Source organism: Tasmannia lanceolata, unplaced genomic scaffold (assembly GCF_043159265.1).
Source record: "Tasmannia lanceolata isolate RefF3 unplaced genomic scaffold, GAP_Taslan_0.1 ptg000015l, whole genome shotgun sequence".
NCBI lineage: Eukaryota > Viridiplantae > Streptophyta > Magnoliopsida > Canellales > Winteraceae > Tasmannia > Tasmannia lanceolata.
In genome coordinates, this window is record NW_027518692.1 from 19,277,304 (window position 1) to 19,349,392 (window position 72,089).

Sequence of the window (72,089 nt, forward strand, 5' to 3'; positions counted from 1 at the left end):
ATAAAATGACAAGGACCATAAGGAAGCGTTATATTACACAATAAACAGAAGGATACTTGCAATTAAATCTTTTAAGTACATATGAACAAAATGAAAAGGCAGTTATCCCAGAATGGTTATGAACAAGGCAGTTATGTCGATATATTAAAATGTTTTAGCAAGCTTTTCTACAAGCTGATCTTAAGCCCAGATACAGCCTTGAACGAGCTTAGGACAGATCTGAGGCTCTTGATATCTTTCCTACTACTAGTATAGAAAATAATACCACCATCTGCACATTTATGGAGTGCAATCAGTATCACAATGAACAAGATGATCTGCAAGAAATTTTTTATTAGCAAATTTATGAAAAGTGTAATATTCTATGATTTAGCTGACACTTTGAATTTATTGCTTACACACATGTCCTGTCGTGCCTGATATGACACGCGTGTCCACACGTGTCGATACCCTTTGGACACTTTCATATGTATTGCTAGGAGTGTTATAGTTAATGTGGACGTGTGGCACATATTTGTGTAATAATCCATAGTTTTATGTGTATGTGCGTGACACCAGTTCTAGGTTTTTAAATGTTGTCATGTCAAACAACTCATATCCGTGTCGAAACTCGACACACAAATCCATATCGGCAAACTATGATTATATATGCTTTCTATTTTAGCCGTGTCCCAGTTTCTAAATTTTGGGGCTTTGCCGTGTCGACACGTGACACTCGTGTCCGTGTCCACAAATCACATTAAACATAAGAATACTTGCAATTAAATCTTTAAAGAACACGTGAACAAAATGAAAAGCCAGTTATCTCAGAATGGTTATGAACAAGCCAGTTATGTCTATATGTTAAAATGTTTTACCGAGCTTTTCAACAAGCCAATCTTAAGCGGTTAAGCCCAGATAATGGCTTGAACCATCTTAGGACAGATCTGATGTTCTTGATATCTTTCATATTAATAGAAGAGAAAATAATAACACCATCTGCACACTTATGGAGTGCAATCAATACTACAATGAACAATATGGTCTGCAAGAAATTTTTTATTAGCAAATTTAGGAAGAGATTGTCGAATCCATGAAGAAAGGAAGATGAGACTACTAAACTCATTTGTCACAATGATTCTGCGAACTTCCATCAAGAAGATGATATGCTCACTGGAAAATACTTGGACAATAATTTATGAAGTATATGTATGGAGGTTTTGTAAAGAAAGGTATGGAGCTCCCAAGGTCGGCTTCAAATCCTGGGACGACGTGCGTCTAAGAAAGGTAGAGGTTGATGAGTCCAACTTGGGAAATCCCGGGCCGACTGGCTTTGGTGGCCTTCTTCACGAGGCAGATGGTATTATTAGGATAGCTTACTCTAGCCCGTTGGATTAGATGGATCACACCAATGTGGAAGTGCTAGGATAGCTTACTCTGGCGCATTGGATTAGACGGATCACACCAATGTGGAATTGCTAGGATAGCTTACTCTGGCGCATTGGATTAGACGGATCACACCAATGTGGAAGTGCTAGGATAGCTTAGTCTGGCCCGTTGGATTAGACGGATCACACCAATGTGGAAGTGCAGGTTCTCTTGGCCGAAATTCGATTAGTTGATGCGAGTTAGATCGTCTTGTTGTTAAAGGAGAGTCCCTTAACCTAATCTAATGGATGAACAATTGTGTGATGTATCCGTGGAGATGTGCATACGCGACTGAAGAGGTTCTTGTATAGGGTAGTGGGGCACTCTACTAGATTATTGGTGAGGATGTTCACTTAGCTCGCTCCGGTGTCAACAGGCCTGAATCGGAGCTTTTCACTATCTTCCTCCTTGAATCCTTTACTTGTGTTTTCATTTCTCTTTTTTGTTTGGCTTTATTGACCATCTTGGTCCTTGGTCCTCGAGACTTGCCCTGCTTTATGGGTGTACCAGCTAAAATAGAAAGTGGCTATATCATTCCGTATGTCGCACCATTTGGAGAGCTCTCTTTGATGCCTCCCAGCGTGCAAGCATTTAGTTAGTATGTGGCCCTTGAGAGGTTCAACTTAGTTATTTGCTAAAATAGAAAGCTTTTCGGTCAGCGAACTTATGCATCTTATATAGTGACAATGATTTTGTGATTGTTCAGTGCCCTGTAATGGGATTTTTTAAATGAATGAGGGGCACATATGCATTGGTAGCTATTAGTTGCTTAATCACCCAAGCTACAGACACCATGACATTGCAAAGCCACTCAATACGATAGTTTTAAAACTCCCCCGAGCCGGCTCCCTGTTCCCTTGGCTGTGTTCTATGTTTTGCCACCGTGTTATGCGTTTTGCCCTACAAAGTCAATAAAAACTCCTTTGACTCTCCTGAGTTACGACCGCATCAACGGCGTTCTTGGCCACGTCCGTGCCGAGTCGGCAAGGTTTTTTCTTGGCCGCATTTTGACCCACATCCACATTTTTAAACACTGCAATACAATCAATGGTCTTTTGATCTAGATTGGCAATATGGATATGTTAGTTACACAGTCTTCCGCATTTTAATTCATTCTATTGTGTGATTGAGGGCCATATGCAAGTGGTGATTACCAATTGCTTAATGACTTATGGGCAGTTTAGCAATAATTGTGAGACCTAAATACACCATGGCACTATCACAGCTCCCATCATGATGGAATGATGTGGCCTTTCATGATCTATAAGACTATAATGCATATGGCCCACTGATCTTTAAAAAAATGCTATGGATATCTGGGTATTTCATTTGCTTGGAACATATAATGGATTCATGATTTAAGTTTCTGCATTGTTACTTTTTCTCAGGCTTCTGGTCATCTAAAAACATCACATGGGGCATCGCTTTTGTCATAGAGATGGACAGTTGCTGCAAGAACCTTCAGGTATTTGACTTCAAAATGAGCTGATGTTATGTTCTGGTTAGTTTATCTCTTTGTTTTTCTGTTTGTTTGTTTTCAAGTGTCTGACATTTCCGCTATAATTGCTTGTTCAGCTCTAAACTAGCTGGAGGTGATGTTGTTGGGATTGACTTGGGAACCAACAATTCTTGTGTATCTGTGATGGAGGGGAAGGTGTGTCTCACTTAAATTCATTGTCAGTTATACAAATGTTTTTCTAAGGTCTACTTGCTACATGGTTTATATAAAAGGTTTTAGTCTAAAATCTTTCATTTTGTTTTTTTATCACTATATATCTAACTGGTTGAACTCATGTCTTAAGAAGTAATGGCTTCTTCTCTGAGCGATATGATAAAAAATACATTTTGTTTGGATCATTAAAAAAAAACTGCATTATATTTGGTTATGTATTAATAAAAATGGGAGATATCGATTCTTATGGTTACTTATTCATGTGATTCAGTTATGCTTATACGCTATACACACAAAAACACTGTTTAAAACGGTATTCCAAAACATTGGTTTTGAATTTTGGTTGATAACTATATGTTTTAATGTAACACTTTAATACCTTGACTTTTGCTGCAGAGTCCAAAAGTGATTGAGAATGCGGAAGGTGCAAGAACTACGCCATCCGTTGTTGCATTTAATCAGAAGGGAGAACTCTTAGTGGGTACACCTGCAAAGCGCCAAGCTGTAACAAACCCTTCAAACACGGTGTTTGGTACCAAGCGCTTGATTGGAAGAAGATTCGATGACCCGCAAACTCAGAAAGAAATGAAGATGGCTCCCTACAAAATTATCAAGGCTCAGAATGGAGATGCATGGGTAGAAGTGAATGGACAACAGTACTTGCCAAGCCAGATTGGTGCCTTTGTCCTCACCAAGATGAAGGAGACCGCAGAATCTTATCTTGGAAAATCCGTTTCACAAGCCATCATCACTGTTCCAGCTTATTTCAATGATGCTCAGAGACAGGCAACAAACGATGCCGGGAGAATTGAGGGGCTTGATGTGCTTAGAATCATCAATAAGCCTACCACGGCTGCCCTTTCTTATGGAATGAACAACAAGGAGGGCTTGATCGCGGTTTTTGATTTGGGTGGTGGGACTTTTGACGTCTCCATCCTCGAAATTTCTAATGGAGTTTTTGAGGTATTCTCTAATTTCTTGACCAACTTCTCTGCCTCGTGTTACTCTTTTAAGTTCTCTTTGTTTAAATTGATATGATTCTCTGTTTATAGGTTAAAGCCACCAATGGAGATACCTTCTTGGGTGGTGAGGACTTTGACAATGCATTGCTTGAATACTCGGTTAATGAGTTCAAGAGGACAGACTCTATTGATCTGTCCAAAGATAGACTAGCCCTGCAGAGGCTGAGGGAGGCTGCCGAGAAGGCAAAGGTGGAACTCTCCTCTACGAAACAGACAGAGATAAACCTCCCTTTCATAACCGCTGATGCCTCGGGTGCCAAACACTTCAACATTACACTAACCAGATCGAAATTCGAAACATTAGTGAATCATCTGATAGAGAGGACTAGGAAGCCTTGCAAGAACTGTTTGAAAGACGCAGGGATCTCAACAAAAGAAGTCGACGAAGTTCTTTTAGTTGGTGGGATGTCAAGGTTCCCAAAGTCCAGGCACTACTTCAAGAGATCTTTGGGAAGGTACCAAGCAAGGGTGTGAACCCGGACGAGGCAGTGACCATGGGAGCTGCCATACAAGGCGGCATCGTAAGGGGTGATTTTATTTTATTTTTGAAATGGCAAAGATATATTATAAAATAAAAGAGAGGGAGGGGGGGCGAGATGGACCACACCCAAATGTACAAGGAAGGAAAAAGAAAGAAAAATACAATAAAGCAAAAAACATAAAATACACGATATACTACGGAGGGAGAAAATCAAACCACTCCAACTCCATACGACCAATCCCACTGCTAGCTAACCCATCCGCCTCCCCATTAGCACTCCTCCGCACGTGATCGAAGGCAATAGACGAACCCGAGATTAGATCCTCAATTTCATTAAAAAATGATAAAAATCTCCAAGGTGGCAATGCCACTCTTTTCAACCAACGAATCACATTGAGTAAATCACCCTCCACAATGGCATTATCCAAGCACACTTTATCTAATCTCATGATACCATGATATGTTGCCATCACTTCTGCCTCCGAAGAATCACATCTCCCCAAAGGGCCGGAATAGGCCCACACAACCTCGCCACTGTCATTACGAAACAAACCGCCAACCCCAGCCGGACCTGGATTTCCAATGCTCGAACCATCAAAATTCAATCTCCACTTCCCAAAAGTAGGAGCCTCCCAACGTTGAATAATCCGAGGCCGATTTTCCCTACTAAAGCAAACTACCCTCCATCCCTCCCATAGATCAAATGCCGATACAAATTGGAAGGATGGAAGACATTTTACCCAAGATATCGATAGTGCAATAATTTTCATATAAAGCCAATGAGGTGATTTGGCAATCCCTTAAAAAACTCTCGAATTTCTCTCTTTCCAAGTCACCCACCATGACGCAAGCAAGCATAAGTTCCATAAAGTTTTTCCTTTCTTACTCCATGGCACAAACCCCCATTGTTGTAGCAAACTTGGAATAGATAATGGAAACACCCAAGCAATACCAAACCTCATAAATAGGAAAGCCCATATCTGACGCGTGAATGAGCAATGCATGAAAAGATGAGCCACGGATTCCCCATCTTCCAAGCATAGAGGGAATGGTCAATAAGCAACATACCACGCTTTCGTAGGAAGTTTACCGTTTGAATCCGATTGTGGCTTGCTGCCCACCCGAAGAAACAAACTCTAGGTGGGAGCTTCTTCTGCTGGATGTCACGCCACTCTCCCTTGGGATTGAAGCTCTTGGAGGTATCTTCAAGAGGCTCATCAACAAAAACACAACGATTCCAACCAAGAAGAGCCAGGTTTTCTCCACTGCAGCTGACAATCAGACCCAAGTCGGAGTTAGTGTTTTGCAGGGTGAGCGAGAAATGGCTTCGCACAATAAGGGTCCTTGGAGAGTTTGAGCTTTCAGGTATCCCTCGTGCTCCTAGAGGCATGCCTCAGATTGAGGTGACCTTTGACATTGATGCCAATGGGATTGTCACTGTTTCTGCTAAAGACAAAGCTACAGGCAAAGAACAGGCGATTACTATCAGATCATCTGGTGGGCTTTCAGAGGGAGAGATTGAGAAGATGGTGAAAGAGGCAGAACTCCACGCACAAAAAGATAAGGAGAAAAAGGCCCTGATTGCTATCAGAAACACGGCGGATACAACCATTTATAGGATTGAGCAGAGTCTGAATGAATTACAGGCAAGAGATTCCAGCCGAAGTTGTGACTGAAATTGAGTCCTCTGTAGCTGATCTGAGGACGGCAATGGCGGGCGAGGATGTGGATGCTATTAAGGCGAAGTTGGATGTAGCAAATAAGGCTGTCTCAAAGATTGGTCAGCATATTAAAGTCTTATTTTCAGTTGCTGAAAGATGAGATGTTTGCTTTCTTTTCTTTCGGTTTTGATGTTTAGTAGAAACTTCATAAAATAGAGATTACATGGGGAAGTTGAGTGTAAAGAAGCTGTAACCGTAGGCCCTGTTAGCTGTGGACTTTGAGAAATAATTTTGGGCGCAAAACTCTTTATTGGAAAAATTAAACATAACTTAGAGTCAAATAATCAGTTTTCCACTCGAAATCAATTTTTCTAAAAATTTAAAAACAACACAGCCTACTAGCTTATCAGATTCCGCACCTTTCTTTCCTTCATTTCTCTTTGCGGGCTAAAGTTATCAGATTCAATATATATATAAAATATTAGGGGTGTGTTCTTCAATGCTTCTCATTCTATGTTTAGAAGTGGTTAACAAGGTAGCGCCCGCCATGAATGGGCTAAGGCTAAAAATCATTGATTGCCCAAACGTAACAGATAGTGTGAACTACATGCCGTTTTGTTTCACTGTCTCTTTTTCAAACAGATGATTAAGATCTTCTAGTCAATATATTTTTCCCCAATTCGCCCCATCTGTGACAATTTACCACTCTTGAATGGTTTCAATAATTGAACATTTGCATGTGTACAGTGGATTCTGTAAGGTCTTTGTGTTTGCAATCGTAAGGTGGCAATTCCAGTCCCAGTTTACCTATCAAAAGAAAAAGAAACGGCCTAACAATAGTATGGAAAAACCAATCAGTACCATAAGGAGTCCTACCCTCTTCCATTTAGAAGCCCTCAAACATATTTCAGAAACAATTGGAGAACAACAAACAAATCCTCAGATCAACCACAAAAGAAATGAGAACTCCCAAACATCCCTGTTAGGATCTAAAATGCTTGGAAGATTCAAGCAATCTTTTGATTCTTCCTTTTGGCTTCAAAAACCTCAGAGCGACCTTCAGACTTCACCTCCAACAAGAAGGAACCACCTTTAAAAAAAACAGTGAAGATATTTTACTAAAGAAAATATATACAAAGGGGGCTGAGACTGCCCCACAAAACCAAGGAACCACCTCAATGGTCCCATTTTCTCTGAACAATACCCTCTCAACTGAACGATACATTCTTGACCCTGTCCCTGCTCCCTTAATTGCTCTCTTTGCTTAACCGAACTCTTTACCAGATTCATTAGCCTCAGAAATTTCCAGTACTCAATCAAGTTTTTAAGCACTGATCTGATCATGGCATCCATAAGCTGTGTCTAACAATAATAGATGGATAGACCTGACTGGATCATCAGGCTGAGTGAGTAGCTTGGCTCTTAGAATAGAAAGATATATGAACTCTCTCTAGCTTTAGACATGAGCTAGGGTCGATGCCAAACAGAAAGACAAAAAAAAAAATTCACCCAACTGTTCAATATAGACGAGACAGGGAAGGAGAATTATACCCAGTTGTTAAATCCACCTAAGATTGTTCATGGGTCAATTGATCATCATTTAAAGCCTCACCAGCAATATGCAACACCAATCCAACCCAACCCAATTAGCACCAAAGTAGATATTCCATAACATCACTAAGGATCATTTGTGTCCTCTAATAGCTCAAATTCACCACCATACCCAGATTGTTAACACTTTTTAATAGATTAAAGGTCTGGAAAACAAATGATTCACTTGTGATCACATAATTACAGCGAAATCGCATGAATATATCCTCCACTCATCTTCTTCACCACAAAGAATCTCAGACCTCGCCACCATCCATCACCAGTCTACCATCAAAACCACTTCATAGAGAAAGTACTGTTAACTACGGTAGATAGATTGGAGATCGCAAGCAAGGAACTTTACCCAGAAGGGACATGTGGATATTTGCAGGTTGTATTTGCTGCAATGGATAATTGAAGGCCTACAGCAAAGAGAGATCAAGGATTTGCATGGTGAGCTGTTTGAGGAAAGCTAATTAGCCAAGGAACCAACAAAAAACTCAGGATGGAGAAGTCTCAATTCATTGGAATAATACCCAAGATCCAAGCCAAACCTATGTCAATCTTGGTCATAAGCAAAGTCCTCCTTGTCAAATGTTAATGTCAAAGGGCTAGCATAGAGTTATCTTCGACTATCAAAGAGTGGCACTGCAACATCAAAGGAAACACTAAAAACCCCACACTTTGAAAGTGACACGACAGTTAGAACTTAGAACATACAAGGTACAGCTGTCAAATGTGCATGTCCAAAGAAAAAAATCCAATTAAAACCTCGCACTTTGTGAGTGACATGGCAGTCAGAACATGCAACGTGCATACCTAAAAGATCATGAAGGCTAATGCAAAACGATGTGAAGAAATTACAAGTAGCGAAGAAAAACAATAAGAAAATCAATCAACACTTACGATAGCTGTTTGTACAGCTCAAGAAAAAAACAAGGAAGGTCTGTGAACATTAACGAGTGGTAAAAAGTATCTTTACATGTACAAAGATTAAGAATACCAGCACCTAATTTAACCAAAGTACTAACATTACACCTATTTCCTAGTCTCAAACAGCATGCTACACTAAAAAAAATCCAACACAAATAGAAACTCAATTTTTTTTAATGGTGTAAATAGAAATTCAACGGTATTAGGGAAAGTGGAAAATGATAGATGAAGACACTTGTTTTATGATTGCCCAACCCCCTTCACTCGTGGCCCACATGATGATTGAAGTTGCAAGTGACTGTACTCAATTCCGCCCATCCCTTCCTGACGTTTGGACATGGGAGAGCATCGAACTCAAGGGACTCTAATAGGTAGAACAAAGAGAAGAAATCTTGACGTTCGAATTCATGGCTCTTACACCAAGCGAGATGTTAAGCCGATTGCGGTTTTTTAATGACATCTTGGCAGTTCTCTTGTACTAACTAGCTGACTAAGAAACACAAGTCTCCCAAAACTTCTTTTTACAAATTGCACCTAGAAGCATCTTAAAGTTAAAAAAAAAGTACGTAGAACAGAGGGCCCTGCTCACATCAAATCATGTCTGGACTATTCGGGAACCCTTTTTGACTTTCTTTGTTGCTGCCTTTCAGTTGAGATTGCTTTAGAGAAGAGACCTGTGTGCCCTCTTGATTTGAATTAATACCTCACAACTGGGGAAAATGCCATCAAGTTTGGATCACACCCTTGTAAATTCATCAATAAAAAAATCCCTTCAATCAAATCAAATACTTGAGTCCCATATCTAGTTTCACAAGCCATCTCAGATGTGTTTTTATTACAATTTTTCAAAATAACATATCTTCTAGGTGGAAAGCTGTAGAATTTATCTAAGATAGTGTTAAAAAACTCTACCTTAAGAATTTGGCTCAGAAGCTTTGATACCTTCTAACCTTGAATAATGAATTTTGTCATGTATGGAGAAGGTAAATTGTAGAATCAACAACCGATATTCTCTATAGTCTACATACTCATCCTTTTTTTCTTGACCGCACCCACCCCCTCCCCCCCCTTCTTTTCACAAAGACACACACATACATTTACCCAAGTTTAGATGCAAAGTCAGCTCAAACTTGGATTATGGACACCTCAACCCGCTTAACTCTAGGTAACACTCTAATTTCTCTCTTATCTTTCCCAAAAAAAAAAAAAACCCTCTAATTTCTCACCCCCTAACCATTCTTCATGTTTAGCAATAACAGTTCTCCTCAAAAAACATTCTCTGAACTCCTATTCTCCAATGCCACTTATCCAATAAAGCCTCTTATTTCTTATTCTTTAGCTTTGCATACAAATGTTGCTTCTCTTTTCTTTCTTTTTTGGAATGGATTTACACTTTTTTTTTCTTTTTTCATTTTCTGGATTTACACATTGTCCATACTATATAAGGGTGCCAGAGCCTTGATGTGAACGTATCTCTTCTAGTGCCAAATTAATGTGAACATACCAATTTGATGTGAACCTACGGTTTACAATTTACTTTCTAAGAATTTAAGAGCACAAAATGGGGTACGGGTCAATAACAAGAACATACATTCCCAAAACAGGTTAAACATCACGTAAGATTCAATTACAACCATGATTTTGTAGGATAACATAACCATGTGAATCCATTCATCAAATAGTAATTAATTTAGCATATGTGGAATCCTTAAGTACCCCTAACCAATCATAGCATCAGAGATCTGTCTGAAGAACTTCAGTCTCTGTATTTGTAGAGTATGCGGACTAAGAAAAACTCAATTTCTCCTCACAGGACGGCCATTACCGGCATTAAAAAAAAACACCCCCACTGCATGCCTCAATCAAAATTTAACTTTATGAAATCAAGGACTGTAGGGGGGTCTTCAAAAACTGTCTGACTGACTCAAGAGTCTCAATTACTTATGCAAACTGTGAGCTATTCTATAGAGATTGGGCGTACAGTACTTTGACATATCTGAAAAAAATAACGGCTCTTTCCACAATGCATACAACCCAATATCCACAACCTTATATTTCCTTTTATTTCATATTTTCAACATGATCGCAAAAAAAAAAAAAAAGATCAGCACAGCCAATCTAGACTTTCATGTTGGTAATAGATGTAGAATAAGGAATTAGATTTTCATTTCACAACCAAAAGGCTACCCAATAAACTCTATTAACCCGATGCATAAGGGCATTGGAGTAGGAGTGTAAGGCTTTGATGGGTTTAGCATGGGGAACTCCAGGCCTACAGAAGTAGGACTTCCTAGTTCCTAGAGATGATATGGAGCAACGAGCTGGGCCTTCTCTTTTTCTATAGGGATCACAGATTCAACATCATCAGATGGTTGAAGGGAAGCCATCCTTATTCAATGGATGAGATTCAGGAGCGGTAGACGATTTCTTCTATTTCTTACCATCGTGTTAGAAGATCAGCTAATACAAAAGCTGATGGCTAGCTAGGGAAGGTTTAGACAGAGAGAGCCTAGGAGCTTTTCAACTTTTTCCCCCTTGAGGGCTATGTTTTCTTGTTGCCCTTTTGTCGTTTGCTAATTCCTACTATTGACCATCTCAGTTGCAGGGTTTACCCTTCTTTCTAAATAAAATCCTATATCATTTAAAAAAAGGACATTAGATGAGGATATGTACAACGGATTTCGTAGTTCTAGAAAGCATACCTTTAAATTTCGAGTGAAACATCCTATTTCCACCCCCACTGAAACACACCAAAACTGTAGGTGTATTTCACATTCTCGTCAACTAGCCTGAGTTGACTTCCTTTTACCTTGGTTGTGTTCTTGTCTGAGTCCTCATTATACCCAACAGATTCACTCAAAACTCCTTCGCCTTTCCAAAGCTATGACCTCGTCACGTGAATATTCCGCATCAACCGATCCTTGTGTCGCGCAGGGTCAACTAGGATTTGCTTTGGTCACGTTTTGGCCCACACATGCGTTTTGAAAAACGGGTATTAATTATAAATATTTAAATGAATTACATGTGAAATAAGATATGCACTGAATTATCAGACATGCACAATCACGCATGTTATTAGGTTTCTGATGTTGTTAAAGCATTATATTTATGGGTGGTTCTTTAAGTTATGTGATGATTTTTTTAGTTTTTTATAATTAAAAAAATGTGATGATTTTTAGTACGTATTTGTGCTTATTCTAGCACTTCTCGAAGTTTCATCTAAAATGCCCATAATTTGCATATATTTTCATGCATTTTCGTTATTTCACAAGATTTTCACTGAAATTTCTAACCAAAACCAAAATGTTTCTATTTCCATACCGACCGAAACCGAAACCAAAATTTAAAACCTTGCCAGAAAGCATAAGCGTCAGCAATTAACAATATCCAAATTGCTTGGCAGAGATTCAAAGGGTTATCCTGCAAGGCCATACATCCAAAGAGTGAGTGGAACTATTGATTCCAATGAGGTCAATTTCGCTGATATTGCCCCAGAGAGCAATTTCAAAAAAGAGATCAGGCAAGATGGATCTTGAAGCATCCTTTATTCATCTTATAGGAAGTGTGTTCCAATTTAAATAAAGCCACTAAGCTGTCTGAAAAATGGATTAAATGGAAAATATTTAGTTCACATAGCGAAAACTAGAGGAGGGTGGTGGAGAGACTGTACTTTCTTTCAAGCAGAAAGAAAAAAAAAGTTATTCTTATCACTAGAATGAGTGAACCCATAAACCCTTACCTACGGAAAAGTAGCCAAGCCTTTAGGGTTCCTTCCCAAAGTAAAACATTTCTAGTTGTTCCCAAGGGATCCCCTGTGAAATTTCAACATTGGCAGTGGCTTTGCTATGTAACTTTTCAAAGATGGGTACATTACTTCACCAATCAAAAAAATTGAGGCATTCAGCAGTAATAGTGATCAGGAAACACACAAGCAGTCCGGAAGATGATTAGTAAAGAAACAAAGACATTTGCAACAAGCAAAGAAACCAATAGAGGGCACTTAATATAGCGTGGATACAGAAAGAAGAACAATGAGATAGATAAGAGCTCAAACCTTCCATAAAGTTGCTCTCTTTTCTAATGCTCACAATCCAACCCAAATAAAGTTAAAAAGTCAGATGCCCAACCCCTGCTAATGCCAGTTTCAAGGTTCAGGGGGCATAATAGAAAGCAATACCGTGTTGAGCAGAACAATATAAAAACCATCCACATCCCTCATCAGCATTCCATGATCACAAACACAAACAAAGCAACAACATTTAAACTAAAAAGATCAATGCATCTCCTCTCTTTCCCTGTTCCACTGTTCAATCCTAGCCCTCCGTTCTTCACTCCCTTCCCTCCCAGGACTTCTCGCCTGCCTCGGACTTCCATGCCGCCGCCTCCCTCCATCATTGTCATACCTCCCATGCCTTCCTCCATCATTATCATACCTCCCATGCCGATCCCCACTCCTTCCCCCATTTCCACGGCGGTCCCCACGATCACGATGGTCCCCACCACGCCTCTCGGGCTCCCTCCTATAATGAGGACTCAAACTTCGGCTCCGACTCCGACTCCCCATCAATCTACGACTCCTCCCATACAGCTTCCTCCTCAATTCCCTCCCTATCTGTTTCACATGCATAAAATTACAATACCCACCTCTATTACAACTATTCTCCTCAAACTGCCTACACGTTGCCTCGCGAAAATCCGTCACAGGCGAGAAGTCAGCAATGATAGGACGACCTAAATAGAACCGCCCCTGCAATGACTGCAAAGCAGCAGCAGCCTGATCTTCCTCCTTGAATTGGACATACACATTCCCAACCATGTGATCAGCGAGATTGTCACAAATGTTGAGGCTCTCAATCTGGCCGAATTTGTGAAGCTCTTCATAGATATCTTCGTAGAAATCCTCAAAGTGATCTTGGATTTTATTAGGGTCAATTGTTTGGCCTTCTGGGTCGAGGCCAGGGGTGATCATATCAGGGCGCTGGTACATGTTTGATAAGAGGATTGTGGGGGAGATGGTGGGACGATTATGAAGGCGTGAGCATCGATCCCCATGGCGACATGCCCCGATTTTGAAATAGAATGGACAATTCACTCGGTCCTTCTCGGTTCCAAAGATCGAAGCTAAGTGCTCCGCCATTGACCCAAATGAGGAATTAACAAAACCCTAGTTTTGAAGAAAGGAATTAACAAAACCCTAGTTTTGAAGAAAGGAAGTAACAAAGCCCTAGTTTTGAAGAGAGCCTATATAGAAGGAGATATGTTTTTCAAATCCGATCTCTTAGTGATGTTTAAAGTGATATCGAGCTAATGAAGGAGGAGGAAATAAGGGGTTAGGGTTTGCTTTCTCAACCGAAAAAAAAAAGGAGGGTTAGGGTTTTTGTAGAAACTGACCTTTTCGCAGTGGATTTGAATCCTTTTGGAGTAAATTGAAGCTTGCAGAGTATGTAAATATGTTGGGGTTTGGGCGAAAGATCTCCGCTCACTCGAAGGTGTGATTTCGAGATGTTGTATGAGAAACAAACCCTAGGTTTCTGAAAGCCCTAGATTGCACGAAAAAAAAGAAGCGATAAAAACCCTAGATTGTGAAGCAGGTGAGGGAATAGGTTTCGAAGAAGAGTGATTTTCGTCGTTTTTCATTGGGGTATTGAGAGAATGAAAAAGAGAATTTTTTTTAGGGTTTCGCCGTAGAAAACCCTAGAAAGGTTCGCTTTTTTATCCGGCTTAGTCTTTAACACTTAAGGGCGTCTCCTTTGGATCCACGTCAGCCATTTTGATTTGGATCCAATGGAGCCCAAAAGTTCGCACTTCAGTTTAGCATTCCGGAAAAAAACCCCGAGTACCTGATTAGCTGATTCCAATTTACTGAAAAAACAGAACCCCTTTTGCAAACGTTCGGAACCCATAAACTTACAAATGAGCTTGGCTGGGACTCCAACTGAGTGAGGCCGAGAAAGCTAATGAGTTTGGTAGCCATGACTTTATTTCATGAAATATGACTCTTTCTCATGCCCTCTATCCTTTCCATATCCCACCCTCATTAGAGAGAGAGAGCCTTGATCCAACGGTAAGGTTGCTCCATTGTGACCTGGTGGTCACTGTTTCGAGTCACGGAAACAGTCTCTCAGCAAAGTAGGAGTAAGACTGTGTACATCTAGTCCTCCCCAGATCCGCAACAGCGGAAGCCTAGTGGGCGCCCTTTTTTTTATATTATCCCACGCTCATTGTCTTTCTCCTACCAATTGATAAACTAATATTTCATGGAAAAAACTTTATTTGTTGCAAAACATGGCAATGGTGTCTGCGCATAGACAGGGTACCCTCAAATATCAAGAATGGCACTGCGAGAACACCCATAATGCACAAAAACCATATGTTTTCACGATTGGGCCCACACTAATAAGCAAGCATCCCTATCGGGTACATTTGGATACACTTAGGCACGTCTGGAAGCTAGGAATGGCGTGGGTGGGAGAAGGAGAAAAGTTTTACGGGCACGATTGAGATGAAGGTGAGAAGTGGCTAAAAATCAGGCAGATACTAGTTTCCCGGTTTTTGTTTCTTAATTTTTAGCCACTCCACCCGCCCTACCTCCCCTGTCACCACTTGGAAAGACAAAGTTTATGATGAAAAAAAATCGTGGTAGCCAAACGTGCCCTTAATGAAGGAAACTAATAGAGAATCTCATTTCTGTACGGGGAATGATATCCCCCAGGCCGGTTTATGTGAGAATGAGGATAAATTCATCCCTTTTAACATTTTTCTTTACCTTTAAAATTAGGGCACTGATATTTTCCCCCATAAACGGATAGAATCAACCCCCCCCCCCCTAACCGTTTCTGCGAGAGTGGTTCACTGCTTTAGGATAAATTCACCCCTTTAACGTTTTTCTTTTGCCTTTAAAACCTAACGAAAAACGTTACTGTGGGGATTTTATCCATAAGAGGAGGGAAATATCATTTCCCTAAAATTAACGAACACCATTACTTAGGGGGGGGGAGGGATTGTATCCGTCAGAAGGGGGAATATAATTTCCCATCTTTACTTCCTTGATTAGAGAGAAAAACAGTACAAAGCACAGGGCACTTGAAAATTTTACAGCTGACAAGGACTGTTACAAGAATAGTAAATGCCAAAAGCAAACAACGTTAGGAATTGGAAAATCTGTCCCTTTACTCTGACTTCCCTATTTTTTGTGCATCCAAATGAACCCGATTTCTTTGTTTTACACCCATTTACATCTTGAAAGAAACAGAGCCTAATTAGAATCTCTTGTTCTCTAATCGAAATTCGAAACGACCAGAGATCAATGCTAATGATCAATTCTAGGGTCCCACATGGGAACACAGGCGTTCAATTGACATCTTTGAACTTGTAGAGCTTCATGAGGCGATTCATATGACTTGGCTCTGTGCCAAATGGACATTCCATGCATAAGATAAAGAACTAACGAAATCAAAGGATTGTTTTTCTTTACTGGAAGACTAAACAAGGCTTTATAGATGAAGGACTTATCCAATAAAGGTGCTCTCAACGGACCATTTGTCAAATTTTTGATGAAAAATACTCTCTGGCAAATTATCACTTGGAAGGAAAGAAACAATAAAATTTTTGATGGAAAACTCTCTGGCAAATTAATTTTGGAAGTAAAGATCAATCTCAATCATTGGGCAAGAAACAACAAAGCAATAGCAATCCTACCAACCCAAAAAAAATTGAGTGCGATGACATTCACACATATTACCATAATCAAAGTGGGAACCACCCTCTTTAGATACCATAAAGCTAAATTTTGATGGAAGCTCGAAAGAAAATTTTGGCCATGTTGGAGTGGGGGAGTACTCTGTGATCATCATAAAGTAGAGACAAAGGTGTATTCCGGACGAATGGAGACTTGTGACTCAAAAATGAAATAGAAGTAACAACATTTCATGGCGACTAAGGATCTTTTCATCGTCATTGAAAGAGCCACTTTTGGATAGAAATACTTAATCGGTGTTGGAAAATATCATCATCTTTTCGTCACCAATCAAGAACCACTAACTAAATGGCAGATAGCATAGCTTCTCTAGAAGGGTAGAAAGAGATGAACTAATTGAGAGAGATTCATTTTCCGTGTAATTTTGATCCTCCTTTTGGTTTGGTAATACAAGATTTAGGTTATAGTTTGTATAATGGGGCAGCTCCTCCCTTATTTCTATTTTATTTTGCTGCTGATATAAACATTACTGCGACCACTGAAAAAATAAAGGTATATTTAACATGGTTTGGCTGGAACAATGGACAGCGGTCAGATCAACAGATCAGTTTAAATATGCCATAAATTCTCAGTTTTACACACAAGCCATTTTAGCTATTCATCTTATTCCTGCATATTTCCTCACATAAAGTACAAAAACTCAGGCTAGCATAGAAACTAGTATACAACATGAATCAAATACACGAATAAACTTTAAATCTCCAATTGCCTTTTAATTATTCCAGCATAAGAAATGTAGAAAACAAGTCTAACCATAGCATACAACATGAACCAAAGCCATGTAGTTTGACAAGCTTTAAAGAGAAAAGCCAAGAAAGCCAGACTACACACATAGGCTAAATTGATGAAGGGTAATCACCTAGGAAGACTGTTCCGAGGAAAATGGCGTAACGGGTTTTCTTTTAGCAGCTCGGTTTCCCTGCTCAAAGCAACATAACGCTGATTAGTTCATTCAAGAACTCAATATCAATGAGAAAATATAGAATTCTACATGGCTATTGCTTACGTTTTAAGATCTCGATTATCCCCTCGCCTAAGCTGCAGTATTGAAGGCTCCACAGATTCAACAACAGCAACCGTCGATTGTGGTCTGATCCACATAAAGTAGAAAAGTTAAATCAATACAGATAAAGTAAAACATTTAGCCTATTGTCACCCAAGCATTCACTTCAATTAAAAAACTTTTTGCTGTAATCCAGTTTTCAAGTTTTCACAAATTATTTTAGTAAACAAATTTTCAAGTTTCCTAAGTACTCCATTGAGTTTTGGAGTTTTCTGGTACTTGTAAAGTTTCATATCGGTTAAAATAAATTATCACGACAACAGAATAAAAGCCTTAATTGAGTTAATCCACTCATTCAGGATTGACATTTAAGTTTTCAAGGGCTGGGTTAGTCAGGTATCTTGATCGAGTTGAGCTGACTTGGCAAGTCCTTTTGAGTGCTCAATAATTATTTAAATTGTGAGGTATAGCTTGCGTCCACACTAAACACATCAAAGCAACTATATTTACTTACTGTGCACATTCCTCGTCGACAAAGACCTCAATAGAAGAACTGGCAGTTGCTGGTCGTGTTCTAAACCCATGTCTCTGTGGAATCTGACAGCAAAAGCAGATGCAGTAACTTAAAGCTTGAATTGGTTTCCTGCATGAACTAAAGCAGTTAAAATCAAGCAAGAGCAAAAACATTATGAAATTTAAACCTTATTTGATGTCCACTTGGTTGGGATGGCAGTGTTCTCTTTATTTCTCTCAACTTGAGTTCCAAGAGTATGCCAAGATCTCGAGTTGGAATTCATTGGTTCTTGTTGAAGTCTTTTGGTAGATCGTGTGTTCGTGTCATTATAAACAGAAAGTGGAGTATTACTATCAACCCTGCCACAAAAAAGAAGATGAAACATATCACAAATTGCAATCAAGGGACGCGTGCTAACTCAAGATTTAGAAAACGGAAACTTTGGTATTTGTGACTATAGTCTCAAAAGTATCAATGTTAAAACCAAGGTTTTATGGCAAACACAACTAAAACTCAATAAGTGCTTGCATCTCCAAACCTTGTTGACACACAATCCGATCAGCATTTGGCTACGATTTCTGAAGTTAAAAAGTAATGAGGCACGGATTTTGTAATCTGTTGGGTACTTGGTTTTTCTGCCAGGTTTCATACAACCTGATTGACTTTCTTAACCAGAAGTTCTAATAACACAGATGATAGGCTAAAAGTTATAATAACAAAGATGATAGGCTAAAAAGTTATAATAACACAGATAATGCTAATTACCAAAAGGATAGTTATGCTACAAATTCTCTACATACTTATCCCGGAAATTATAATTGGAAAGGCTTTATTAAATATTTAAGAATAGTACACAAAACAGGATGGAAACTAACAAAGTAGTCCACTAATCTTCTGCCTTTCAGAGTCCTCACCTTTGCAGCTTTGCCTTTTTCTTAGCAAGATCAGATCTCTCCGTAGTCAGTTTTCCTGCCACATTGAAGCAACCTAAGTAAATTATAAGTTTTAAGAATGTGAATAGCTATAAAAAGACTTACGAGATTCACTTGCAGTCAAGAGAGTTCCGAATCTTCGAACTGGAGAGTGATTATCTGTTGGCTCATCCTATGAATTACAAACAAACAAAACTGTGAACACGTGCTTTAGTGGCCAATAAAACTAAATGGAGTTTTAAAGCATAAAGAGGCATACATCAGTAGTTTTGCATCTTCCTGTTGAGCGTAAGAGAAATTTCTTGTAAGTAGCTTCGAATTTTTCTTTCGGTTGTGCCTTCCTATGATATGAAAATAGTCACCCGATAACATAAGTTAAAATTGGGAATGCAGGTTTAGAAAGATAGAGTCTTCGTTACACTTACAAGAACTAGCTGGAAATCACAATATAATCCCTAGCAATGTTATAACCTTACATAAGATAAGCTTAGGTGTGAAGGAACTTTCAATCTACAACAGCAAACTAACAATATGTGGTTATCATTAAGCAAGAAACACATCCAGTACTTAGCCTAGCCCTCCTTAATATTGGCATTAATTAGAGTTTCTTTTTAAACAATCATAGGATATTTTGGAGAGTTTTTTTTCTTTTTGTGATTTCTTTAGAATATGAAAGCTCTTTCAGCTGCATTTGATGTTGAAGAGAATATTTTTGGGTAGCCTTTCTCTACTTGGCTACCTATATTCACACACGGATCATATGGGTAGTATGTAGGAATTTTAATTTACTATCCTAATATATTTTGTCTATTAAGTGATGCTTGCATAATATTTTGGTGTCTTCCATCATGCAAACACTTTTGATATTTTGAATGTCACTACTATAGCATCTTAAAAAAGAACACAGAAGAAACACATGTTCTATTCCTTAATTACTCCCATGAACGAAGATCAATAAGAAATACTGAGAAATCAATGCAAATAGGGGCGCCCCACAAGCACCAACAACTCTCCAGCTTCCATAAAAGTTTACAGCCCTGGGGAAAAGAAATAGAAGCAAACAATTAATATTTTGGTGATGTCATTCTGACATCAACAATTGTCTATTTGCAACCTTTTTGAATGCAAATCTGGGGCTCTATGCGGTTTTAAATCATAGAGAACCATTCTGAAATTTTGTTTAATTGATTTTTGGTAAAGCTATGATACAAATAGAAGATTGCATGGCCTTGAAACTTCGGATATTCAGACCTTTGTGGTCTGCTAGAATTGCAGAAGGTTCAAATTGCTAAGAGCATGTTAGAGGGGAAGAATTCCCACATTATTTTCATGAATCTGAACAAGGATTGAATGCTATGAATCGAGAGAGTGGCCGAGTGGGAATCAGAGAGAAAAGGGCGAAAGAGCTAAGAGAAAAGGAATTACCAGTGAGATGGTTCGAAGCAATGATCCAGGAGCTGGAGCTACTAAGTAAGGATGCCGGAGAACTACCCGGCTGGGCAAAGCACGCAGTGACTGGACGGGTGCTCAAGCGAAAACACCGAAACTCATCATAATCAGCCCGTGTGTATCCGTAGCAGGTGCAGGAGCCGAGTCAGATGGAACAGAAGTATCAGGTAGACTGGCAGCAGTGATGTGGGCCGAGCGTGGAGGTCGAAGCTCAGGATGGAGCTAAAAACATATATCAACATGGTGGCCCTCTTCTGACAATGGATACAAAAGGAGCGTCCTCGGCCGCCACCAAGGCCACCACCACCACGGCCACGACCAAATGAGGCACATGAGAGGCCATACTCTGCCAAAGTAGTGTACGGAATAGGGCATCCTCCTGTTCCCACCTATCATAGGTAGGATCAGTAGGAGGAGGAGGATCAAGACAAATGATGTGGGCCTTTCCACCCGAGATAAGTCTCTACTGCAACCTTCCAAGTCACATAATTTGTTCCATGTAATTTGGCAGTGGTCATCTGTGGGAATGAACCATCCACAGAGACAGAAGAAGAAGAAGCCGAAATAGAGGGTGCCGCTCGGACCCCATGGTTCACGCCGGTAGAGGGATTCTCAATAACATGATACATAACTACAAACAATAAGAGATAAATGACAACCCTGACATTGTGGCTTAGAAAACAAATTAAATGAAGAAGAACACGCTAAATGCGGCTCTTACGAGAATAGACACATGAAGTAAAGGTGATGATAGAATGGCAATCTAGTGCATTAGGACACTAGGAAAAATAGAAAAAGTTGCGAAGGAATAGAAAATGGATGATTTAAATGATGGTTAGGGTTAGGGTTTTAAGAACAAGGAAGTAGAATAATGTGGGGGCAGGGTTTTGGAACATGTATTGGGGTACGATAGAGGGTGCGGTATTGATTTGGGTAAGGGAGAGGGAATGCGGCACTAATTTGGGGTTGGAGGGGGTGGCACTATTCACAATATTGTTCACGGGTACTATTCACGGTATTGTTCACGGTACTATTCATGGGTACTGTTCACGGCACTATTTACGGTACTGTTCACGGGTTAGGGTTAGGGTTTGGAAAGGATGGATTCATGGATTTGGGGTAGGGTTAGGGCTTTGGAGTGGAATTGTCGATCTTCAATCCGGAGCTTCGCTCAGATTTATGGCAGAGACGGGGATGGGTTTGTGAGAGAGAGAGAGAGAGAGAGAGAGAGAGAGAGAGGGAGGAGAGAGAGAGGGAGGGAGGAGAGAGGGAGGAGAGGGAAGAGAGGCGGAGATGAGGCGAGGCGGACGTGGTCCCTAGGGCATCGTAACCCTAGGGCTCTAATACCATGTTGGAGTGGAAATGTGAGAAGGAGAAGAGTTGGAGACTTGCTCCCCCTCACTATGATATTTATATTATAAAGACAAGTACAATTACTATATTGCCGGCTTATTACATATATCTAACATAAATATTTTTAGTTTTTTAGAATTTCCCCAAAACTATCCTTGAATTTGTTTGAACATTTGCCCCAATCTATTCCCAAATCCAAACTTTGTAATTACATTTGTTTTCTCCTAGGAGATTGAATCACAGTTTAACAAAGTTACATAACCATGTGAAAGCTATTAGATTTCTAAAAGTCGATTGACATAGACTTAAAATGATAATTTGCAAAAACAGAATCAAAAGCAAAATATTAACTTATACAACATAGTAAAGGGAAAGGCTAGAAACCAATATATGTTCCCAATCCCAACCACTGTTATGTTCCCCCCCCAACCACCACCCAAATAATATTCACAGTAATCAATAATATGCACTAACAGATATTTTTTGTTTCTTTCAAAAGCAATCGTTGAGTATCTTGATTATTTTCAAGATTTTTATTACAGTTTGTGTAGAATGTTGACATTTCCTTGGCTACTTATATTCTGTCATTTTGGGATTAGGGACGGAGTATTTAGGGACTGATGAATAATCTATAATGCCTTCTTATGTTTAGTGATGCTTGCAAAACATCTTGATGTCTTCCATCATGCTAGTACTTACTGACCTTTTGTAAATATCACTTATATGGGATCTTAAAAGAGAAGACAAAGAAGAAATCAATGTGTTCCTCTATTACTCTCATGAATGAATATCACTAACTCAATAAAAAAACTAGCAGTTTAACAGAATTTGCACAACCATGTGAAGGCTATCAGATTTCTAGAAATCAATCAACACAAAGCACAACTGGACTAGTTAGAAATACTGCAAAATTACACTGATGTTTTGTGAAAAAATAAAATAAAAAACTAACTATAAAAAAATATTCAACATATGAAAGGGAAAACAGTAACCTAAATGAAGATTAGGTTACTAACGAAAAATCATAATCCACAATATGGAAACAATTCAATCCTCCAGATGTCAATTTCATATCTGTTATTCTTCGTTGTCCAGTCGGACCAGTCCTTTGCACATGAACAATACTTTTAGAAGTTAAAGAAATTACATATTTGGGAGTGGTTGCAGTTTTCAGCCTTTAATTTCATGGAGGATCTGTTCAAAAACATGTGATTTGGCATCAGACCCAGTTTAAGTAAGTTTTTATTGTCACAAGTAACTGGCTTCTAAAATTTAAAAAAAATCACAAAATTCACCAAGCAATGACCGACAAACCTAAAGTTTATAATAGTGTACTTCTCGTCCTCAAAATTTATATTAATGAGAATCATTATCAATTTATTCTATTCTCATATGTAAAATCAGCATCTGGACAAAAGAGTCTTTATTCAACCCAGAATTGCTTTGATAGGAGAGAGGGCCACATAAATTGGAAGCTTGAGTCCAGGCAAAATTTCTTTGATTGGGACGTTGACAGAATAGCCCAGCTGCTAGATATTCCGGAGCCTGTGTTACATTGGCAAGAATGGTGGTGACAAAGGGTATGGATCAAGAACACATCTGGGACGTTTACTGTCAAATCCTTCTACCATCATATGGTGCCTAGCTCGCTCCCCTCACGCTTGATCAGAGTCTGGAATATCCGTGCATCACCTATAGTTTATGCTTTCGTGTGGACTGATTTTCAGGATAAGATCTTGACGGTTGACCATCTGTGCAGTCAATAGTTCCTGATCGTTGACTATTGCGCTCTTTGCATGGAGGCCAGGTGAAGCAGTCGACCATTTGCTCTTTCATCGAATGTATGGCAGACATGAGTGGAGCTGCTTTCTTGGGAGATTTGGAGTGGATTGGGTGTTCCCTCCCATTTATTACACCTACTAGACAACTGGTATTATATGCCCTGGCCCGTGACAGGAAGGATTCTTTGGAGGGTGGCACTCGTGGACACTATACGGGTTCTTTATAAGGAGACGAATGCTCGCTTATTCAAGAATGCTGTCAAAGGCCCTTTGTTCTCTTACATAAAAACCGCCGCCGCCGCCGCCACCACCACAAGAGTGTAGGTGGCAAAAATTAAATTTTAACCGATCTAGCGTTGAGAACTCCATCCCGGCTAGAGTTGGGGAGCTTCTTTGTGATGAGGATGAGCCGGTTAGATGGAGCTTTCTCAGGTCCCATTGGGTCCAAGGACTCAAATGAGGCTGAGGTGAGGGCGATGTTGTTGGGAATCAGACTCTCTCATAGCAATGTCTTGGGCATATAGTGGAGGCGGATTCTCTTAATGTTATTAGGTTGATGGACAGTAGCCAAGCACACCCTTGGAGATTTGCATCTCTGACTGATGACATCCGGGATCACGTGTAGGGTTCTCAGTTCGGTTTCAGCACATGCGGCATTTCAGCAAATGCCAAGGTGGATCACCTTGCCCGTTCTGGAGTTGCTAGGATGGGTGTGGAGAATTTTTATGAGCTACCCCGTTGATCTTCCCAATGTGTTGGTCCCATTTTTGTTTGTCTCTTTCCTCTATATTACTCCGACCATCTCAGTTGCGGGCTATTCTCCTTTCTCTTTTAATAAAGATTCTTATCATTTCAATAAATAAAAATAAAAAAGGTACTCAGCATCTTGTTTTACTTTAATATATGCCTCTCCTCAAATTATACATATTTTTTTGTTCTGAATCAATATGATTTTTCTTTCAAAATTTTTCTCCTTTTTAGTAACTTTCTTTCTTTTCTTTTTCTTTTTCTTTTTCTTTTTTTGAAATGGCAAATATTTTTCTCCTTTTTAGTAACTTTCTATCAACTTGTTCGACTCTGGAGTCAGCTAATTGGACTCAACCCAAGCATGTAGGTGGGTTGTGATTCATAATACATTTTCAAACAATGCATGGAAGAATTACATCAGCAGAAATATGATAAATGCAGTACAAGTGGTAAAAATGGAAATTTGATTGTGGAGTTCACCTTGCTATGCCAAGATTAAAAATCTCATCAGCTTTTCTCATCTTATTCTTGGATTCCATATGCAAAGCATATGATATGTAATATACAGAATGAGTATGCCCTATTTGATTTTCTTCTAGAAAACTGTAAATAACTTCAGCATCAGCACAATTATCTGCCTGTAATCCAATTTAGAATCAAAAGCAAAATTTAGGAGAATAAATAATTGAATAAAAATTAGTGATAATGGGTTATGGAAATTTATGTGATAATAAGTTAACCCACATATTCCAACCACACTTTGAGGTAACGTAGATCTTCCTTGTAGCGGTCCACATGCCAGAAGGTGCGTACACATTGTTCATAAATCAAAACCAGTCCTGAGCATTCTCCCCCAGATGGGAAATATTCCTGAACCCATTTGATGCACCTAAACAAGAAAGATGTAAATTTTGAATTTAGTAACCAGAAGAAAGCTCCACACAAGTGAGTATAAGATACAAAAGTTGATCTTAACTCTGAATTGTGGTAATCTACAAGACCAATATCCATGTCATAAACTGTAACAATAAACAGACACCTTGTGACAGCTGTCATTCCTAATAAAAAGTTTAGGACGCATTGATGAACGAGCACTTACTTATTACAAAGAAAACATCCTACATATTCTGGCCAACAAAATTCCCATGCGCTTTTCAGGAGGTAAAGAGAGATCAAAATGGTAAACCCCAAAAAGTTTTTTTTTTTTTTTTTTTTATGGGTAAAAGAAAAGTTCGTCTGGTAGTTGTTGATAATATCATATCAACATGCCATTGAGAATCAATGCAAAACCAACAACTTCCAGTCCATTCAAACGAAGAGATGTGAGTGAATGATCCAAATGTCCAGTACATAAACTAAACGTCTCCCTAAACTACAAACGCTACAAATTTCCAAAAAATGGGTTTTGTTAATGAGTGCCCTAGGTGCATTGAAAATGTAAATCTACACATTGCTTGAGAAAAAAGACTCAGAAGCCATGTAAAACTCTTAATTCCTATGTAAATTTATTGTAAATTTACATTTCCAATGCACCTGAGGCACTCGTTAACAAAGCCCTAACTTTGTTAACATAAAAACCTAAACATTCTTCAAATAAGTGACTTTGAGCAAGCAAGAGCTGTATAAATCTCTAACAACTCCACTTCATAAGACTCATGAAGTTTAGTATCAAATAATCAGATCAGAGATAATAGGATATTAAAAAGAGAAACTCACACCAAAAAAACCCCTTCATTTTTCACATAACAAGTTTAGAAAAAAAGAAGAAGAGAGGGGAACAAATCAAAAGCAGAAAATAGAAATCAAACAAGGAAACACTCACTCGATCCATGGCTGGAGCGGATCGTCCCCCTTATACTCATCGATTGCCTCAATCATCCTCCTACAAAGAAAAGTAATAGTTTCAAAAACCCTAGATCTACGAAAAAAGGAATACAAAAAATTGAAAGATACTTGTGCCACAATTACAAACCTGCGATTCTCGAGGAGAGATTTCTTGAGGAGATTGTCGGTCTGAGATTTAAGAGCTTCGTTGAGGTGCGCAACGTTTCGGCCTCTCTTAAGAGGCCTAACGTTCTCTTTGTACAGCTCCCATTCGTTACCCGTCTGTTGCTTTGAGGCAAAAAACTCAGTCTCTGGATCTACTGTTGAAAGATCTTCCATGGCAGATTCTGTTTTCTTCTTCTTCCTGCTTTTGGGGATTTAGAGATTGGGGTTTGAGAGAGAGAGGGGGAGAGATTCAAATTTCAAATCAGTGTCGGATCCCGCTTGTGTTAGCTTTTATTGGGTCGGCTTGGGATCTGGAATATACACGAACGTCACGATCCGCTCGGAACCTAATTGGCCTATAGACTAGGAGGATATATGAATATGATGGACCTTTCTTGAAGTTAGTTCGGATTCGGACTGTCCACTAGTGAGTCCAGAATCCAATAATAAAGTACAAGCTATTTTAACACCCTTCCTGTTTATCACAGCCTTACTTTCATGCTACACACAATTTTAATTAGGGCTGCAAACCCGTCCCGCATCGACCCGACCAGAAAATAATGTGGGTCCGGTTTAGAAATCATGGATCTTGGGTAGGGTCGGGTTTTGGAAAACCTGACTCAATCTTGGATAGGGGCATGGTTTTAAATTTCGACCGAAATCCAAAATTTCGGTGGAGACCGACACCGAAACTACCAATAATCGAAACGGTCATTTATTTCGACCGATATTTCGAAATTCCGGTCGAAATTTCGGTTTTCCCGAAATTTGACCCAAAAAATCTGTTTTCTTTTTAATTAATTTAATATTTAACCGAAATTACTGAAATTTAATATTGAATAAAATATGGGTTTCAATTTTTGTACCAGATTTCGACCAAAATTTCAAGGTCCGATACCGGTACCGAAACCGAAATTTTAAACCTTGGATAGGGGTGGGTTTAGAAGAAAAAAAACTTGAAACCTGACCCAACTTATATTGGTGTACTGTGACTTTCTTAAATATCTGTTGAATAACATAGCAAGTTATTTTCCAATATATTGATACGATTGATTTCATTGAGGTGATCATATCTGTTATGCGAAAATATAATGTCCTTGTTGGTTTTGTTCTTTTGTGGCTTACTTTACGTGCTTGATGTCTCCTACCCAATTTTAAATCTCCCTCCAAACTCTGTAACTCATGTGGGAATCATTAGTCCCACATTGGAAGTTTGAGAGGAGGAGATGTGTTCTTTAACCCTTATCTCAAGCGCTTCTACATTTTTTCCTTTGTGGAGAATGAAAATATGGAAGAAAAAAAAATCGAGAATGGAGATCCGCGGCATGTTTTGTTTGTTTCTCCAAATGTTCATCGAAATGCCACTTGTGGCACTAATTTTTTGAAATGAGTCAGAGTTGCTCCGTGTAATTATGTTACGCCAGCTCTGGAGTAAAAAAACAAAGAATGTGAAGCATTGAAAAACACTGCCTAATCTGCTACCTTCTCTTAAACCATTATTTCCTTCATGGATGGAAACACCTTATTTTTTGGCCATTTCTATCTATCTCCTTAGTCATGCCAAGTGGCTTCAGCTCACAGCCTCTCTAGTTGTCTCTCACCACTTCGGCCTTGTCTGGAAGCCAAGATTTTTTATTTTTTTTCATGATAAATTAGTGTCTCAAGTGGTGAGAGGGGGTAGGACGGGTGTGAGAACCGGACAAATTTGAGAGGGCATGATTAGCATGAGAAGTGTCTAAAAATCAGGAAAAAGTCAATCGTATTTTTGTTTCCTGATACTAGATTTCTGATTTTTTATTTCCTGAGCCACTTCACCCACCCTACCCCTCTCTCACCACTTGGAGACGCTAGCTTATCATGAAAAAAAATTACGGTAGCCAAACGTATCCTTGATAAATTATAATTTCATGGAAAAAAATACATGGCGAAACATGGAGCTAAAGTGTAAAGATTCAAAGTACAAAATGTCTCCAATATTCTTTTCAATAAACAGGATTTACTAGGGTTGTTGTCTCCATTCATGAGGTGGCTGGTCTTACATGCGACAGACCGGCTGCGAAATGCCTTTCGCGATGAACCCTAGTAATTCCCTCAATAAACACATCCAAACCAAGGCTCATGGACAGATTGTTAACTTACAGGGTCCAAACAGGAATGGATGCATTGGACCACGAACGTGTTGGTCACCTCATGATGTTCTACAAGATCAATGGTCCTGATTTTACCTTCATACCCCTTACCAGACCTACAAATGGGCTTTTAGGGGAGGTCATTTTCTGGTATAAAATGTGGGGTCACGTGAGTAGCGCATGCCCACGAAGTAGAAAGGTAGCAGGTCCCATCTTGATGTTGCCACCCTCCTCATGGTTGTCTTAAGCTATTTCATGGGTACGAAGCACATATCCCATTCGTGAAATGTTTATCAATTTTTAATTAAAGGGTCTAGGCCAAATGCGTGGGGACAATCTACAATACTCTCCGATTTAATATAAAAGGGTCAACCCAATGCTAGGCAATTTCGCCCCCAATTCTTCCAAATAGTCATAAGTAAGTGCTAGAGGGGGTGCCCGGTGAAGAAAAGGGAACGAATATATCACTTTCCTAGAAAGCTAGTCGGGGGAGGGGTGAAAATATCATTCCGCTCATCAGTCTCAGTATTATAATGCTCGCAGTTGTTTGGGTGTCGCATCCGACAGCTCTTTTGCTTGCAATTTGCAAATGTCGTACAAATTCACAAAAGACACTTTTTTCAATTTACATTTAGGTCAGTGACAAATTCACCCCCTTCTATTACCATATTCACCCCTTATTTTTCAAAATGAACTTTACAGCCCACATTATAGGATGATCCAAACCGTCCATCTGATGGGCCACGGTCTAAATAAGTTGTGCCCAAAAAATCATTTCCATAGGATGATCCTAGCCCTCTGATCTATAGAGGTTTGATTATATGGAGTTTCTTTACAGAGTGTCTAGTCTCATATGACTTTTTGGCAAATATGAAATTTGTACACTTTAGCAATAACTTTTCGGAAAATGATATCAGCACAACAATATTTTGATATTTTCGCAAACCATACTGTGTTTTTGTATTTAAAGAGCTGTCAAAAGGTTATTACGTTTCCCAGAAAGCTCTCACAATCCAGTTGAAGAAGAAAAGACATCTGGGTTTGTGTAGATATCAAAATATGGTTGTGTTGATAACATTTCACTAATTTTTTGAAATAAGGGACAAATTGGCAAAAATCCCTTTCTTCGATTGATATCGGGAAATGATATTTGCGCTAAGGTGTTTTGATAAACAAGCGCTCAACTTGTTTGTCGTGTAGTATTTATAGGAATTTCAGAGGACAAACAAGTGGAGCGCTTGTTTATCGAAACACCTTGGCGCAGATATCATTTCCCTCCTTGATGTACTGGATAATCTAAAACAAGAAAAGAAAGAATTCAATTGATATATTGGATAGTCTAAAACAAAAAAAGAAAGAAGGAAAATAGAGGCAGATAAATGATGAGTCATCTTTTTGCTTGCAATGACTAGTGTTGGCCTCATTACAATAATTCCCAGTTGTGTGATAAAGACTGCCAACCACGCCTTGTTTTCCACCACCCACCAACTCCTCATGTGGCATTCCATCCCGCCATGTCACTTTCTTCTTCCATCTGCGAAACTTCTCACCTCACCAATTTTTTATAGAAAAATGCTAAAATGACTCTCGCTACTTGGCTCTTTTCTAACAGCCACTTTTGGCCCCTTGGATGATCTAATCCGCAACCAAAAGTCTGACTAATCACCGTTGAAACCGCTTGGATGATCTTAGATCCTTGATCCATCCAGCCTTGTTTAGGGTTCCGATAAGAATAGTTAAATCTTTCATTTTTTTTTTCTTTATTTTTGCAGTTTTTTAACCTAGATTTTATTTACGAACCTAATAAGAAAAGGGAAGTGATTCCGCCCCTTTTGATTACTTGGACACCCATCAACAGTGTACGTGGCAATCAATCAGCCCATTGAATCCTTCCGACGTGAAGTATATGAGCCCCTTTGCAGTCATTGATACACCGCTGCTAGGTGTCCCAAATAATCTAAAGGGGCGGATATGTCACTTCCCTAAGAAAATATAAATTACAAGAGGAGGACATACAACTTTGCATCTGACCCATCACAGTACAAGAAGAGAATAAAAGAAAGGAAAGCCCACTATACAAGAAAAAGCTCAATTTTTTTATTTTTTTTTGGTAGTTCTTTGCCTTAAAGATTGTCATTTGACATGGGATGATGTCGCCTGTGCAAGATCAATGATTTTTATCATGCCCCGTGTGGGACACCGAATTTTATTGTTATTTTTTATCATATCTGCTTGTTCTCTTCATTTATTTCCACATGTTTGAGTATGGTGATGACCGGAGACCCCATCAACAAACCTAAAAGGATAGACATGTGCACCAAAAGACTTGAGATTGATTACCATGTTGGAATCACGATGGTAATTCTAAATTTTAGCATTTGCGTATTCATGAAATGTTCATTTTATTGACTTTTCCTTGTTTGTTTAAAAGAAAAGACACAGTATGATTCAGTGTACGCTTTTCTTTGAGAATTTCAAATTCAATTTTGATAATTTCCTCCCTCTTTAGCTATTTGGGAAGAAATCTTGTCCCACATTGGAAAATGAGAACGGATGGAGGCAGTATAAGTAACATTGTTGGTTTCTTGAAATGAGAAATTATATGGTGTCCGACCGTCAAGTCCCATGAAGGTGGTACGATGGAAGTACCATCCTTGATATTTGATCCAACATCAGCCTCTTAAAAAGTGCGCTGCAGTTATATCAAATATCAAAGGGCGCTGCTGTTGGATCAAATATCAGGGTGCTACCGCTTTGACGGTACTTGACGGTCGGGCACCATATAAAAACTCTCTTGAAAGTGGGCATTCCCATGAGGAAAACTATGGAGACCTTGGGAAAATCTTTATCATATGCGTGTGAGCAGAGCTATGTTGGGACGTGGCGTGTGAGATTGCTTTATATTTTTTCCTTATTATTATTTATATTTTTATTTGCTTTTTTTTTAACTATTTTATGATATTGTGGTTCATCATTTACTGTGGAAAATGATTCGGTGGAAAACTCGGCTTTACCATGTTAATTGCGATTGTGCGTTTTATTTTATTGCGAAAAGTAGCTTTTCATGGTAAAAAAGCCAGTTAACCATGTAAAAGAGGTTCTAAATACAATTATATAAACCATTTTCATTTTTAATGCGACTTTGCTGTTCAAGTTCATTTATCATGTTAGTTTTTTTTATTAAGAACCATTTAAGAAACATTTTAACGCATGATTAACAAAACATTTCATTAAAATCATGTCCTTTCCTTTCCTTAAATTAGAGGTGTGAATACAAAAGGTATTCAGATAAAAAAAGAGAGCAAATAAATTGTTTCTAGTTTTCTCTATGGTTTTTTGTTTTTGTTTTTGGTTTTTTTTTTTTTTTTCATAAATTTTTCCTCTACTAAAGGCTAGTGGCAAAATACACGAGTTCTAAAGGCATCCAAGCTTCGTGAGTTGAGGGCGAGATTTGCCTTAAAGACAACCAATATAGATTTGTGCCTCAACTCATTAAATCACTCATTCTTATTCCATTATTTACACTTCATTCCATGCTAATATACTATGACTATAATCAGTTTCAGTATATCTCTAAGAGAAAGAGCCCTTTGGGAGAGCCCTTTCAACTCAATAAATCACTCATTCTTATTCCATTATTTATGCTAATGGTGATGTGCAGCCAATGGGAGAGCCGTTTCACCTCTTTTTTGAAAGGGCTCCCTTCCGTCTAGAATTCCTCTATTTCTAGACATTACTTTAATAATTTTCAGTATCACATTATTGCATGATTTAGTAATGCTTCTGTGGGTTCAATCTCTAGAAATTAAGAAGGAGTTTGCTAAGGTACATTGCTTTTACTTTCGCGGCTGGTCTGTTGCATGTCAGACTTGTGTCTCCATTCACGAGGTGGATGGTCTGACCGACCAGCCGCGAAAGCCTTTTGTGATGGACGCTAGCAATTCCCAATTAAGAAACAAGTTAATAAACTTAATAATCGATCCTAACTTGGTTTTGGTCTTCCACGATAGTAACAAAAAGGTGTATTGTGGCCGTTCAATATGAAGAGATTGTTTTTTTGAGACCCCTCGAGACGTGACGTATCAAAACGGAAACATTAAATAAGTCGACTTCCGAGTTTATCTAAACGTGCGCAAAAGGACAAGAGAAGAGAGTTTCCTCTCCGAGGCTAAAACCATGTGTACAATCAATTGACCAAAGTACCCTTAATGTTGGGGTAAATGTCTATAATACCTAGTGATCCCCACTAGCCACTAAGTCGGATGCCACCTACGCTTACTAGATTATACTTGCGTAGTCAATACCGCCTAGGAGAAAAGTCGACCCAAAAAATGTTCCGCTGACCACTAGAAATTCACCCCGATTCACTCCATATTTTTCAAAATGGACTGTAAAGCCCACACCATAGAATGATCCAAACCGTCCATTTGATAGGGCATAACGTAAATAAGTTGTGACCCAGAAATCATTTGCATAGGATGATCCTAGCTCTTTGATCTATAGAGAAATTCCATAGTCAAACCTCTGTAGATCGGAGGGCTAGGATCATCATATGAGAATGATTTTTGGGGCACAACCTATTTACAGTGTGGCCCATCAAATGGACAGGTTGGATCATTAAATGGTGTTGGCTGTGGAGTCCATTTTGAAAAAAAAGGGGGTGAATTTATCACGGACCAATCTAAAAATCTGATGACATTGCTAGCTAAGGTTAATTATGATGGCATTAATTAGAATATTTATCCTGAAATAAGGGTATTTTGGTCTTTATAAACAACAATATATAGAGCGCGAGTTGCAAAGAGAGTGGGTTTCTTTCTACAGCTGTTTTGATATTTTAAGACTCTGTAAAAGGGTTATAAATACTCATCTCTATCTTCTAGTTTTTTTTTTTGAAAAGGGTAAGCTGGGGTTAGGCAGACCCCGACCAGATATATTGAAAGAAATGGAGATTACAAAGATAGAGCAAGAGCGCACCCAAGCCACAAGCGACCGGGAAACAAGAACAGACTAAGTGCAAAGCAGCACGGACAAAAACAAATCAAGAACAACGGCCAAAAACCAACAAGCAAGCAACAACTAAGTGAAACAGAATTTCAAAGCCCAACAGCAAACAGAGGGGACACGAACCCAAAAGCAAGAGGTCCAGACCCCACTTAGGACTTGTAAGATCCGGGGATGAGCCCTTTGAAGGGGATTCTTTGGCCTGGCAGAGAAGGGGGTGGTGGTGAAGCTTTTCCTTTCTTCTTTGAAATGGTTTGCCAAGATCCTCCCTCAGATGTGGAGGGAGAGGAGACAATGCCCTTACCTGGGTCTTCTTTTGAGAGGCATGCCAATGAATCCTTCCCATCAAAAACCTCTTCCGAATTTGCTAAGGACGCATAACTGTTAACTTGGGCAAATTCTTCATTTCGAGCTGAAAGGATATTGTCTTTGAGAACTTTAGACCCAATCATAGGATCAGATTCAGGAAGAGCTGGAATTATGGGACTACTCCGTACACCCTCAACAACTCTGGAAACAGGTCTCCATTCCTTCCTAGAATGGGTTGGAATGGAAACAGGGCAATCTTCCAAGCAATGACTAAAATCCCAACAATTTGTGCAAGCCTTCGGCTTCCAATCATAAAGTATGGGTTGGATAATTTCTTTGGAGGAGGTTTTGAGAGTGATAGAGGATGGGAGGACTTGTTTAGCACTGATTTGAATGCACATTCTGGCGTAATTAAGCCGAGTAGCTTCTGCTGTTTGGGTATCCATGTACAGAGGTTTACCTATCAAACTAGCGATTCTACTTAGACAATGCTGGGACCAAAACTTTAGATGAAGCCCCGGGAGCCTTACCCAAATGGGAATGTCAGGAAGTTGCTTCTTATGCAAAGAGGAATCCGGATCCCACCTTTGAAGGATCAAGGGTCTGCCTCCATAATGTTGCCCAGCTTCTTCAAGTATTCGGGTGCAATCGGGTGCAGAAGAGAATTTGAATATGATAAAACCATGATCAAGGTAGTACATTTGTAGATTTCCGGAGATCTGCCATCTTCGCAAGAGAGATTCGCGAAGGGAAATGAAGAAGGGTCGTCTGCCAATAAAATACCCAACCAGACAATTCGCCCATTTAGCTTCAGTTTCCAGGGTCTCATCATCATTAAAATGAATCTTCAAATTTTCTTGTTCTTCGGCGGCAGGGGTGATGAGATCTAACTTTGTGGGCACAGTTCCTTGGTCATGGTTTGAGAACAATTTTTTCCATTGATTTGGGGTAGAACTGGGTGGCTTTAGAGTCAGATTCTTACTGTTTCCGGGAGCAAGAATGGAGTTCCTTGGATTCGGCGCAGAGATTGGAAGATCCCTTCTCTGATCGAAGTTAGAAGAAATCAAAGGGTAGGAGCTGCTAGCTATGGGGTGGGAAGCAATTGGGTCTTTCAAGAGACCATCAGCGTCCAAAGGAAATGAAGAAACCGAGGCTCCAAAGGTGCTGTCAAGGAGCCGAGTGTCTGAGGCTGCAGGTTTACTGAGCAGGCATGGCCCACTAGCATGATGCACACAAGAGGGAGCACGACCATTTGCTTCTTTTCCCAAGGAAAGGAGGTAGCTGGCCTTTCCATCTTTGCCTCCCAAGACTTTTAATGCAGACAAGTCAATATTGGGGGCTGCATTGAATGGAGGAGAGGGCGTGCAGGTGACAAGAGAGGGAAAGCACTGCTCTATCTTCTAGTTTTTATTTTTCAGTTGATTTCGCTCTCGGTGTTTCGCAGGCCTTTTCTTGTGCAGGAACGATCAAAGGCCTCGTAACTGTAAGTTTTTTTTCCCCCATATTTCGAAAGATCTGATTTTCGTTTGATTTTATTTCTTTGTTCGATTTTGTAAGATCTTGAACCGTTTGATCCAGAAATCGGAGAGAAAAACAGATTTTCTCTTCGTTTTCTGTAATTTTCCTCTTATTTGATCTGTTTTGATCCAATGACGGCCAAAACGAGTGATTGTAATGGAGTTCTCGAGTGTTTTAAAGCAGAATTTGAGGAAAAACTCAGTTTGAAATTGAATCCTTGTGAAGATCTAGAGAATAACGGTGATTGTAATGGAATTGCCTGCGAAAAGGTTGAGGAGATCGAACTTTCGAGGGAGTGTGTTAATGGAGAATCGGATGAGGCTGGAGAGAGAGATCTTGATACAGTACGCGTGATAGATCTGGTGGAATCTGTAAAAACGGAGTGCAATTTGGAGGAAAATGGTGTGTTGGAGCCGAATGTTGATTCTGTAAGTGAGGAGAATGTGGTGGAATGTGATGAATTGATGGAGAAGGGTGATAATGGGGAAACTTGTGTGGAGAACGGATTTAGTGTTAATGAGAGTGTTTTTTCATGTTCAAACCCTAGGGATTATGTGGATCGTGAGTATGAAAAACCAAATATAGATGGAATTGGGGTGAATGATTTGGTTGATGACGAAAAACAATTGGAAACTGTTGTGTGTCCAGAAGAAAATCAGGAAAGGCAAACTTTGGCTTCGGATGGTGTTGAATCCAATTTGCATCCACTTGAGAATGGAGAAGAGGTGGATACATTGTGCGTGATGGATCCGGTGGAATCTGTTGAAGTGAAGTGCAATGTGGAGGAAGATGGTGTGTTGGATCAGAATGTTGGTTCTCAATGCGAGGAGAATGTGGTCGAATGTGATGAATTGAGAGAGAAGGGAGATGATGGTGAAACTTGCATAGAGAACGGTTGTAGTGTTAATGAGAGTGTTTTTTCAAGTTCAGACCCTAATATAGATGGAATGGAGGTGAATGATATTGTTGATGACGTATCACAATTGGAATCAGATGTGTCTCTAGAAGAAAATCAGGAATGCCAAACTGTGGTTTCGGACGATGTTAAGTCCAATTTGTATCCGATTGAGAATGGAAAGGAGGACGTGTGCTCTGAATTGCATCAGTTCGAGAATGGAGAAGAGGTGGAGACGTCAGAAGTATCTGATGAGATTACATTGGATGGACCTGCAAAGTCTGCCATGGTGGATGCAAAATTAGAAGGTGAAGTCAGACATGACCCGATTGAGAATGGAAAGGAGGATGTGGGCTCTGAATTGCATCAGTTTGAGAATGGAGAAGAGATGGAGATGTTGGAAGTATCTGATGTGATTACATTGGATGGACCTGCAAACTCTGCCACGGTGGATGCAAAATTAGAAGGTGAAGTCAGACATGACCCGATTGAGAATGGAAATGAGGATGTGGGCTCTGAATTGCATCAGTTTGAGAATGGAGAAGAGATGGAGATGTTGGAAGTATCTGATGAGATTACATTCGAGGGACCTGCAAACTCTGCCATGGAGGATGCAAAATCAGAAGGTGAAGTCAGACATGACCCGATTGAGAATGGAAAGGAGGATGTGGGCTCTGAATTGCATCAGTTTGAGAATGGAAAAGAGATGGAGACATCGGAAGTCTCTAATGAAATTACATTGGATGGACCTGCAGACACTGCCACAGAGGATGCAAAATTAGAAGGTGAATTCAGACATGACCCGATTGAGAATGGAAAGGACGATGTGGGCTCTGAATTGCATCATTTCGAGAATGGAGAAGAGATGGAGACATCGGAAGTATCTGATGATATTACATTGGAGGGACCTGCAAGCTCTGCCATGGAGGATGCAAAATTAGAAGGTGAAGTCAGACATGACCTTATTGAGAGCAGGGGACTAGAAAGTGAAGAAATGAATTGGTCTCTTGAGAACAAAAAGTTAGAAACTGAAAAAAACTATGATTTAGAAATAGAAGTTAGAAATAGCTGTGTTGGAAGAGAAGAAATGATGCCTACATGTCCTGTTGAAGGTATGAAACCAGAAATAGAAGTTATAAATGGTTCTGTGGAAACTGGTGAAAGCATTCCCAATTGTATTGCTGAAGATATGCACCTAGAAATGGGAGTTAGAAATGGTTTTGTTGAAAGGGGTGAAGCTACAGAATTTGAAGCGAAAGATATAAATGGTTCTGTTGAAAATGACCAAAGCTTGCCTATTTGTCCTGATACTAATATCATACCAGAATTTGAAGTTAGATTTGATTCCATGGAAAGTGGTGAAAGGTTGATTACGTGTCTTGTGGGTGATATTGAATGTACAGCTAGAGTCAAATATGGTTGTGTCAAAGGCTTTGAAAGTTTGCCTACTTGTCTTGTTGATGATTTCAAATTAGAAACCAATGATGGCATTGACTCCATCAAAATCAGAGCAAACCATGTTGATGATATGGAATTGAAATCTGAAGTTAGCACTGACTCTGTTGAAACTGTTGAAAGTATGCCCACCTGTCCTATTGATGATGTGGAGTTAGAAGCTGAAGGTCGAAATGGCTTTGTTGAAATTTGCAAGAACATGCCTTCTGGTCATGTTGATGATGCGAAGTTAGAAGGTGAGGATGGAAATGGATCTGTTGGAAGCGAGAGCACACCAGATTGTGCTGCCAATGTTGTTGATCTTGAACTTGAAGATCAGCCTACAAGCATGGATGGCGATGAAAAATATAGAGGTGAGGATGCTGCAAGCGCCGATGGGATTTCTTCAAACGGGATCCTACCATCTCCCCATAACGATTCTAGTGCTTCTGCTTTGATTGCACAGAAAGCAGATGCAGAGATGGGCAAAGGTCTACATCTACCTAATTTTATTATTAGAATTCCGAGATTTAGTGACGATAAAATCAGGGCACAAATCAAACTTGCTCAGTCACAAGTTGATGAAAAGACTCAAAGTAGGGACTCTATTAGAGTGGCAATGAATCTGAAAAAGGTAACTGCTACTCACAGAATGTAAATGTGCTTTTGACAATACCTTCTTTTCTTGTTTTTTAATTCGTTAGTTTTGTTTTTTAAGGCTACTCGCAATGAATGTCGGGACAACTTCGAAGCTGCTAAGTTGAAAGAAAGAGCTGCTCGAGATGCAGTCACTGTCAAACACCGGGAAATAGATTCTGTCCAGTCAATAATTAACAAGATGAAGAATGCGACTTCCATCGAAGAGATAGATGAAAGGGTAATAACCTGGACATGTGCTTTATAGTAAAACAGATAGGGTTTTTGTCTTCTCATTTGATTTTGTTTTGCCTTCAATATGGTGTCGGACTATCTACTGTTATTGACTTTATAGCTTGGAAACAGATACATAATATGCAACATATGATAGAGCATGAAACCATGCACTTGAAAGAAGAAAAAAAATTAATACATGAGATCAAGCAACTGAAGCAGTATCGCAAGCAGCTTTGTGCTAGTATGGGTGCACAGACTGAAATTCAGGAGGCATTTAACCAAAGAGACAGCATTGAAGAGCGTTTTAAGGTATTACTACTTTAACTATTGTCATCATCTGATGGTTATTATGATTCTGAGATGCTGATATGGTATTTGATATTCACAGCTTTTGAAGAAGGAAATGGATTCCCTCAGAATGGAGGTTTTGCGGACTGAAATTGTTACTAAAGCTGCTAAGAAGAAATACTATGAGGAATGTGATAATGTAAGTGCATTGCAAGCTCAGGTTAAATCTGCAGATGATCGTCGTCAAGAAGCATATGCAGAGTTATGGAGTCTGAAGAAACAATTGTATGAGAGGGTATGGTCTATTACTCTCTTCCATATATTCTTAAAGTCACTATCTCAATTAATCTGAAATTGATTTATAAACTTGCCTTAAGTTCTGGGTCTCATCATTACTACTTTCCTGAATATGCATAACGAATAATGTGAATTATTTGATCTTTTGCTTTTCTTTGTTAGATCTGTGCTATCATAATTTCATTCATCTTAAAGTTTTTTGGTATTATTTTGGTTATTACTATTTTTACCATTCCTCATAGACTGTGTTTGAGATCTTGAAATGACAAAATGAGTACTTCTGAATGTTTCCCATTCTGGGGCTTCCTTGATCCTATTCTCCTTTTCTTTATTCATCATATATTATAATTTTCAGAAAAAATCTAGAAATGGTTACCCTAATATTGTGGTAGCCACTTGTGTCGATGATCATGAACTGTAAAGTTGCATTGAATTGCAAATGGCAATTATGACATTGAAGCTGATTGCTGTGCGTCCATTGGTTTATAACCATCACCACTCTTTTGTCCTTTTTCTGCGTAATAATACGAAAAAAAAAAAAAACCTCATGGCCATCTGCCTTCCACACCCTCTTATTATTTTCCTCTCTTTAAACCCTTACCTCCACCGTCACAATTATCTTTCTCATCTCTCATACTCAAAAGCGTCAAAGAACCTAATCGTTGACAATTACCGCATCGGCTTGAATCAATCACTATGGTAATAGGAGACCAACATATTTTTGGGCAGAGTAGGGTGGAAGAGGAGGCCGGGAATATATATTTACGGTGTTGTAATGTCGGAAGGCAAAGGAGTAGCATGAAACCTTATGCAATCTTGGAGCTCATGACTAAGCTTTTATGTTATTAGCTTTTTTTTTTCTTTTTGAAAATTGATAGTTTCGTTGATACTATGAAAATTATGGGTCCCTACTTGCATTACATAGAATCAAATAAGGGAGGCTAGGAGCATGCTCCTAAGCCCGTAACAAACCAAATAATCTTCAGGGTCAACTATTACAGTGATGTCTACACTACCATACGCTGCCACCTTGTTGAGCAACTATTTCGCTCTCCTTTCGAATTCTTCCTCCACTACCCTTTATTTCTTGAGGTCCCGTGCTCATCTTTTCAAAGACAGGGAGGAGACAAGGCATTCATCAAAACAGACTTGTCATCACCATCTAGATAGTCATTCAGTTTGAGCTTATGTGCAAGTCGTCAAAACCGAAGGAACCTCCTCCATGCTATGCTGGATCTGGGACACTGGCAAGATAAGGAGAAAAACCTCCGGAGTCATGTTCAGGACTTCCAGAGGTTCGCTGGTCGTAGGCTTTTCTTCTACCAGCCGGATACCCACTGCCTTAGTCTTATCCCATTTTTGCCTCCACCCAACCCTTTTTACGAACCCAAGTATCCTAAAGAGAGAGTGCCTGAATAACGGTAAATGGTTGTCTTTTAACAGAATAATCCCGCAGAGTCTATACCCAGTGAACAACCCGGCTTGAGGCTCTAGCCTGAGTAGCCGTCTTCCAGAGCAAGATGAGGAATCTCCTGGATTATCAGGAGATGCCATTCCTCCTTTGTTAATGGTAGCCAGGAAGAAGATCTATCTTTAGGCTTCAGAGCCTCTTCAAAATATGAGGTTGGGGGTACCTTTTAGCACCAAACCCAAGACCTTGAAGCCTCCGCTCCTAGAAGAGAGCGCTAGGAAGCTGAAAGGACAATTTCCCAGCTACCGAGGAAGGTAAGTTAATCAATGCATCCATAAACGCTTTAATCACTATAATCTCCTTCAACCCCAGGATCCACGGCTACTGGCTATAGATGGGACCTATCCTCCCAGACTTGGAATAAAATTTTAGGAGCTTCAACAATCAGCTGTTTATCTTCCTTGATCCTGGTTTTGAAACCAAGATATTTCCCAATATATTCATAAGGAAATTTTCTTGTGATCTTGACCCCCTGGCTAGGGGATTTAAGCCATTGTAAGAACCGCCAAGAGCACGATAGTCAAAACTCTTCCTGGCTCTAGGGTGAAGACAAAACGTATTGGTATTAGTGAAAGGTGCAACCAACGAAGCAGTTTTCCACCTAAGGGCAGGGTATTTAAGCATAGATTTCTCGGGACTCACCAACAGACTAAAATGGTCTGAATTCCTCTCTTAAGGTCCCATCACATCTTTTTCGAGGCAGACCAACGACACATTCTTAGGCATCCCAACACGATGATTTGATTGGTTAGATTTAAAATTTGAATCCCATATGGGGCCCAATGGCTCATCATGCAAAGGCCTTTCACTCGCCGGAGATCGATCCACCGGCGAAGGAGGACCCGATCCAGGGATAGTAGAATCAGAATTTTCCTTCGAAAGATCAACCCCAATGGTATAGATCTGGACTAAAAATTTGAGCTTAACGTAGGAATTAGAGAAAAGCCAGCCGGGGTTAGAAGCTTGGCCGAGACGTAACTTATACAATTCTGGTGGTTGCCCTCCATCTTGGTTTCTACAACCTTACCAAAAAGGCCCCCTAACGTCTCCACGGTGGAAACAGCCCAGGCGTGCAATGTGATGCCATAAAAATGAACCCAAAGAGTTTCCTCTCCTTGAGTAAATTCCTTTTTCTATGGTGAGAGGGAAAGCAAATGGTTATCCAAGGCCATAGGTCCCTTAGTGAGGATCTGTAATGCTTGTCATTCTGTTTTAAACATAAAAAGGACTTCATTCTTCGTCAACATAGAAGGACAATATAAAGATGGGATTTCCCAGGGCACCCGTGCTCATTTCCAAAGCTCCTGCAGCCTGCAGGGTCTCATTATGGTTTTTCTTTTCCCCTATCAGGCAGGCTCTTAGGGAACCCATTCGCACATCCACTTCCCTGCCCGAGATAGATAAAAGTAGAACCCCTGAATTTTTGCAGCGATAAATTTTACCCGAATCAGGCCAAAGATCATCTTCACTACCATTGGATTCTACCCTAGATGATGAGCTAGCACGAGGAACCCATTTTGAGGGGATTATGGTCCTATGACACCAGCGACAATCATCCCGCCATCTAAAGTTAAGATATTGACAGGGAGAGCAAAACCATGCTCCTGATCTATTATCTCGATCATGCTTAGATCTCCCTATGGGTCTCCCCTCGTCTCCCCAAGATGTGAGGGGGGGAGGGGGGGGGATTCAATCTAGCTTGCGGACACCTTCTACATCTAATCCGCCATCCAAAATTATGGTAGCGACAAAGTAGGCACTGCCAATCCTCCTCCCCTCCCCACCCCATCTTACCACAACAACTTGGTTTTTCTTAAACACTTTTACTAATGTTTTAAATTTAGATCTCTTTTGCATGTCCAAGTCCTTAACCATAACACCAGAATTAGTCTTATAACTGTAATGGATATGTCGTTTTCTTTTACTTATGATTTATTTTAGTATTTTATCGCATTTTGGTTACCCTAGGTATGAGGGATGTCCACATAAATTTATCGCCCATTATCCTTTGCCCATGGCCTATTACCCAACACTTAGCTCTTTAAAATTTTCTTATATTTTATTGCGAACAATATGACCCACCACTTATTCCTTCTACCCTCGCTTAAATCCATTTGACTTGACTCTATTGGCTAGCCTTTGGGCCTGCCACTTTACCTAAAAGAAACTCCATTATAAAACCGTGAGAACCCTTCTTCAAGCCAGAAGTTTGGTTGAAATAAAAAAGGGGCCTCCCCCTCTTGCATCAAAGGTACGCCACTGTCTCTCTTTCTTGTCTTTCTTCTCCATCTCCTCTTCTCTTTTATCCCTATTCCCCTCCTTCCCTCTTCTCCCTCTCGGCTTCCACCATCTCTCTCCCTATCTTTCTCCTTTTCCACATCCTTTTCACCTCTCCTCCTCTCCAAGGTTTTAACTTTCGGTTCTGGTTGGTACAAAATAGAAACATTTTGGTTTCGGTTGGAAATTTCAGTGGACATCTTGTAAAATCACTGAAACGTATGGAAGTATTGTTGTCTTGTTGAGTTAAAACCCGTCTATTGCTTCTAAATTACCAGAAAGTGATCCTCAAACCTATAAAATTTTAGATGTTAGCGATTATTAATCTTCTCTTTATCTCCCCCTTCTGTCGTTAACATTGAAATATCATATGAATCCTCACCTTGTGAATTAGAGTAATGTTGTCTTATTGATTTCACATATCCTAACGGAACTTGTCTCTTTGACATCAACCGTTTCATGGCCAAGGCATCTCCATTTTTCTTTAAGATCTCACCAACATTTTATCAATGGAACCACCAGCTTAAGTTCCCTTAGGTTTATAGTTTGGATCTTTTTGGGAAATGGCTTTGAAGTTTGGCTGTAGCTGGGAAATATGGAGAGGGTAGGGATCTAGGTAGCAGTAAAGAATTGAGAGCATGTAGGTGCGTGTGTCTTGTTAGGAATGAGTTCTTGCCCGGGGTAAAGTTCAGGTTAGGGTAAGGGGATGGGATTACATTCTGGATTGATTTGTAGTTGACAGATCTCCCTTGTGTCGTGCTATCTCAGATCTCATAATGTCATGTTCAAGTGGAGGGCGTGGGTTTTTTCACGAAAAAAAAAAACACAATTGAAGATTCTTGAGTCCACCAACTTTCTTAGATTTTTCCATATTTCAGAGGAAGCTTTTCCTTTGCTAGAAGATGAATATGGTCGTATTTCGGCACCCTTGAGTCTCAGGGTGTTTTTCTGCTGGGATCATTCATTTTTTTTTTGAAATGGTAGAGAAATATCATTAATGAAAAGATAAAGTGGGCCGAGGAGGACCACTACAAGAGAACAAGAAACACAAAAACAGAAAAAACAGAAAATGAGAAATACAACTCTCACGGAGGAAGGAAGTCAAACCACTCCAAACCCATACGACTAACCCCCCTAGCCAACGAATCCGCCTCCCCATTAGCCGATCGCCGCACATGATTACAAAATATAGTAGAGCCCGAGATTAGATCTTCTCTTTCATCAAAAATAGAGGAAAATCTCCAAGGGGGGACCACCACCCCTCTCAACCAACGAATCACATTAAGTGAATCCCCCTCCACAATGGATCGATCCATACTCTCTTTATCAGGTCTTTTAATGCCGTAATATACCGCCTTCACTTCGGCCTCTGACGCGGCACAAATCCCAAGATGACCGGAATAAGCCAATACCACATACCACATTACTACAATCATCCCTACACAAGCTGCTAACCCCACCCGGTCCCGGGTTTCCAAGACTCGAACCATCAAACTTCAATTTGAGCATCCTAATGGGTGGAGCCTCCCGCCTCTGAACAATCTGAGGCCCCCCTCCCTACTAAAGCAAACTTCCCTCCACCCCTCCTATAAATCAAAGGCCAATACAAAGCGGAAAGCTGGAAGACATTTTTCCCAAGAAATAGAGAGAGCAATAATTTTCATGTAAAGCCAATACGGAGATTTGGCAATTCCCTCAAATACTCTAGAATTTCTTTCCTTCCAAATCACCCATCATGTAGCAAGCAAACAAATTTTCCACAACAATTTACCTTTCTCTCTCCACGGAACATGACCCCCATTGAAGCAACAAGTCCGGCATAGAAAAAGGAAAGACCCAAAAGATGCCGAACCTCGAAAGGATATAGCTCCATATCTGACGAGTGAAAGAACAATGCATGAAGAGATGACCCATAGATTCCCTATCCCTCAAGCAAAGAGGACAATGATCGATAAGCATCATACCACGCTTACAAAGGAAGTTAATCGTTTGAATCCAATCAAGACATGCCGCCCACCCGAAGATACAAACTCTAGGCGGGGCAATGATACTTCCAAACCTTGGCTTAGATAGAGGATACACCACCGGGCACTAAAAAACTATAGAAAGATTTGACAGAGAAGATACTAGAAGATTCTGCAGTCCATACTCTTTTGTCCAAACCAATCCTCTTGATATAGCACCCATCTAGAAGTTTAAGAAACCGAGAAACCGACTCTAACTCCCTATCAAAGAAATTCCTTCTAAATATCGGGGAGTGAACTATACCACCTCCATTACGGACAAAGCAATCACAAACGAAAGCTTCTTTCGAAGAAGCTACTCTATACAGATCCGGGAATAAATCCATAAGAGGAGCATCCGAACACCACACATCGCTCCAAAATTTGATCCTATCCCCCACATAAACGTTAAACCTAATACTCAAATTAAACGCATGAGACATTTTTAAAATGTCACGCCACATCGTCAGACCTTGTTTTTTGAACCGGTTATCAGACTCCCACTTCCTCGACAAACAACTATATTTACTACTAATCACCCTCACCTACATTTGACTTTGTTCTTCTCCAAATCTCCATAACCATTTCCCCAACAAAGCCTGGTTAAATTCCTTTACTCTTTTAATACCTAGACCTCCATTCTTGAAAGGGAGGCACATCTTTTCCCATCTCACTATAGAAATACCTTTCTTCTCGTCATTACCTCCTTATAGAAGTCGGAGAGAAGGATGGCCTCTGAAGGAGGATGTGGACGTCATGCATATCCTTTAGAATCAACTGTCCTTAGCCAGATCAACACTTTGGATGTTTTAAAGTTTACAAGCTTCCGTTTGGTGGACAGGTGTGTGTTGTGCATATTCAACGGAGATTTATCTGATCATATTCATGTGCATTTTCACTAATCTTGCAACTTTGGAAATCGATTCTATGATGGTTTATGGTTCAATGGTCTTTCCCCACTTCACTAAAGGACATTTTTCAAATTCTAGACTTGGTAGAGGCCTCATCTTACAGAGAAGGGTCCATTTCTCTAGGTCATGGTTCCTTGCATAGTTTTTTTTGGATCAATTGAAAAAGAGAACCTACACACTTTATTGGGCTCGGTTCTCCCTTTGTTGCACTCTTTACAAAGTCAATTTTTTGTTTGCAATTTGGGCTTTTGGGAAAGAAGAATTTTGGGGAGCCTTTACCCGTCACTTCTTTAGGAAAAGGAAAGTGACCTTTGTCGGCCATATGACAAAAAAAATAAAAAATAATGACATCGACCTAGGTTCTTCCCATGGTCATTTTGTTCAAGTCTCCCGCCATTGCACGATTTGTGGAGGTAAAATGGACGTGAATAAACCTTCACAAATCTATCCATTGGGATGATCCTATGGAGCTAATTTTTTGGGCACACCCTATCTATGTGAGGGCCCATCAAATGAATGCTTTGGATCACCCAAACAATGTGGCCCCCACTGTATTTTAAGCTACTGTGTAGATAACTTATCTACACTAGTGTGTAGAAACTCTTTTTTCTCTCTCTCGCTCATATATATATATATATATATATATATATATATATATATATATATATATAGAGAGAGAGAGAGAGAGAGAGAGAGAGAGAGAGAGAGAGAGAGAGAGAGAGAGAGAGAGAGAGAGAGAGGCTAAGGCTACCATTATGATATTATTGGAAGAGTTTTCTTTGCTATCAATCTTGAAGTGAGTTCTTGATCACTAGTTGGTGTGAGGACATGGAGTTTCTTCTCTTCATATTTTGAGGTAATGTCTTCATCATCTGTCTTTCTAATTGTAATTCTAAATTGCAGAGGTCTTATGTATTTGTTGGTTTTGAATGTTAAAGTTTTTGTGGATAATTTGGTTTTATTATTATTGTTGAAAGGATCATTTTGAACAAATCTGATCTTAAATTGGACGGTCGAATTGAGTTAATTTCAACCATCATATTTATAGATTGACTTGATCTCAAGATCCCATGGTCAAATTAGATTAGTTCACTATGGATGGTTGAGCTTAACCTATATGTGGAATTAAAGGTAGATTAAGGGTTAGATTTGAATCTATTTTTAAAAAGTTCAAACCCTAGATTAGTTAGATTTGGGTGAGCTTTGCATAGTCAAGGGGTAAAGCACATCTATCTTCTAGTTCTGCATCATTTCGGTATTAGTTTTTTTTTAAAGGATCATTTCAGTATCAGTTATGAGAACTAGATTTCCTTCCCCTGGTCCAGAGTGATGTTATGCGGAGGTACTCTGGTCCGATTGCCGAGAAGGATTCTAATGAGGTGGAAGTTCATGCTTTGTTGATTGGGATTCCTCTTGTGGATCACTCTTCTTGATTCTTAAATTGTGAATGGAGATTTGCTCAACGCCATTCATTGAGTGAGGGATGGAGTCAGTTACCCTTTGCACTCGATGAATGGTATTGAGGAGGTGCTTGACTTGGTCAAGGGGCACGCCATTTCTTTTCATCAAGTGTATGGAACTCGGCCAATAGTAAGGTGGATCAAATGGCCTGTTATGGAATGGATAGATTGAGGCTAGAGGCTTTTGATTTTCTTCCTTCTTGAGGCTTTTTGTTTGTTTCTTTTCATTTTTGTTTGGGGTTTTAGACCATCTTAGCTGCTGATCCTTGCTCTTTTTGATAAAGCTTCACCATTCACTATAAATAAATAAAATTAGAGGGTCATCATACCCAACCATCGATACATTTTCTCCTTATCTAAGGGGAAAATGACATTTAAACATATGGGGGTGTAGTAACTTCAACCCTGTTTCCTATTAAAAGTTCTTCTTCTCCTACCCATAAAAAAAAAAAAGTTCTTCTCCTTCCCCTCCCTCTCATTCACCTGTGGCTCCTAGCACTTAGGTGAGCACCTTTGCTGAGACAACACTCCGTTCTTGGATTATTACTGTTATTCTTTAACTACTTCAACTATACATATATTGTAACTATCATTAAGTTGTTTAAGCATGGATGCTTGTATGTAGTTTAGCCACTAACAGGTCAATAACAGTAGAATAAAACTTGATAACTTAAAATAAATACAAGCAAGATAGGAGATGGTGTCTATGTTACAAATATTGTTCAATTTCTCGGCAAGGGAAAATCTCTGGATATATATTTTTATCTTTATTTTTTTGGGTTTATATCGGCAAATATGATAAAAATTTTTTTTTTAAAAAAATATAAAATTATATGATTTAAGAAAAAATATAAATAAAAATATTTTGATATTATCGCAATATGACTGCGGTAAATGATTAATTACAATCCCGGATTTATTTCGAGATTTTCTCGTTTTATCAAAATGTCGCGATGAAACTGCTGTATTTTGAAAATATCGGAGATGTTTGTGACATAGGGTGGTGCAAGCGGAACACATTGTCATGCATATCAGTGGCATTAGCTCAAGCTGTATTTGATCGCACTGCAATATACAGCCTCTTTTAGGATTCAATGTTATGTTGTTGTAGTAGAAGTTTTTCAGCATCTTCCTTCACTCTTCATGTTGTACACACTATAGAACCTATGCTGGTCTGGCAGAAAGTTTCTAGTTTCTTTGCTACAATTTGACTCTACTGTTGTGCTGGTGGTTGGGTTTTTACTGATTTGAGGCACCTATTCTGGATCAGTGGTTATTGTTTGATCCCTCCCTCCCTCCCTCCCTCTCCCTGTCTCTCTCTCTAATCCCATACCCAAACAGCCAGTGTTGCTAACATTTCTTTTTGGTAGCTAAGCTGGACTGAACCTGCGATCTCAAGTTTGCACAAAGCCTTGTCTGATTGAGCTACTGGCTCAACTGATCCCAGGCTGTATTTTCTCATGATCAAGTGCCCATTTATCATTGAAAATATTCATAAAAAATAATAGACTTGAAAAAATAGGAACTGTTGTAATATTTGCAGGATGCCGTAAACCCAATGGTCCTTTTTTTCTGGCCTGTTGCAGATCTATTTTAAGTTGTCAACTTGATAGGGATTTTATTAGAACCTTTTTGATAGAGTATTAGAACTTCTTGATCTTTTAAAAGTGCTGGGAACAATAGCTGCTTTATTTGATGGTGTATTTGAATTTGTAGCTCTGGTCTGGAATTGTCTAGTAAAGTAGTTTGAGGTCTGGTCATCAAAGAGTTGTGACTGGTAAGGCCTCTCTCATTAGTCACTCTAGAACCAATGTTGCATCGGTTCCAAGGCTCAGTCAGGTCAAGCATAGCCTTTAGCATCCCGTGTCATTTGGTACGTTTTCTTATTTTGTGCCAGTAGAAGAAAAATAAAAAATCTGGTCATATATATATTTTCTTGATTTTGGTGAAATTTCAACTTCAAATTCCTAAGTTAATTTTTCATTTTGATAAAATTATTGTGTTTGCTTGAAAATTTTCATTTGTTCGGTTCCCATCCAGAAAATTATTTTTGTGCTTGATACTTTGTGGCATCATTTTCATGGTTTACGGTGACCTGTTAGATTTGGAAGTGTTGGACAATCGCCAAATTTGGAGCCGTGGGATTGGCCTTGCCACGATTAGTTGGTGATTTAGGCACCAAAGTAAAAAAAATGGTTCAAGGAACTTAGTTGATTACCTTATCCCTAACTACCAGGTCTTCACCTCCAAATGATTCCACCTAAAATCGGCTATGAATTGTTATTGATATAAACTACACTAGATGCTGTAGTATGGAGTGGGCAACATTTTTTCAAGTATGTGCGTAGTTGTTCATTGACTTCATTCAATAGGCCATCGACTTTATTGTATAAAACATTGGGTCTGTGATTGTTTTTTTTTATATTATGAAGCTGGTGTTTCTTCAGATTATTACCTAGACTAACATTCCCAATTGGTTGTATTTTTGCTATCTGATGGCTAATTGTATTACTGAGAGCGTGTGTTTGTTTCGAACATTTTTATGCGATAAACTGCATTTAATTGCTAGAAGTCACTGTTTATACTCCAAACAGCATATTTAACTTATGATGAATGTATACTCGCACGATGAATACAAACATTTAACTACTTGAGAGTTTGCTCTTGCAGAATAAATATTTTCGCATATACAAGGAAGATCAACAGGCAGCTGCGAGGTACCCATTAGCAGGAGATAAAGAGGCACTACAGTCTCTATGCAGTAATCAGGTAAACCTAAAAATGATTCTCTCTTTCTCTCTCTCCACTTTATATGGTCAATCTTGACGTTGCTGATTATTGATATGTACACACGTGGTTTAGGTGGAGAAAATTATGGAACTATGGAACAAAAACGATGAATTTCGTAATGAATACGTCAAACACAACATGATTAGCACAGTTAGGAGACTTAAGACATTAGATGGAAGGTCACTGGGGCCTGATGAGGAACCACCTGTGCTACGTAATCCTGCTGAGGGGAAAATTGATAGTGTTTGTTTGACATCAGAGAAGATAAATGCAGCATTGCCTCCATCTTTAGAAACATTGCAAGAAAGAGGCAGTGCCGACCCACCCCAGAAGGCAGATTTAAAGCCCACTGTTGATACTGCGCCTAAAAATCGAATGGCTAAATCCAAAAAGACTCCCACTCTCTCTTCTACAGAAACTGGCTCAACAATAGTTTCCAGTAGGGTAGACGCAAAGGAGGAGACAGAAAAAGAGATCAAGCGAAGAAAGGAGGAAGATGAGTTAGCGTCGAAGGAAAAGGAGTTGGCAAGAAAGGAAGAGAAATTAGCAAGAAATGAAGAGGAGTTGAAAAAACAAGAAGCTGCGGCCAAGTTGAAAGAACAACGGCGGTTGGAGGAGATTGCCAAAGCTAAGGAGGCTGAGGAGAGGAAGAGGCGCAATGCTGAGAAGGCTAAAGCCAGGGCCGAGTTAAGAGCGCAGAAGGAAGCCGAGATCAAAGAAAAGGTAACTCTAATCATCTCTCACTGTATAAACACATACTTTAGAAATACTCATGGGTTCTGTTTTGGGTTCCAAGAAAATGGAGGTTTAAAATTTAACTTGATACTTTGAAATCTTTTATTATATCCCTTTTCCCACAAAGATACATTTTTGGATTGGGTTTTTTTATCGTTTTACGCCGATCAATGCTGGTTTCCATGCATTTCTCTGATTGATTTATTCTGCGATGGCCGTGTATTTATGTGATAGATTCACGCTCCTTTTGGTTTGTTAATTATGGTGTGATATGAACTTGTGCAGGAGAGGGAGAAGAAGGAAAGGAAGAAAGAGATGAAGAAGGCAGCAGCCACACTTTCAAACAAAGGTGACAATGACACAGACAAAATCGTGTCTGAAAATGCTCAGGAGCCTGAAATCAAAGAGAAGCCAAGTACTACAATGAAGAAGAAGTCTGTGAAATCAGCGGCAGCGGCAAAGCAGACCAAGGCAACACCTCTCCCTTTGCCTCTTCGCAACAGGCGTAAGAAGAGAATGCAACCATGGATGTGGGCACTTGTTATTGCTGTGATCATTATCGTCTTGTTTTTGGTAAGCAACAGTGCTTTTCCTTTCAAATTTGGGTTACAAAACTTAGGCTTCTAAGTTTTTATACCTACTACAAGTATAAATAGATTGGATAGGGTGTGATTTTAGATAGATTCCAGCCATTCTTTTGTGAAACTTGGTGGGCTTCCTTGGGGTTTTTCTTTTTTCTTTTTCATTCATAGCTTGAATTTTAAGGGTGTTTCCCTTTAGGTCTCTTCAATTTCACTTGGGACTTGTAGAGATCATCTTCTATACCTTGCTTTGGATTAAAAAAAAAAAAATACTAATTTTATATATTGTTTTGCCTGGAATTATAATAAGATGATTTCATGCACTGTTGATCCACTCTGTGATCCTACTAACCCTAAAACCATTCACAACTTGCCTAAAACCACACGCTTTAGGTCGAACCATGACATCTTTGTGCATATAAAGAATTGTATTACATCTATGTCATTTTCAGTGTATGGCAAGTGAGGGTCTTGCAGTGTTAGGGTTTCTTCGATCTTCCGGTCCCTTTCTCTCACAAGTGTAGGGACCTAGGAGGTTATGAGCATTTTTTGGGGCGAGATTTGCAAATAGGTCTATCAAAATTAGGCCAGCTTTCAACTTCCTGATCAGGATGTCAAAGAAAGCTTTGGGAGTCTGTTTTGATTTAAGAGGAGTCAATAGCAAAAAGGGACTTGCATTCGGAAAATTTGTTGCCGACCAGGTGAATAGTAAATAGCAACCAAACAATGCTAGGAAAAGGAAAATATTTCTTTTTATTTTGTTTTTTCATTTTTTTTGTGCATTGTTTGGTTTGAATGTACATGGTGGCTGATAGTAGTAGAAGATTATAATGCAAAAGCAAGTGTCATCGTACACATATGGTGTGTTTTTTGTTAAATATTATTTATGCAGTCTTGTTTCTCTATAAGAAAATGAATTAAAATTACAAGCATTTAATCTTTTTCTGGACCCCATAAAAAGCCAATTTTTTAGGAATTTTAGACCAAGCTTCCAATAAACTAAGATTTTCGGCTAGCCCGGTGGAGTCTCCTCCTATATATATGTTTCTTTCTGGAGGCATCCATGATTCGATGAGAGTAATTTTTGAGCCATATCACAATTCAAAGCTGCAAAAAAGATAGCAGCGACACAACTAGAAAGTATGGTTTCAATATTGGTATGTAATCCTATATGTTGAGAAAATCTGCCCACGCAAATACGATCTGATCGTGCACATATTAACTGAAAAATAGGAAATAAAACATGCCACAAGATGAGCACCGAAATTTTACGCGGTTCTGTCATGCCTATAAACACGATCTTCCACCATAAGAAAAACAATGTACAAGGATTACAATGGATTAAACCCTAACCCTTTCCTTGCTTCTCTCACTCAAGATCGTACAAGAGAGTAACCCGAGAAAAAACTCCAAGTAGACCCAAGGGGAACCTGAGAAAACTCAAGAGAAATAGAATTGAGAAAAAACCCCAAGAAGAAGACCCAAGAGGAACCCGAGAAAACTCAAGAGAAATAAACTCGAGAAGAAACACATCTCTCTCTCTCTCTCTCTTCCCTTCTCTTGTTTTTTGATAGGTAAGCTGGGGTTTGGTGGGGCCCTACCATTTTATTAAAATGAGAAAGATATTACAATGAGCTTACAAAACTCAAACCCTATCCCAAGAATAGGGATACAAACTTAGAGAGCAAGACCTATCGGTAGGAGCAATATCTAAGGAAAAGTGAAAACACAAAGGACTTCAAGAACCACATGCCCACCTCCTGTCACAGTTCATTTTCTTGGGGTCTCCTTTTGGTCGGTAATCTTCCTCTGTTGTTGGGGCCCGCCATCCAATTTTTGAGAACCATTCTCCTTAGGTGAGTCGTCATCAAGTTTCTCAAGAACATAGGTCACCAATTTCCTCTATGGGTTTCTTCTTACTTTTGAATGATCTAATTTTTCTTTTGATGTCTCCATCTCCGCGTCTTGAGGACTAACGGGCTCTCCATTTTTCTTAACGGGCCTCCATGATTGAAATCTCTACAATAATTGCAAATCTTCCAGTCATACACTATTTGTTGCAAATATACTCCCAAGGCTGCTCTAAGCTTGATTGAGTCCGGAAGTAGCTGGTCAACTTTGATTGTCTTGTTGACTCAGCAGTGGGAGTGTCCATGTAGAGGGGCTTTCCTATGATGCTGGCGACTTTGCTGAGGCTATGAGGGGTCCAGAACTTAAGGTGGAGCCCTGGGAGGCGAGTCCATATGGGAATTTCCGGGAGTGTTTTCTTTGCCAAGGAGGTTTATAGAGTTTTCACTTTTCTGGGGGTTTTTTTCTCTTGTTTTGTCGCAACCCTCTTGTGAGCCGACACCCTTTTTATAATTAATAATTAGGTTTTACCAAAAACCCAAAAAAAATATTTCTATTATTGCCTTTTGCCTTCCCACTCAAGCAACCCACGGTGGTGGGTATACATGGGAACTTTCCCAACACCAAGTATAAACATTTTAGGCGGGCGGACACTAAGATGGAATACACGCCCAATATCCCTAATGTCCCTAATGCACCCCACATTGGATTTACAGATTGTATCTTTCTGGTTACCCTTTGGTCGTCCCCGTTTTCTGTAACTACGGGATGAACCACGACAGCCAAGGGCCCAGATATAGGGGCATCACATCACCGATGCCATATACCATACATTTTGTTATTTTTTCCCTCCTAAATCGTTTGAGCATTATTCTTTCATGGTACAAGGCGTTGTACAACGGTTTGAAACCTGTTTTCTATTAAAATAATGGAATCCACTCACAGTACAGGCCATCTACTAAACAAAATTTGAACCAAACCAAAATAGAGGAAATGGTTTGTGAGCAGATAAGCTTATTTGAGCAGGAGCTCACAGACACATGTGGCTGTGGTGATAAAGGGCTTAGGTATAGTTCCAAATGACAGACTGAAACAGAACTATGAAATGTGACTAAATGAAACAAAGTTCAAAACACACACACACACACTCTCTCTCTCTCTCTAAAAGGACTAATAGATTCTCTCTCTCTAATGTAACTAAATGCTTCGAAACTAGGGGTGCAGCTCGGGTCGGGTTGAGGCCAACCCGAGGAACCCATTTTTCCAACCCAACCCGACCCAACCCGATTTCCAACCCGACTAGGCTCAACCCGACCCAACCCGATTTCACCATTTGTTTGATTTCTCCATTTTATTTTTGTATTTCCATCTCATCCTAGTCATTAGATGTTCCCCAACAAGAGGGTTAATTAGGACAACTTTTACCAAGTTTTTTATTTCTTTCTAGATTTGAATTATACAATGACAAAACAAACATAGAAGTAAAATTTTTATACATATCGGAATTGGAAATCGGGTTTCGGGTTTCGGGTCGGGTTGCCCGACACCCCAACCCGATTTCCAATTCGGGTTGATTTTTCCCAAACCAACCCAACCCAACCCGATTTAAAAAAAAACTTAACCCGACCCAACCCAAATTCGGGTTGAACCCGTCGGGTTCAGGTTGAACCCGACCCGAGTTGCACCCCTATTCGAAACGAGGACTCCCCTCAATTTTGAAAGAGAAAAGTACGGAATGTGGGCTGATGTTTGGAGAAATTACGGATTGCGGGCACCTTTTAAAACAAGAACGAAACACGGACTAATCTCAAAATCGGGTGGGAAAATGACCCCAATACCCTTCTGACACCATCAGGACCAAGGTGGAGTCCTCGTATGTCGGTCCTTCTGACATGATATCAATCATCCTCGTATGTTGGTCCATGGTACTTGCATCATTCCGTTTGCAGATTCCTTCTTCTTGTATCAGAATTGTGCCGGTGGCGTATCTGCATTATACCAGTGGCGTATCCGTTTTCCTTTTCAGTGGCACACAGTTTTTGTACCGTTGGTGTACGTATGTTGTAACTAGCTGTATTGTACCACCCACGTAGCGTACCGGTGGCGTGTATCTCAGGTAACGGTGGCGACCTATCGAGAAATAATGACCTGGTTGGAAAGGGCACCATCATTATGAGGCACCGTTCCAGGAGGCGGTAAACCCGAACCATCACCAAATTACATCTATTTATTTGTGCCTTGGGTTCTTCTCCCCCATCCCATTCGAACCGTCCCTAACTACTGCAAGTCTGCAACTCTCTTCTCTCAACAATGGCGCAAGACCTCGATCTTTCTACACTAGGGCTCTTTGAGGCTTTAGTTGTGGACGTGGACTCCTCGCCGGAGGCTGATCGTGCCGTTACGGAAGAAGAGATTAAAGAAGAAACCCCCTGAACTCCCAGCCCTTCCTCCTCCGGTGACCGGAAAGAAGTCGGAGAAAGGTTCCTCGAAATCTCGCGCTTCATCCTCGGACACGTGGTAGATGTACTGCAAGAAGTGCCTCCGAGCCTTTGCTGGAAACTTCCAACGATCGGTGAGACGCGCCAAGACTCGGGGTTAGGAGTTTGCCACCGAGTTCCTCCAACGGGGGGATGAGGTGTGTGACCTCCAGATGAAGGCCGCGCTCCTGGAGGAAGAGAATGCGGTTCTGAAGGCCCGACTGGAAGGCTCGTAGGTGGGTGCTAATCCTTCACAGGTGGAGGTTCCTCCCGAGGCAGACCTTGCCGAGTGATTTTCTTCACTCGGATTCCTCGGACCCGGATCTCGTTATCGAGGAGGCGAGAAGTCCTTCTCTGGAACTCTTCTCTAAGGATCCAGAAACACCTTTTTGTTAGTTGTATAGGAGTTTCAGTCGCTACTATCAACTTTCTGTTTTCTGTTTACTTTTATTTTCTGCTCAATACAAATGTTTGGAAAGCTGACTGTTAGAAGATGTGTAGTAGTAGATGACTGTTTGTTCAAACCCGTGTATAGATGATTGATTAATCAATACCGTTCTTCTTTGTTCTGTTCATGTCGTCAAGGCCCAATCCATTTGATATGAACTTGTGGTTACATCACAAATGAAGTATCTGATGCAAAATGTCCATGATTTTCCACTGAATAATTTTTGGGTAAAAACCAAACCAGATTCAATACCTGGATACAAGTAGATAGAAATCAGAAGAAATTGATTAACTGGGTAAATATAAAAAATGGCACGCCATCGGAATATACGGTACGCCACCAGAATTTATGGTATGCCACCGGAATATATGGTATGCCACCAGAATATATGGTACGAACTTAGAACCTCACTAAAATGATTTTTTCATCAAGAGTTGGGACAATGTCTCTGTATTTAGGGACATAACGGCTAGGGGTGGACATGGTTCCGGTTCGAACCGAGGAACCGAACCGAACCGGCACATATGGTTCGGTTCGGTTCGGTTCCATAGTTATATGGTTCGGTTCCGGTTCTAATAACCTGGAACCGATGGAAATTCGGTTCGGTTCTGGGTTTGGATCCCGGAACCGAGAACCGAACCAAGAACCGACCCACCTTAAAACCCTTAGTCAGACTGGAAAACAAGTTTTTTAATCTCAGCACTTGCCCAAATATTTTTAATCTCACCAAACAAGCCTTAATATTTTAATGGCAGGAAAGAAGATGTGGGAATCCTTTTTGTTTTTAATATTAACTTGAAAGTTTTTGTAAGTGTAAGAAGAAAGTGAAAGGCTTTTAAAAATAGTAAAATATTATGAGAGTAGTTTGTATAACGCCCCCACAAAGTCATATTCATCATTTCATTAGAGACTTTTGTGCTCTGCTTTTCCCATAATGATGATGACAAGCTGGAAACAAAAAATTATTCTATCTCAAGAAAAGAAAACCAAACATTCAAACAACTATTGTGAAGAAATTCCGTTGATTTGATGAAGATCGGGTAAACCCAGAACCGAACCGAACCGAACCGATTATATATGGTTCTGGTTCGGTTCGGTTCCAAACTTATATGGTTCTGGTTCGGTTCCAATTTCAGGGAACCGATTATATATGGTTCGGTTCTGGGTATACCCCAAAACCGAACCGAACCGAACCATGTCCACCCCTAATAACGGCATTGGAAATTGAAAGCAGGGTTGAACAGACAGTAGAGATGATATGAAAGAGTTCGAATGAAGAAAATGGTGAATACTGAGAGATGGCGGTATCAGTAAAAGACGCCATCGTTCCAGTTCGATGTCCACGTGTCGTGTATCCGACCTTCTATGCGTATTGGCGATGACCAAGATTTAAACGAACCGAAGTTACTCTGGGTTGAAAGGGAAATTTCAAATCCAAACCAAACCAGCTGTCAAGAAAGGCACCACCGTTTGAAAAAGTTTTTTTACGACGTGTCAAGCATCCTTCCGTCTGGAGTTATTTCCGACGGGCAGGATCCAAAAGAACCCATGCTTCTGTTGGTTCAAGTACACATTCCGACGAACCAAAAGAAGTCACGTGCAGTGCACCAACGGATGTGGTGTGGTATTTATGGCGCCCACGTAGTGTACCGGTGGCTTATATATATACTGGTGGCATATATCCCTTGTACCGGTGGCGTACCTATCGAGAATTAATGACTTGATTGGAAAGGGCACCATCATTATGAGGCGCCGTTCCAGGAGGCGGTAAACCTGAACCGTCCCCAAATTACTTCTAATTATTTGTGCCTTGGGTTCTTCTCTGCCATCCCATTCGATCCGTCCCCAACTACTGGGTAAATATGCAACTCTCTTCTCTCAACAATGGCGGAGGAACGGCGCGAAACTAAATATGACCTCTCCTTCCCGCCAGGAATCCGTTTTGTGGACGTGGAAGCTTTGCTGAACAGTAAATACCCCTTGATGTTCTTTGGAGAGCCGGTGGCCAAGAGGACACGCCTGGCGGAGAGTTCCAACCCCCCTTGCTTCCACTCCTCCTACTCCTCCGATAACCAGGGTCACCACCCTCGAGGATGGCTCCGAGGCTTGTCCCAAGGCGGAGGAACTTTAGATTGTATACATAACTTTTTTTGTTTGTGTTAACTTTTAATATAATATATGAACTTTTAGTTACAGAGAAATGAGTGTTAGTATGATGTTACGAACCCGAATCGGTTCGTAACGTGATTGATCTTCTTAGAGGGAAGATCGGCCTCTTGATCCACTTCGAGGGAAGGGTCAGTCCTCCTTTGTGCAAATGACAGAACTTCTAAGATATTCTCTTCATTCCTTTCATTAACAGTAGCATGTGCTTATATAAAGCACTTACAGATAAAAATAGAAAATGATAAATATAGAAATATCTAGAAAGATCTTATGATAAGAATAGAAATAGCCAAATAAAGATTATCCTAATCTAAGTAGGTATCATAATCTAACATAACTAGATCTGGTAAGATCTGATATTATTCACTAAAATATCTAATTAATTTAGTCCACCCTAAGTGGGACCTATCTAGGCACCTAACATTCCACCCGCCTTGAAATCAACCTTGTCCTCAAGGTTGGAGATTACGGCCCAACCGGTGAAAAATCAGATCTTGAGCATTTCCCTAAAGCTTTCTTCTGACGCCCTCTTTTTCTTCTTTTCTTCGTCTTGCGCTATGTCATCATCAATGGTTGAGACAACTCCATTGTCAAATCGGTCTCATCGCGGCGTTCGTTAAAGCTCCTGCGTTGTGTTTTTTTGGAATGATTTGGATGTTGACGCATGAATGGCTGTGGGCGAGAATTTTTTTGATGGCGTTGGACAGTTTGAGAACTGACTATTCGATGCCGAACTTTCTTTTGTGGTTTTTTCGCCTTTTCTTCTAGCTGATTTTTCTCTGTCTTCTTCTTTCCTCATTTTTTCTGTTTCGTTGTTTCTTTTTCATCGTGCAAGCTTTTTCGACCGTTGTGCCAATTTTATTCAAGCCTTCAGCAAACCGTCAGTGTCCTTCCTTCATTTCCAAAAGAAGTGCTTTGATCTCCTGCAGATCTTCACGTATCGATTCCTAAATCTCTAAAGACGTAGCCATGGTGCAGGATCGACCTCTCTGATACCAATTGTTACGAACCCGAATCGGTTCGTAACGTGATTGATCTTCTTAGAGGGAAGATCGGCCTCTTGATCCACTTCGAGGGAAGGATCAGTCCTCCTTTGTGCAAATGACACAACTTCTAAGATATTATCTTCATTCCTTTCATTAACAGTAGCATGTGTTTATATAAAGCACTTACAGATAAAAATAGAAAATGATAAACATAGAAAGATCTAGAAAGATCTTATGATAAGAATAGAAATAGCCAAATAAAGATTATCCTAATTTAAGTAGGTATCATAATCTAACATAACTAGATCTGGTAAGGTCTGATACTATTCACTAAAATATCTAATTAATTTATTCCACCTTAAGTGGGACCCATCTAGGGACCTAACATATGATGGTAGAAAATGTTTGTCTGGGTAAATTATTCCATGTGTTAGTATTGTTTGGGTAAATTCCATGAGTGAGTGTTAGTATTTTAGAGAATGTGTGGGTAAATTACCTCAGAAATGAGTGTTTACAAAATTATAAAAAAATTATCGGGTGGCAAATGCCGGCGTTTTTACATAACGACGTTGTTTCTAATAGGACGCCAACGTTACAAATTAAAAACGCCGGCGTATTGACTGATAAAGTTCGCCAGCAAATAGAACTCTCAATTTTGAATTAATTATGCTGGTGTTAAAATAAGGATTTCAGTCTCCTAGGTTTGTGCACATCAGTGGCATATTTGTTGTTGTCTAGCACGGATCAAATATTGTTGTGCTTTTTCTTGTCTTTATTAGATTAACTCTTCACATGCTGGCTTAAGAAGATGGGTTAGGGTTACTTTTATGGTATATAGGAGTGTTCGCTAGTGATTTGCTACCGGTTAATGAACTCCCCTTCATGAAATAGCAAAATATTGTCTAGGAATGACAATGTATGACGAATGATGATTTGGTAGAAAGAGGCATGTACATTAACAATGTTTGATGATCCGTTTCTCGAAATTACAATAGGGGGCGGGGAAATCGCTGCCCTAATAGAATACATGCAGATACCCTTGATTCATCATCCTATACCCTACATTTTTCATAAACCCCGGCTAAAAATTGATTGCATAGGTTGCGTCTTATATGGGGTATGTTGTCGGCCGTGAAGGAAAAGTCACAGTCTCTCAGTAGGCACTCCATGTACTTCATCACAAATGCCCCACAATCAAATCTGCATGCATAGATGTGGTACGCATGATTAATTTTCAGTAAGGGAGATCATAGAGAGAATCGTTTTAAATACACTCACTCGTTGTGCTGCAATGGTTGCTTTGTTGCAATCATAATTGGCCACTCTTCAGGATTTTTTCCACGGGTTGTTAAGTATTTCTTAAAAAATTTCACCTCTGCCAACATTGATTATATATAATGTTAGTACGATTTTTTCCAACTAAATTGGGAAGCAATATATGATTAATCATAGGGAACACTTACAACACTCTCCACAGGTTGGGTGCCTTCTAAGCCTAACGAGTCGAACTTTACGAATGCATTGCATTCCATATCTACCATAAGAAGAGCCCAATGGACTCCGGTGCATATTAGAAGAAGTATTCGTTTGATATGATTAATGGGAATGTGGTCTAAGTCCCTGAGGTATGGTGCTAGAGATGGCATGGTCGTGGGGTTGGCTTGATTTAGCTTCGCAAGCATTTACAAGGTAGTAATTATAATAACCATGGAATGGATAATTATAAAACTCTTTAGAAGGCAATCAATGGTGGATTTCACCTACGACGAGGCGGCACCGAAGGGTAATGCACCGACCCTTACCATGTGCTCCGCTTTCATTCATTCGATTAAGGTGCTCACCATAAACATCAATGACCTACACAGGGACTTAGACGACATAAGTCAAGGATCAACCACCATATTTATTGCTAGGAAGGTGTTCAGTAGGCTCAGCGAATCTATAACAAGCCTGTTTAATTTATAGAGGGTCATAAGACGGCTCTTCGTTAGAAAATCCTTTTCTCCATCTACTGTTGTTTCCCTATAACAGACAAGAGGGCAGCTCAATCGAAGTACATAAATTAGCAATGTCTCATTCAAAGATTAACCGCATTGAAATAGAAAAAAGACATGGGATTTTTAGTTCTTCCTTACCCTTCGCCTAGTGCCAAAAAGCCGTCCAACTTATTGTCTCGACTGGACGCATGGATCTGCAGCCCCTCAAACACTATTGTTCTATCAGACCGATCAATAGCGTTTGCATCCATTTGTATAATATTGACACGGTTAAGTTGGGCTTGCCCCTCTTTAAGCACATTTACTTCCCTAGCTAGCTCACTTAGCTTCCGATCGTATTCCTGATATTGTGACTTGACTGTTTGTAGCTCTCCCTTCATTGCCAAAGTCTCTGCTTTGGCAGCTTTCCTTAACAACCTCTCATGTAACAGCTCTTGATGAAGGTCATACACAATGTCGCCCGCTGGTTCTTGTTGGACGAGACTATCATCAGCTTCATCCGTAGTATCGCCACCTTCATGCGCAACGGAAGCAAGGGTCATAAGATTGTCAAGGACCGTTATAGGGTTCGACTGATCCTCTTTGCCTTGGTTATCTTCATAACTCGTACAACATTGGTCTGTCACAATAACAGATGTGTGTTGAAAATCTCAATGTACTGGATGAAATGTATATAATATCAGTGACGATGATACATTGGCGGGTCCATGGGAGGCATAAACCTAACCTCATCCGGAGTCGGTGCTAGAACCCTGATGACCTAGACATTGATTGCAAGCAACTGCTGAGATGAAATAGAAGATGCAGATGACATGCACATTAAATTAACTAAGTACTGTGATGTCTCACCTGGGAGTCACCCAACTGCATCTCCTTCACCAATGTAAACATTCATTTATGCTCAGTCCTCCTGCTGTGTACAATACCTTTCCATTTAAATATTCGTGGGATCGCTTCAGCGTGATTGCAACGCCATAGATTAGTGTGCTCAAACAACCATATTTGAGGTAATGCTCATATATGTTTTACGGTTTTCAAGTACGACCTTACAATTGTACTGTTGGATTTGCCAGAATGTAATGCCTTACCTCAAGGACAATCGAGCACCCGTCGAGATGACCTTTGCCAGTTGCACTTCTATTTATAGATTGAAGAAGGTAGTTGTAGACAGCATATGCCCATGCAAAATTTGATATGTTTTGTAGATTGTCTACAAAAGGAAAAAATGATGCGTGCACCTTGTGGTCTGTCTGATTAAAGAGAAAGGTATTGAACAAGAGCAACAACAGAAGTTTAACAACCAAATCAATATTGTCCTCCTTATCGCTGCTTACTAAACTTTTGATTTTGTCACATATTTCGTCCGCTTTTACATATGGTTTACTAAATATCCACCCAGGCACATTTGCATCTCGTCTACGTCTCATCGGTATTCTTTAGCTACTGGTATTTAGGCCTAATACTAATGCAACATCTGATACATGAAACAGAACTAACTGACCACCTAATTTAATCGAATCACTCTCACAATCCCACAAACATAGTAGCATTGTCAGTATAGATTTATGTAATACAAGGCCTTCAAGATTAAATAGATGTCCGAATGGAGTTCTATACAACGCATTATATTGAACATCCATAAGCTCTAATTGTAGAGACTTAAGATACGAGAGAAAATTCCTTGGGGAGCATCTAGTCATCACGCACTTAACTTTTGCTTTTCCCTGCAATATCAAAGTGGTACATGAAAGTGTGGATCAGTATGGTTTCCATAGGAAGAAGTATTCCATATACAAAGAGGCAGCAAACCACCTGTACTCTTTCCCCAGTGTCTGCATCGTCTGTCCGATTCCGTTTAGTTATGCCACCGTTTCAATAGGTACGCCACCAGAAATATAGGTACACAATCGTTTGTAGGACAGGTGGAAATCTCCCATCTCAGTGAATAAGTACGCCACCTGAAATAAATTAACGCCGCCAGAAGTAGTCTTTTCAAATTTCTACACTGTGAACGCCACTGGAATATAAGAATGCTGGCGTATATTACTTAACGCCGCCGGATTCAATAGATACGCCACCGGAACTGTTAGTTCTTAAATGAGAAATTTAATTTACCGGCGCCGTTATCAAATAGTCGAACCGTCGAGATAGGGTTTAGAACCAAACTTTTAAATATTCAAACCCTAATACTCCGCTGAGTCTCGAGAAGCAAGAAACCCTAATACGCCGACGCTGTTATAGATCTCTGTGTAGAGACAGAGATTAGTCCCTCTTGAGGTGCTCCAACATTGTTGTGAAATTTGTAAGGCTTTCCTTTCCTGCTTTCCGTTATTTGTTTGGTTTCTTTCAGGTGTTCCAGAGAAAGAAAAGAAGAATGTCATCTGCTCAGGGAAGGAGGAAAATGTCAGCTAATGTTGATGCACCGGTAGATCTTCCGTCCGTAAAGTCACGATGCTCCACCAGTAAATTGCAAGATGGGGTAGTGGAGGCGAACCATGGAGCGCCGGCCCAGGTTGTACTTAACAAAACCCCCTTTGCACACATGTTTACATTTCCTGATATTACTCTTCATAGGGGAGTAATGACTGCTATGCTTTCCTTGTGGGACAAACAGGCTAAGGCATTTAAATTAGGGGAGAGATATGTCCCATTCAGTGCAGAAGATATTAGTCTAATATTAGGGTTGAGCAATGTCGGAGAAGAAGTTACTTTAGAGACCCAAGTCGTGCAATCTACATACCCAGTTTTTTAGTAAGATGAAACACATTACCAGTGAAGATATATTGAACTCAATAAAGAGCATAAGAGACTGTGACCCAGAAACCGCGACGAAGTTATTAATTTTATATCTGTTCTCATCGTTCTTATTTCCCGACACAGCCTACACTGTAAGCCACAAATTCGTTAGATATGTGGATGATCTGACCACTATCGGTAGCTATGCACGGGGAAAGGCCGTGCATCAGTACATAATACGCGGCATTGATAGGATCTCGTGCAGTGGAGGATCCAAAAAGGAGGTTTACCTCCCTGGCTGCACCTACTGTATGCAGGTAAGAGTGAAAACCATAGGGGTAAAATGCATATATACTTTTATACCCTCTCCCTCACGTGTTTATTTCTTATTAAAAGGTCTGGCTATACGAGCACCTGACGACCTATACCAGTGCTAACAACAAATATCCTAGATTCCTCAGATGAGAAGAAACAAAATCTAAACTCAAAACAGCCAATCTACTCGAGATGGTGAGAGGGCTGCAGGATGACGAGGTATAATAATCAAACTCTGTTATTTATTATCTTATTTCGTTCTCAAGCTACCTAATTTCGAATTCTGAGTAATTGTCTCTCTATTAGGTGCGACTACAGATAGTTCCAGATGATTGTGAGCTCCATCTACTTACAACTCTCGAAGAGCAGGTAAGCATATAATGAAAGATAATATATATGTTGTTCATTCTGTCGTCAGGTATTCAAGCAATGAAAATAAGCAAACACTTGCTTGATGGTGTAGGCAGATGCGGACTGCATTCCCGAGGAAAGGGAAGATGGGCAACAGTCGGTTGAGATGGAGATGGAATTGCCTGAAGGCGGCCAACATGTGGTTGAGACGGAAATGGAAATGTCAGAAGCGGCGAAGAGGTCGTTGACTCACAAATGGAATCATCGGAAGAGGGGGATGTCAGTACAAAATTTACGATCCAACACAGAACGTCGTGGGCGGAGAAGAAACTAACATATGACCTACTTGATCCCCACTCTCAGGAGAAAGTTATCTCCGATTACTTCAGCAGCGAATTCGAGTATGTAATTTAGAATCATAACATAATTTATTTACTCTATTCCATAATGCATACAATAAACACTTTGATTCTTTCTTCAGTAATACTCTACAAATTACCAGTAGAAGTCACTGCTCAAAGGAGGAGCTGAGGACACTGTATCATCCTGAGGATCTATTGCACAGCTCGGTAAGTTCCCACCTTACTACGGGCTTATATATATATATATATATATATATATATATATATATATATATATATATATATATATATCGCCGATGCATATTTCTAATAATTTATCTCATTTAGCTATAAATCTCATTACCTTGAAGGTGATAAATGTGTACGCCGATCTTTCCACATTTATCACCTTCAAGGTAATGAGATTTATAGCTAAATGAGATAAATTATTAGAAATATGCATCGGCGATATATATATATATATATCGCCGATGCATATTTCTAATAATTTATCTCATTTAGCTATAAATCTCATTACCTTGAAGGTGATAAATGTGTACGCCGATCTTTCCATATCCAAGACAGCGGACAAACGATGCGTATGCCTCCCTACCTATGTCTCAATAAGTTCTGAACCTGAACGCTTTAGCATTACTATAGCCTCTGTTTTTATCCCATGCTTATACGTTGCCCTTTAATTGCCATGATTTTTTAGGAGCCTGTGAAGCATGGTAAGGAAGATGCGACCGTTATCAATTCCTTCCTAAACAATATGAATGGGGTGGACAGAATCCTGGTCCCAATAGGGGATGGAAAACACTGGATATTATTAATGGTCAGTATGAATGAGAAAAATATATAATGTATGATTCACTGGCCATAGCTCATTGTAGGAAGCTTGCAAGGGGAATGGTAGGTTTCTTTCCTAGTGATATTCGATAGTTCGGTATGTTTGGATGGATTTTCTCAATAATCTCTGAGTGCAGATTACGTTTTTTAGGAGGGTTCTAAAAAGATTTCAACCTGAGGTGGATACGTGGGAAGATATCGTCGAAACAAGAAGACCAAAGCAAGAAAACTCGTGAGTACTCCTCGTGCACCGTTAAGACAATATACTCTTCATCTATTTCCAGGTGCAGGTTACATAATATCAACCACTAAAATTTGTATTGCTAGGTTTGATTGTGGGGTGTTCGTCATCGAGTTCATAAAAGCTCTATGCCAGTACAAACAAATCGAGTTCACTAAGGTACTAATTCTTAGATGCATACAAAGAAACTACTCATTAGTTGAATACTTACAGTTGTAACCTATGGCAAGAGGATATACGTCGCTTACGCGTGGAGAGAACATTCAAGATGATTAGGGAATGCAGCCACACGTAGTTTCTCTTCTTCACTACTACAGATTCCGCGGGGATTATAAGTTCTAGGGAGTAGAGATGTTCAATACAAATGTTTGAAAGACCGACTTTTACCCAGATGTGTAGTAGTAGATGACTGATTGTTCAAACCCGTGTTTAGATAATTGATTATTCAATACCATGCTTCTTTGTTCTGTTCATGTCGTCAAGGCCAAATCCATTTGATATTAAGTTCTGATTACATCACAACCCATCTGAAAAGACGACGTAATTAATATCACAATCAATTTCATATTGGTGGCACTGCACCTCGAATCATACGGAACCTGCAAACAATTAAGTTCTTCAACTACAATCAAAATCACACCTAACATAACTACGCAACCCATCTCAACGAATGGTAGTTTTACTCTTCCTCACTGGCGGGGCAGTGAGAAGAGTTAAAATTTATCTGGGAAGGTTAAAGGATGTAACACAAACTACTAATTCCCGGTGGTGTTCTTTACCTATTCAGTGGCATACAATACACCTTTCAAAAGGGTACGCCAAAAGAAACACTAACGGAAATTAATATAACGCCAGGCTATATATTAACGCCACAGGAGAATTACATAACGCCAGCGTCATATCAGTACGCGACCGGAAACTCCATCGGAAATGTCAATGCTATCTAATTTACCCAGTTAATGAGGCAAGGTGGAATCGATAACGCCACAGGAAACGCCAGCGCTATCGAATTTACCCAGTTAATGAGGCAAGATGGAACTGATAACGCCACCGAAAACACCACTAGAAACGCCACTGCTATCAAATTTACCCAGTTAATGAGGCAAGGTGGAACCGATAACGCCACCGGCATCGAATTTACCCAATTAATGATGCAAGGTGGAATCGATAATGCCATCGGAAACGTCACCTGGCGCTATCGAATTTACCTAGTTAATGAGGCAAGGTCGAATCGATAGCGCTACTGCTACTGTATACGCCACCGAAAATGCCACCGCTATCTAATTTACCAGCTTATTACAGAAAGTTGAATCGATAACGCCACCAGAACACGATAGCGCCACCGGTATTATGATCACAAAGGTAAGATAGGAAAGGTGATTCGAAAATGCCACCGGATAGGTTATAATGCCTTTTAAGTGTTTTTTTTTTACATGACCATTTAATCTAGAAAAGGACGTTACTCCGGTGGGGTCCCCGCCGTTTCTTTCCAGATATCAGGTTACTTACTAACATGGAACATGAAATAACTGTAGCAACAAATGGGGGGAGAGGATTTGATGAACAGAGGGAGTTTGATGAACAAATGCAAGGGTGGGTTGAACAAACTGTTGAAAGGGAAGGGTTCAAATGAAGAAGATGGTGAATAGAGAGAGATGGAAACGGTTGAAATGAGACGGGAACGCAAAGGGTGGGACGGTATTGGTTTAAATTTTTAGTAACGCCGACGGTATTAGTAAAGGACGCCACCGTTCCACGTAGATGTCCACGTGTCGTGGATCCGACCGTCTATGCATATTGGCGACAACGAAGATTTAAATGAACCCAAGGGACTCTGGGTTTAAAAGGAAATTTCAAATCCAAATCAAACCAGTCAATAAAGGCGCCACCGTTCGGAAAAATTTATTTACGATGTGTCAAGCATCCTTCCGTCTGTAGTTATTTCCGACGGCTAGGATCCAAACGAACCTAAGCTTCTGTCGGTTCAAATACACATACAGACGAACCCAACAAAACCTCGTGCAGTGCGCCAAACGTAAATGGGGGTGAGATGCATTAAATACAGGGGGTTTTCCCTCCGAAGTAACTAGTAAAATAATGAAAAGTGAATGATGAGGACCAACATACCAGGACTACTGATGGTGTCAGAAGGGTATTGGGGTCATTTTCCCACCTGATTTTGAAGATTAGCCTGTGTTTCGTTCTTGTTTTAAAAGGTGCCCGCAATCCGTAATTTCTCCAAACATCAGCCCTCATTCCGTACTTTTCTCATTTTGAAATGAGTTTGAGTTGACTTACGAAATCCTGATTACTTCCTTGGTCGTGCCGACCCTAGGAAGTAGGGGGCTATATTGTGGGGGAAAAATCGGGCATCAATCACGTGCTTACGCGTGGCCCCTGGACTTACAGAAACCCCCAAGCAAATGCCGCCACACAACAGGATGAGTCTTACCTCAGCGAATGATGAGTTTTCAGTCAACACGGCACCGGGAGGCCACACACTGCCCCGCCGACCAATCAGCCACCACGCACCGCCGCGTAGCTTCTGCGACAGTACAACGTCAGTACCAATCATGATATTGCCATACGGCATCCCATTCACTGCAGCGATTGGACAAACCAGGAGGCCCGATACAAGCAAGCACCGATGCCAGAGATCACCATGGCGCACCCCCTCCCCCCTCAATAATAATAATAATAATACTAATAATAATAATAATAATAATAATAATAATAATAAGTCACGTAACCTCCACCTATCAAAGGGAAACCCTCACTCAGTTTACCACTTAGGTGCGCAAAACCAATCACCCAGGCTGAGAGCATTTCCTTCCTCTCTGAACTTAGCCTCATCTGTTGCCTCAACTGACTTGAGTGTCAAAGGGTTTCCCCAGAGTTCTGACTTCAGACATTCCTCATCAACTTCCTTGACTGCAGATCACCCTGCCAATGCCTCAGCTAGACCAAGGGTGACCCCATCAAACACTTAGATGGATTCGAGCCGCACAAAAAATAAAGGACAAATAACTCACACTTTCTGTCTGTCTCTCTCTATGAAACAAAGGACTAATAACTCTCTCTCTCTCTCTCTCTCTCTGCTAGAAGAAAAAAGACTACTCTTTGTTTAGACTTGATAGTAAGAATATACTAGTGTTCTTTCTTCTCTTCACCATGAAAGTGAAATGAATAAAAAAATAATAATATTGGTCATCTATCTCCAACTTTCCTAATTTAGACCAAATTCAAGTAAAAAAAAATAAAAAAATCTTATCCTTGACTTAAACTAAAAGTGAGAGACAACAGATCAGAAAGTTAAGATAATCCACAGGAGAGATTTTGAGTATATATGGCAACCATAATAAGGGAACTAGTAGATAAACGGTTAGAGTAGTTGGGTCCAACTGTACTTTTGCAAGCTACTCTTATCTTTACATACTAAAATCAGCTATAAGCCTGTTGTATCCACTGTGGTAGTTGTTAGCATGGAGGCTTATATTTTGGTCGTGAGCATGCATTGTTAATCGTTAATGAGTGTGGAAACTTGCCTCCACTCATGGTGATTAGATCCTGGTGTTGGGGTTACACGCAAAAGCAAATCATGTCACATCGGAAAAACGAACTGAATGTGGATGGGTTATAAGGGACTGTGCACCCTCCCTCTAGCGGGTAGCTTTTAGGGGTGAGTTCGACCATGTTAAATTCCCTACAAATGGTATCAGAGCTCAGGGCGTGGTAACCCCAGTTTGTCTCCGAGGGTGGAAATGTCTCTCGGTGAAGATCTCGGCAACCTAGTGTAGTATCTTGTGGTTGCCACGTTGCCACAGCATGCAGAGCCGAGATTGTCCACGTTGCTTCCGCGTGGAGGGGGAGATTGCTGGGGTCCACGATAAAAGCAAATCATCTCACATCGGGAAAACGAAGTGGATGTGGATGGGTTATAAGGGAAGGGCACCCTCCATGTAATGGCTAGCTTTTAGAGGTGAGTTCTACCCGGTTAAATTCCCTACACTTGGGATTTGTTTCTTGATCAACGATCTTCTCTCATAATTATGATAGTTTTCCTATTAATTCCTCAATATGTTGTGTACTATTGATCTGATGAAGGATTGATGGCTCTGTTGATGGAATCACATGCTTTAATCCTCCTCAAATTGGGAATTCCTTTATGACAGGATTTCAACTCTACTTCTCTCTCTCTCTAAAACTCTAAAACTCTTGTTGCTAAAAACTCAATGGGAGAAACTATAGGGGATTGTTGAGAGTCATTGTGACTCTTCACATCATCCCACCAGAGGGGTTGGGCTGGTGGGGCCCACTAATTGATTAGAGTTAGATTAGGATTCTACTTTTTATCTTTATCTTTTTTGATAAGTTAGGAAAGTCAGGTTGAATAGGAGTAGGTCTTTATTTAGATTGGCTACAATGAGTCATAGGTAGAGTAGGAGTTTGCTTTTTTTTTTTTTTTTTTTCTATAAATAAGCGGGGCATCCAACGTTATGTAATGCGGAAAGCAACAATAATCTTTTAATAAAAAGTTCAAAGGAGAAGTTTCTCCCAAGCGTGTGAGGTGCACATATTGATCAAGATACTTGCTACTTTGTTCTGCTCTCGTTTCTTCTTCTTTGTCGTGTGTGCTTTTGTGAGCTCTTGAAAGGATCAAAGTTAGTGTTCGTGATTGCCATATTCCGCTATGACAATCAATATTTCGTTGGAAAAAACTCAACAATTGGTAACAGAGAAACCTTGGAGATTCGTTCGTCAGAGTTTTGATCAAGGATTTGCTTCTAGGCAATCTTGATCTTTCACATTAGAAGGAGATAGAAGAAGATGGCCGGTGACTCGGGTTTCTCGTTTTCAAGAAAGCTCAACAACTCCAACTACGATTTATGAAAATCGTGTGTGGAGTCGTATTTGCAAGGGCACGAGTTGTGGGACGTGACTTGTGAAGAAAGCACGAATCCGCCAATTGATGCCGGACAGAAGACGAAGTGGAACACCAAGGCTGGAAGAGCACTTTACGCACTCAAGCAATCAGTGGAAGATGATATGCTTGTTCGCATATCAGATGTGAAGACACCAAACGAGGCATGGGACACCTTTGAGAATTTGTTCGAGAAGAAGAACACACACCGAATTCAACTCTTGGAGAAGGAAATCGGAGACTTGGAGCAAGGGAAATCCTCAATACTTGAGTATTTTCAAATGATGAAGGTCTCGTGCAGAGAGTTGTCCCTGTTGGATCTAGAGAACAAAATTTAAGAGTCAAAGTTGTGAAGACTCTTGATCAACGGTCTACGACCGGAGTACTCAGCATACGTTGCAGCTATCGCCGGTTAGGAGACACAGCTTTCTGTGGATGAGTTAGAGAGTCTACTCATTAGCCACGAGATGGTGCTCATCAAAACCGGATCCTTGAAGATTGAAGACAAGGAGGAGGCCATGTTTTCTAAGGGAGACAAAGAGAAGCGGCAAGGACAGTCCAAGCCAAGGAACGGGAAAGGCGGATTCAAGGAAAACTATAACGGCAAAGACAAAGACAAAGATAACAAGAAGACACATGGTAAGCAAACAAAGAAAGCTTGCTATCGTTGTGGAAAGCCGGGTCACTTTGCACGTGATTGCAAAGAAAAACTTGTTGTTGTTGAAGGTAATTTGGCTACGGAGGACTCACAACGTGTTGGAGCTACTGAGCAAGGGGGAGCCAGTGATGAGGAGGATTGGGACCCACAAGCCAATTACACGTCTGTTGCTGATGTCATAAAGCAAACGACAAAAGTGGTTGAAGAGCTAGCCTTGACAACCACTGTTTGTGATATGTACTGCCATGATGAAGCCGCTACAACATTCACAAGTTGTGTGATTGGAGAGGGAGCATCTGTTGATTATGCGAACGACTGGATCGTTGATTCAGGTTGTTTTAACCACGTGACGTGCGATGAGAAGAAGTTCCGAAGCATGCGTCTGTATAGTGGCAACCGAGTGGTTGTGACAGCAGACAACTCTCAACACCCAGTAAAGCACATAGGCCATGTGGAGATTGCAACAAGATTTGGCGAAGACCGCATACTA

At 40.0% G+C, this 72,089-nt stretch overlaps 3 protein-coding genes and 1 pseudogene across 7 annotated transcripts; 2 read left to right on the forward strand and 2 right to left on the reverse strand.

Moving 5' to 3' along the window:
• The first annotated feature begins 2,715 nt into the window (after window positions 1-2,715).
• On the forward strand, window positions 2,716-6,403 carry LOC143891826 (heat shock 70 kDa protein, mitochondrial-like; annotated as a pseudogene).
• Window positions 6,404-6,776: 373 nt separating this feature from the next.
• On the reverse strand, window positions 6,777-14,603 carry LOC143893095 (splicing factor U2af small subunit B-like). 4 transcript variants are annotated; one of them, XM_077398052.1, is made up of 3 exons: window positions 12,821-14,603; window positions 8,388-8,481; window positions 6,777-8,255 (listed from the first exon to the last, which is right to left on the reverse strand). In XM_077398052.1, exon 1 carries the CDS (start codon window positions 13,901-13,903, stop codon window positions 13,040-13,042), a length of 864 nt encoding a protein of 287 aa, XP_077254167.1. In that variant the 5' UTR covers window positions 13,904-14,603; the 3' UTR covers window positions 6,777-8,255; window positions 8,388-8,481; window positions 12,821-13,039. The 4 variants fall into 4 exon arrangements, with proteins under 4 accessions (XP_077254167.1, XP_077254166.1, XP_077254165.1 ...); XM_077398051.1 differs by having other exon boundaries at window positions 8,370-8,481; XM_077398050.1 differs by having other exon boundaries at window positions 6,777-8,481.
• A 2,450-nt stretch (window positions 14,604-17,053) lies between these two features.
• BUBR1 (BUB1-related (BUB1: budding uninhibited by benzymidazol 1)) lies at window positions 17,054-26,604 on the reverse strand. The gene is made up of 11 exons (XM_077354709.1): window positions 26,274-26,604; window positions 26,124-26,183; window positions 25,046-25,190; window positions 24,782-24,939; window positions 19,231-19,312; window positions 19,077-19,143; window positions 18,954-19,008; window positions 18,227-18,398; window positions 18,040-18,122; window positions 17,529-17,612; window positions 17,054-17,441 (listed from the first exon to the last, which is right to left on the reverse strand). Exons 1-11 carry the CDS (start codon window positions 26,462-26,464, stop codon window positions 17,378-17,380), a joined length of 1,161 nt encoding a protein of 386 aa, XP_077210824.1. The 5' UTR covers window positions 26,465-26,604; the 3' UTR covers window positions 17,054-17,377.
• An 8,525-nt stretch (window positions 26,605-35,129) lies between these two features.
• Window positions 35,130-51,548, forward strand: LOC143893097 (uncharacterized). Of its 2 annotated transcripts, XM_077398055.1 has the most exons (8): window positions 35,134-35,215; window positions 35,311-38,213; window positions 38,298-38,456; window positions 38,582-38,761; window positions 38,841-39,035; window positions 49,830-49,928; window positions 50,022-50,672; window positions 50,970-51,548. In XM_077398055.1, exons 2-8 carry the CDS (start codon window positions 35,382-35,384, stop codon window positions 51,309-51,311), a joined length of 4,458 nt encoding a protein of 1,485 aa, XP_077254170.1. In that variant the 5' UTR covers window positions 35,134-35,215; window positions 35,311-35,381; the 3' UTR covers window positions 51,312-51,548. The 2 variants fall into 2 exon arrangements, with proteins under 2 accessions (XP_077254169.1, XP_077254170.1); XM_077398054.1 differs by having other exon boundaries at window positions 35,130-38,213.
• The last annotated feature ends 20,541 nt before the right edge of the window (window positions 51,549-72,089 follow it).

Coding starts and splice junctions, on each gene's coding strand:
- BUBR1 (XM_077354709.1), bottom strand. CDS start 26,464: ATGGAAGATCTTTCAACAGTAGATCCAGAGACTGAGTTTTTTGCCTCA. Junction 19,313..24,781: donor TTTAATCTTGGCATAGCAAG/GTGAACTCCACA, acceptor TTCATATCATAG/GAAGGCACAACCGAAAGAAA. Junction 17,442..17,528: donor GATAATCGAGATCTTAAAAC/GTAAGCAATAGC, acceptor TGCTTTGAGCAG/GGAAACCGAGCTGCTAAAAG.
- LOC143893097 (XM_077398054.1), top strand. CDS start 35,382: ATGACGGCCAAAACGAGTGATTGTAATGGAGTTCTCGAGTGTTTTAAA. Junction 38,214..38,297: donor TGGCAATGAATCTGAAAAAG/GTAACTGCTACT, acceptor TTGTTTTTTAAG/GCTACTCGCAATGAATGTCG. Junction 49,929..50,021: donor AGTCTCTATGCAGTAATCAG/GTAAACCTAAAA, acceptor CACGTGGTTTAG/GTGGAGAAAATTATGGAACT.
- LOC143893095 (XM_077398052.1), bottom strand. CDS start 13,903: ATGGCGGAGCACTTAGCTTCGATCTTTGGAACCGAGAAGGACCGAGTG.